The sequence below is a fragment of the Chenopodium album genome, chromosome 14 (assembly GCF_948465745.1).
Source record: "Chenopodium album chromosome 14, dcCheAlbu1.1, whole genome shotgun sequence".
NCBI classification, from domain to species: domain Eukaryota; kingdom Viridiplantae; phylum Streptophyta; class Magnoliopsida; order Caryophyllales; family Amaranthaceae; genus Chenopodium; species Chenopodium album.
Window position 1 is genome coordinate 36,174,922 of NC_137847.1, and position 72,089 is coordinate 36,247,010.

Below are 72,089 nucleotides of genomic sequence, written 5' to 3' on the forward strand. Positions count from 1 at the left end.
TAAAACAATGACATGTAACCTTCAAAAAATAGGTTACCAACGGGTAATGTCATGTGTAAAATTAACATTTCCTAAAGGTTATATTATTATAAAATAATTGAAAGATTGTATTATTAAAAAAAAAATGGGCCAAATATTATATTATTTTCAGCAATTTTTCCTTCCAAATAAAAAAATAAAGTAAGTATTTAAAAACGAAATGAGTAATATATCTTCCCCAAACAGCCCAACCAACACAAAAATAATCAGAAAATCACAATTCACGTGGTACTTATATTTTTTGTGGCCTGCACAATAATACTGAGATTAGTAGTACTAATGCAGTGTTAGTGGTCGATAATTCCAGAGTTTGAATCTGCTTAGTAGAACACCTTAAAGGAGAAAGCAGAGAGCTGTACTCCATCTTCGCCAATTCTCTCTTTCTGTGTCTTCAGCTTTGCAATGTCTGACGAACCCTTTCTCACTCGTTGGAGTTTTCAGGTGAATTCCTACTTTAATTTCATTTCTGTAATTTTAATTTTATCTGGGTTTAATTTCTCAACAATTGCTTTGATTTTGACTTTTTTTTTTTAATTGATTTTGGTATGAAACTTTGATGTTAGTGAAAATGTGGGATTTTAATATGATGTTTGTATTTGTAATTGTTATGATCATCATCAATTGTTTGTTGTGTGATTCTTGAAAAAAATGGCAAAGTTTGACTAATGTAGTTGCCTTGGATATTGGTTGTTTGTTTGGTTGGTTGGTTGGTGCTTGAATTTTTGGGAATTTGGGGTTTTTTTCAGTAGGATTTTAAGTTTTTTTATGATGCGAAGTTTGGAAGGAAGAGAGAGCCGAAGCCGGAGGAGGAGGATGCTGCAATGGCTACTCAGAGCAACGGGAATACGGCAGCGAATGAAGGGGCTACGACTCAGAATGGTGGAAGAAAGCGTGAGCTCGCCGTCTACGAGCAGTATAGGAATGAGGTCATATTCTTGTTTGAAATTATGTACATTGTATTAGTATCTATAATTTGTTTTTGTTAATGTTTGGTGTTTACATTGATTGGTAAGGTTGGTATGTATAACAATTTCAAGAGCCACGGTTATACATTGATTGATATCGTCACAAAATGAGTATAATCATAATTTTGATTTTATTGAGTATAATTATCCTTAACAATTTGTGGTTTTTATTAGATGTTTGATATGGTTAATTTTGTTACATTTTGATAGGCTAGTAATGGGACACCCTCAAATGGAGTTTCGGCAAATGGTGCTCAGGATAATACTGTGTAAGATTTTCTGCTTACTTGTTTGGTTTAAACTCTATATTTCGTCTTAGATGTACCAGAAGATTAGGCAAAATTATTACGAAGTATGAATTAAGGGTTCTTGTTAACTTCTAAGAGTTTGAACAATGCCCTTGTTGCTTAGAGGATGAAGTACTGGTTGGCATTGCTAACAGCGTCTCATACCACATCATAGTGCTGGAAATTGTGCTAATTCATTGCCCAAGTACTACACAGTTACACATCTATCTACTTTAGTGTTGTAACTGTTCATGTAGTGATGCTTTGACATATATTCGGATGGTTCCTTTTAGACCATCTCTAATGGTGAGACTAAACTTTGAGTATTGAAATGCAAAATGAGTTGTTTTTTACCTCCAATGGTGATACCTAACCCATTTCTCAATTTAGCAACTCATGTGAAGTCTAATTTCTCAATGATAAGGCTCTCTAAAGTATATTAATGTCACTTTCAATTTATGGCCCACCAAATTCATTTTAAAAGTTTTCTTTAAAAAAAATAAATAAAACTTAAATAAATTACAAAATATATTATAATATTGATAAAGGACCCACACTTTTTGTCAAATGAGACTCAAAGTTGAATATCTAAATTTAGGGGCTGTTTTGTTGGGGGTAATAATCAAAAGGAAAGGGAATGTAAAGGCTCCATTCCCTTTGTTGTTGTTTGTTTGTCACATTTTGTCATTCCTTTTACCCATTTTTATTTTTGAGCTTACCCAATTTTATTTCATAGTGATTCCCCACCCCCTCTAGACTTTTCCATTCCCTTTCCATGGCCATCACCTTCACTCTCTCTCCTCAACCCTAGAAAACCAAAACCATCGGCAGCAACCACTAAAGGCCACCAGTGGCAACCACTAAAGACCATCGGCGGCAACCACTAAAGACCACCGGTGATGAAGCCTCCGGCAGCAGGAACTCTGATTAGCCTCCCTCCGACCACTTCCCATAAGAACCACTCCACGGAAGGAACCACGAATCGCCGCCCCTCTCTCCCCGAAAAGCGCTCCCTAAAAACGTCCACCCACCCGCAAAAAACCCTAGAAACCCCTTCCCCTCCTTGTAAAATCGCCTTCCTCTCCTTCTAAAACCGTTGGTCAGCGGTTTTACAAGGAGGAGAAAGGGTTTCTAGGGTTTTTCGTGGGTGGGTGAATGTTTTTAGGGGAAGGGGAGCGCTTTTCGAGGAGAGAGGATCAGCGGCGAAGGGTGGGCGATGTGCGGCGAGGGCCGACGAGTGAGGCTGGGTGGTGGTGGGGTGGCTTGGAAAAGGTTTCAAAGTGAAGAAAATAGGTGGTTCTATGGTGGTGGTGTGGTGGTTTGACCGGTGGTTTGTTTCCTCCTGTTTTTTGTAAAACAAAGAACATTATACTTGGAATGGTTTTTCTTTCCATTCTCTTTCTTTCCCTTTATTCATTCCATTCCGTTTACCCCGTGCAAACCAAGCGGCCCCTTAGCAACTTTCTTTTGGAGTTGCTAAGTTTAGATACCAACTTATTGGTATCCTTTGCAAAAAATACTCTCTCTCTTAAAAGAATTCACTCAAGTCTCACCATTAGAGATGGTGTTATCAGTTATATAATTGTAGCAAATTATTTTCGGCAAGATATTCGTCATATCTAACTTCTCTAAATTTAAACTATAATTTAATAAAGATGTAAGTAAACATGTAAAGAACTAAAAATTCAGAAGAAGATGCATGAACAAAATTTGGAGCCAAACTTGATTAAGTTAGTCACATTTAACAAACGTTGTTACTATGCTTATGTGATTAAAGAAATAGGTAATTCTTTGTTATTCGCTCATGGATTCCTCATGACTTGAGTTAGGGATCATTTACTTGCATTATTGAATTCGAAACTACTTGTGCACTCTTACGATGGTAGAGATTGTTCTTTAGTCTCAAGTTGGGTATCACTTTGTGGTCGCGGGTTTAAAGATTTAAGAGAAACAATGTGTGTATTGCTCCCTTTTGTTGATGCAAACTATGCCAAGAATATTGTACTTGTTTGTTAAACTAGTTCGTTAATTACTTACGTATGCCCTTTAATAAAAAGAATATACAGAATTAATTAGCAAACCACATTACGAATTTTTCTTATTGCCCAATTTTATTCCCATGTCTCAAATGTTCTCAGTTTGAAGCTACATCTGTCCTTATCTGAGGTTTAAAATTATGTATGCCCTTCAACAAAAAGAATATACGTACCTAATTAACAAACTACTTAAATTTAATTTTTATTTTGAGTTCCCTGTGGCACAGAATACCCAGTTTTAATTTTTCATCTCAAAATTTCTCATCTAAAAGCTACTGTTATTATATGAGGTTTCTTTCGGCTTTTTTTGTTGATCCATTTTCAACCCATATGTGTTACATGAATTTAATAGTCTGAATACTTTAAAGTTAAAACAATCACCTCCTTTCAACTCGTGTTTTATTAGTGTGTTATATCTATTGACATCCAGAAATGTAATTGCACTTTATTGATTTCAGATTAAATTCTTGCTCAATGTGCTTTCCTTTTTCTTTTTCTTGCTTCCCAGGCAGAAGCCCATGCTTCCTCCATTTGAAGATGCAGAAACACGCAACCTAGCAGAAAGTCTATGCAGGTGGCATTCTATTTTCAGTTTATAAACTTAAATGCTCTTTCATTTTTGTTTTATTTTGAATTTTATATTTATATTCAAATTTTTTCTTTCAAAGAATCTGGAGTGTTCATATAATTAACTTGACTTTAGTATCGTAATAATGAGAAATTTGATATTGTGACACTTTTCTGTCTCATATATAATGGAAGCAGTATGTATAACAGCTAAAAATAAAAAATGTGTTTAGCTTTATGTCTTTAAAAAAAAAAAAATTGTTTATCTACCATTTCACCGATTGACACGATAGCATCATGAACACAATTAATGAAGTCATTCATTGAAATTAAACTTCTAAAAACTCTAACAAGTATCAAATTCAAATGACTGTATAATTTATTTTTAGTAAGGTAGTAATTGACCAAGTCACTTGCACAAAAGGCTATAAGTGACAAGTTTTCTTGTAAAAAAGACTTTGTAAGTTTTCCTACAAGTACTTGCACAAAAGGCTATTTGTATTACTATGGGTCAAAGGTCATGAATTCATGATGTGATTGTTGTGCTTGTGTGCAGGGACATTATTCGTGGGAGCCAAGATGTCAACTGGGAGAGTATAAAAGGTCTTGAGACTGCTAAACGTCTTCTTAAAGAAGCAGTTGTCATGCCTATCAAATATCCTAAGTAAGTCTTGAATAACACATATGGCTTAAGAGAAGTCTAAACCTTTAAATTAATTGCATATGTATTAGTTGTGATATTATATCTTTCAATGCTGCCTAGAATTATTGATAGGCGAATGGATGCTCTGGATTATTTTTAGCTATAATAAGATAAACTATATGTTTGATCTCCACTCTGATCATGGAAATAACTGGTACTTTTGACATTTATCATTGGTAGCCATTTTTTTATCCGATTATTGAACTTCTAAGATTTATCAAACATGGCATTAATGATGGTTTGTGGTTATAATTCCATTCATTCTAAACTTTTTTTTTTTTTTTTAATTTTTTAAAAACAATTCTAACTCATTTTAAACCAAGGCTAACATTTTGATCATTTTAAAAAAGATAAGAAATAATACCAATTATTTTTCCCCTCACTTTTCCTTCTCATCCTCCTTATCTTCTCTCTCTCTCAACAATGACTCTGCAACTCTTCCCAACTGTTTTAATAGAAAACCCAGCTTTCAAGAACATAAATGACGGCAAAACTATCCAGATGAAAGCAAACTGAGCTACCTTCCTAAGACATATACTGGTCCTACAATAGGAGCTAAAGTGCAAGTCTAGCACCATCCATTACAAGGACACATAAGAAGAGTCCATAAGTAAGTAGCTCCTTCATATCCTAGACTAGAGCGCAACTCAGGGCCACAATATAAGCTCCACGGTGTTGCAAGAACACTCTCTTAGGGTTTGCATTTGTACCAGTAGTATAACCTAGTGTAATACTCTGTCACTCATCATTTGGCAGGTGCCAAGCAAATTCTAGGTCACCTGTCTCAAGAACCTTTTCATAATTAATAATGCCTGTTCAATGTGTATTGTAGTCCTTAAGGATCACAACTTTCATTAGTTATGACAATTAATTGGTGGCTTATAGTTTCCTTCGCTGTTATCAGCCACAATAATATGCTTCCTTTGCCAAAGTAATGAATTCTCGGTCCACCATTACAACTTCTGATGCAAAATGGCCAAACAAGAAAGCTATGGTCTATGCATGAAGACGTATATTAACCGTGTTCAATACAATCAAATAAATTTCTGGAATGTTTGGAGCATTTATTGAGACTATTGGTAAAGCTTGACAAATTCAGAGATATTATAGATGATGATGCATGTAAGCTGTTTGAGGACATGCCTCAGAAATTTACTTTTGCTTAAAATGCGTTAGATTTTATTTTTTTATTTGCTTTGTCATAGTTTAAGGAGAAAGAATTTGGGTTTTCGGTTTGTGGTGATGGTGTCTTGGTGGTGAGCAGGCAGAAAGGAGAGAGAAGAGGATTGCGACTGATGGTGGGTGGAAGAATTAATGGAGGAGAGAGCAAATGAAGGTTTGTAAATGGTGGAAAAGTTGAGTTTTGAAGATAGAGGTGGGGATGAGGAGAAGAATATCACAAATTCTTTCTGAAAAAAACATGAGAATAAAATAATTCTCACTCACATCCCTTATAAAAGCTATGGCTTAATTTCCTCTATTTAAAACTGAAAATTGAAAAATACACCAGTACAAATTAACTAAATTTAATTAAATTGTCCATTGTTTTGCATAAAAAATTGTGCCATTCAAACTGGTGTGACTAATTTGCGAGTACGGGACAAAGGGAGTATCGTTTTGGTTCTTTTGCACTTAAAATGTTGCAAAACTATAGTCCACTGATTTTCTTTGTAATTTAGCTGAATCATTGGATTATATGCTATTAATAATTGTAATTGTTGAATGTTAAGATTAGTGTATAGTTGCTACCTGCCTCCATTATTATCTAATGGTATTATTTATACTAGTCTATGTGGTAAAATATGGCTTTTATATGTCACTCTGTGAATTTGATGGATGCATTTCAAAATAATTCCACTTTTTTGCTGCCTAATGCAAATATACCCATTATTTCTATTTACAAACGTCACACTTTACCATAACTGTTATCAAATTAGAATATGTACCCTTATGATCCTGGCCATTATCTTCAAGTTAATTGTTGCCATGTAGAAACTTGTGTATGGATTAAAGAATATAAAGATGAAGTCTCTAAATGCAATTTTCCTACTGATAACTTGTAGTCCATGAATATCAAATTGACTCTCTTTTGTAGCATTAGAAAGAAAATGTTGGTAGTACATAGTTCTACAATTATTATTCAAATAACCTAATTAATACTAATGGAGCTGGACCTCTCTTGTTAGATGATTTGCTGTTTCTGATTCATATTTCACATATACTGATTTTTGTTGGCTTGTTTCAAGGTATTTCACTGGACTGTTATCTCCATGGAAGGGCATACTTCTGTTTGGTCCCCCAGGAACAGGAAAAGTAAGAAAAATTTCTCTGACTGGGGTTTCTCAGTCTGCTTGATTATATTATGTGCTTTTGACCCCTCAGTAGTTTGTAGTTCTCATGTTGCTATTTGGGAATTAACGTTAAATGCATGGTGCTCAGCTAAGTAATTGCCCTTGTGGTTTTTGAATGATTTGCAACCTCATAATTTATTTTCTTTTATTGATCATTTTTTTTGTTTCCTTTCCTTGAAGCAACTCTATTGGCATACTTTTTTTCAGTTTTCCCTCTCTTCTATGTCTGATTCACCTTTCGATGTGGGCAGACTATGCTGGCAAAGGCTGTCGCTACAGAGTGCAATACCACATTTTTCAATATTTCAGCGTCATCTGTTGTTAGCAAATGGAGGGGTATGTGAGAGAACGCTTCTTGGTTTATGAGACATTTATGTTTTTCCTATTAAACTAATTGAACTGGAGGCAAATTCTAGCTGGATAATCTAAAACCTGTGCGTATGCAAATGACATAATATGATAATAGAGTCTATGTTTCCAGCTTATCATGCATCATGAAGCATCCACTATAAAATTGAGTTTGTGGTTTGACATTTTTGTATTGACACAGGTGACTCAGAGAAATTGGTGAAAGTACTTTTTGAGCTTGCCAGACATCATGCACCATCTACTGTTTTCATAGATGAGATTGATTCAGTTATTAGTCATCGTGGTGAAGCACGTAGTGAGCATGAAGCTAGTAGGCGTTTGAAAACTGAGCTCCTCATACAGGTGATGTTTGTATGCAAAACTGTTTTGGTTCTGTTATTTCACTCGTAATATGACATGTCAATTTCATCAGCCAAGCCATATATACACCCGGGTGCACGGTGCACCCAAGGTACTTTTTGCTTTTGATGATTAAATTATAGGATGGTCATTGTTCATTTAGTCATCACATATCAAATGAGCAAAAGATAACCTTGGTGCATCTTGCACCCGTGTCTTCTCTCTTCTTTTCTTCTGCTTGAACGCCTTCATCTCATAAATGGGGTTGGCACCCGTGTGTATATGAAAAATTTTATCACACTTTTTGATGATGCTAACAACAATTTTTTTTGTCCATGCACGTTCTACCTCTGATTGTAACTTATAACTCTCCTCTTGTGTTTTTTTTTATTACCTAATATAACCACATCATCAGTACCAATGGCGGTTCAAGTATGGGTTCAGTGGGTTCAGCTGAACCCATACTGGATCCAAAAAAAATCGGATGTTTTTTATTAATGGAAAAAAAACAAGGGTTAAAATCATAGACAATGCAGGTATTATCATTATGCGCTCAGTTGGTCTAGTGGTCAAGGCCTCACATTTTTAGAAAGAAACAGGTCATGGGTTCGAAACCCGGGGAGGCAGCAGGACCTTATTTCTTTTATTTTTTTTATTTTTTATTTCCATTTTTATATTAACTTTATCCCCACAAATCCTCTTTAATATAGAGTAAGTCAATTAAAAAAAAAAAAAAAAAAGGTTACTTATTTTTCTCTCTCATCTAAGGAGGTTTGATTATTAATTTTAAAGTTGTAAAATTGTTGTGATATTGTTGATTGAAGTTATTAATTTATTGATTAAAGTAGTCAACTTGTTGATTTAAGTTGTGAAATTGTTGATTGGAGTTGTAATATTGTTAATAGGTATTGGTTAAATGATGTGAAATAGTAAATGTTAATGTGAATATATTTTGTCTTTTTTTACTGTTAGGAGATGAAAGGTTTAGAGTATTTTTGAAAATATTGTTTGTCAAAATCATAAAATCCATTTACTTATTCCTCCCAAAATTCAATTCTGATTAATGAACCGAACCGCCTTAAAATTAAATAAACCTACAAACTCGATTTGTCAGTTCAAAATTTTACTTTGAATTATGATACTAGATATATATCATTGTATGCGTTTGGAGATTCCGAATCCATAACAACAAATTCCTGGAACCGCCACTAATCAGTACATGCTAGGCATGCTAGTTAAGTTTGCATGGCTTCAGCTCTATAAGCCAGCTCATCGAGCTACTTGCATTCTATTTGTTGTTAACGCCAACAGAATAAAGTCTACAACATTATTGTTATCACATAGAATAAAGTCTAAATCAAAATAAATTAAGATCATTTTTTTTGAAAAAGAGATAATTAGGCCTCGTTTATTTATTATAATGTACTGCAGTACCCATCAACTTTTAATAAATTGATGTACTCATGTTTGGCTCAGAACTTTTGGTTGAAATTTTTTCTTTCGAGTTTTATGGTTAAGTCTTTTATTGGATTTTCAATCCCCCAAAGCCCAAACCCTTTTTCTTTTTGGTTTGCTTCTATTTTTCAGAATTTTCTCTAGTCTTTGTCTACTCAAACCAGATGTACAGCAAAAATCTTTTTCCAATGTATCTCCCACTGTTTACCTCGGGCAGAGTTCCTATAACAAATGATAAATTAAAGGTGAGGAAGGAACAATTTCTTAGCTATTTCATCCAACTTGTTTTCCTTATTGATGTCTTACCTTCTCATCACTCTCATTATCTTGGAACCATTTTCTCTACTCCAACGGAGCCATTTCATCATAAGCGCAATTTAAGATTGTCATGGAGAAGGAATTTTGGATGAAGTATTTAGTGGTCGAAGATTCTGACAAATTGCAGGGGAGAGAGGGTAAAAAATAAAGAGGAGAAACAATGGAGAGATATGAGAGGTGAATGAACACTTTTGTTTGTGGGGAGGGGGGATTATCTGGAGCAGCATGACGATATTGGATGACTGAGTAAACTTTGGAAACTGTTCAATTTGCAAGCAGATAAGCATATTCTGTGAAACTCTTGCTGCCAAATGGTATAAGTCTACAAACTTTTAAGGAAGTCATTTTGTGCTCAAAGAACTAGGCCATAGGATATGGAATATAACATGTATAAGAAAGGCCTCAATCAATCAAAGCCTTAATCCCATAAGAAAGGCCTAATAAGAAAATCACCAAGCCCATATTGTATTGTGTGTGTGGGATTATCTTTCTTGTCACAAATGGTCAATATGGCCCCTTGCTTCTTTTAGATTTAGTGTCCACATAAGCCCTGTGAACATTGAAGGAGATTTCTTTTAATGATATGTTACGTGAAAAATGATTGTGTCTGTTCTCTATGATTCTTGACAACTTCCTTCCGCTGCAATTTTGCTTTGCAATAATTAATGTGGACTACAGTAAGTTCTTTCCGTATAAAACATGATGTGGAATATGCTATATATAGGCAATGTTTAATGTTGTCTTATACGAAAGCAGATCTCTTATTTCATTTTTACTCTACCTATGGCAGATGGATGGCTTGAGCAAAAGTAACGAATTAGTTTTTGTCTTGGCTGCAACAAATCTTCCTTGGGAACTGGATGCAGCTATGCTACGGCGACTTGAGAAGAGAGTATCCTCTGTTGATTTGAATGTAGTTAATTTGTTGTTTCAGCAACTTTAATTTGTCATGAATGATTCTAACATTGGTTTTTGGAGCTGGCTTTCTGAATAGTACACAGTACAAGTCAAATGTAATTAAAAAATACTTAGTAGTTCTCTGTAGTTGCGAATTTGGCTGTCTAAAATTGATGATCTGCCGGTGGAAATAGGGATCTTCACACACTAGTAGATAGGATGTTTGGCACTTGTGCCTTTTTTCATATAACTTTACATTTTGTCTTTTATTTTTTTACATACAAGAGGCTAAATTGCAAAATGCCATAACAATACCAGAGTTATTACTAAGCTTGCCTTGACAAGAGTGAAAAAGATACTGGTACCCCTTCCTGACCCGGGAGCACGAAGAGGTATGTTTGAGGAACTACTGCCATCAACACCTAATGATGATCAAGTTCCATATGATGTAATGGTGGAAAAAACTGAAGGATACTCAGGATCAGACATAAGATTGGTGTGCAAAGAGGCTGCCATGCAGCCACTTAGGCGATTGGTGACAGTCCTTGAACAGAAGACAGAAGTCATCCCTGAGGATGGTATGTAACTTTCCATACCTTTGGTCTTGTTGCTCTGTTGCTTTTCAAAACAACTTCTGTTTCCATTTTGATCCTTACAATTATTTATTGTACATATATTAAGAAATTAGCGGTGCGAGTGTTGATGTGGTGAGTGGGTGTAAGAGAAAGAAGGTTTGAGGTGGAGAGTATAAAATTGGGTCGGAGTAAGAAAAAGGAGGTTAAAGTAAGAGTATAAAGAAATGGGTGGGTGTAAAAAAAAAAGGTGGATAAAGTAAGAGAGAAAGCGTGGAAAAAAAGTAAATATTGTGGCATAAGAGGAGTAAGGTAGTAAAAGGGGTTTTTTCAAATATGGAATAAAGTGAAAGGAACTTTATAAACAAACCAAACTGGAAAGTGTTAAGATTATTCGGAAACAGGGGTGACATTTGTGAAAGCGCTGTTGTGTGACCACAATTTGTAGAGAGCAATTGGATTTGACGTAGAAGTAAAATAGGTTAGTGAACAGAATTGGTTTTTCCCTTTATCTCCATGGGAGATAATTGGAAGGTAAAGGGAAGGAGAGTGAGTTCGTTGTATCAGATCTGAGAAGATTGTCAGAATAGATATTCTTTCAATGATAGGGCCAAACTGATATTTTTACTGTAAGCATGCCGGAAGCTTTAATAAGGGGCTTGGAGGAGGCATGATGACTCATAACCTTGTATAAGATCTTATGTATAAGAAGTAGTATCCTCCCTCTCCCAAATAAAATGCCTGTTTCTTGTGGGAAAGCAAATTCTATGACTTCTCACCTAATGCCTAAAATATTGCATTTTCCAATTTGTAGAGGCAACTGGTTGGTCAGAATTAATTTCAACCATGTTTACTTTATCACATTCTCCAATTTGTGTAGGCAATTGGATCACGGTAACTTGATGTAGTGGAAGAAAACCTTTGTATAGTTTTGATGAACTTATTGCTACTATCTTTTGAAGTCCCAAATTTGACATAGAGTGGAAAATTTTGTCCATGACACTTACCATGCTCTAAATTTTGTCTATGACACTTACCATGCTCTAAATTTTGTCCATGACACTAATCATGCTCTATGTACTCATTGATCTCCAATGCTTTTTCATGTAGAATTGCCTCCAGTTGGACCAATTGAACTCAAAGATATTGAACTGGCCTTGAAGAACACCCGACCATCAGCTCATCTTCATGCACACCGTTATGAGAAGTTTAACGAAGATTATGGGAGTCACATAATCCAATAAGAGCTACAACTCAAATGATCAATGTGTTGCACATTTGATCACAGTTGCATTTCACTAGGGGCGAGTGCAGTTTGTATTTATGGCAGGTTGACTCAATTTCGTTGATGAATTGGAGTTCCCACCAAATTGGTCACAAGTTTGTGAATTGGGTTGACAATTCATTCCTTATTGTAGTTTTTGGTCCAAGATAAAAGGCCGAAGGGTCAATAAATTGTATTCTTGAACTCCTAAAAAATCATCAATTTTATTCATGAAAATTTCTAAATTGTTTAGTGCTTATTTTTTCTAAATTGGAATATTAAATTTTTTTTGTTTGGCAAGCAGTTGAAATTGAACTTTGTAATTTTGAGGTAAATGTTACTAGTAGGAGACAACTGCTACAGGAAATCTCTTTTCTGTTACTCATTGAGGAGTAAATTTGATTGGAATTACACTGAGCCAAAGATCCATTTTTTTTTTTTCATTACATTATGTAAGATTTATCATTTATTATATGTTATACATCCCATTTCTAATTAGATAAATTCCGTGTTTAATGAGAAAGACCCTGTTCACTTCACCTTATATTTGCTGAACTGTAATTATTTTTACCGGACTGAACTTATTTTTTTTGAACTTAAATTATTTTTACTGAACTGAAATTAATTTTGTTGAACTTAAATTATTTTTGATGGACTAAAATTATTTTTATTGATTTTCTATTGTATTTTTTCTTTATAAAAACTGAATTTTACTGAACTGAACTTATTTTTACTGAACGTTTGCGCCAGTCACCTTCTTCTAGGCTTTGCTGGATGACACTTGGGAACTAGGGGTGAGCATGAGACGGATACCCGCACCGTTAGTACTAACGGTTCGGGTACCCGATAATCAAAATCCCTAAAAGTGACATCAATAATCCGAACCGATAAGTTTGGGTACCCGGACTTCGAGTACCCGGATTTTCGGATCGGTTATCGGGTACCCGATGATATATCCAATAATAATAATTAAACTTAATTATGTAGTTAATATGATATAATTTACCACTAATTAACCACAATATCATATGATTTTGACCAAATTATTAATAATATTACTAATCATTGATATTAAAAAGTAATTATAAAGTAAAGTAAGAGTTTAGATTTAAAAAAAATAGATTTAAGTAGGAAAAAAGCAAAAAAAATGCTTATCGGAATTGATCGGGTAACCGTTAATTTTAAAATAATACCCAATAACCATATCCGATAACAAATTATCGAAACGGGTACCCGAACCATTATGGTTATCAGATCGGGTACCCTAATTTTCAGAATGGTTACAGATCGATTTTTCGGGTTTTTGGTTTTTTGGGTAGTTTTGCTCAGCCCTATTGGGAACCTCCTCCCAGGAGGGGATCGATGATCGGCCACAACTGAAATTATTTTTATTTAATATTATTTTTTTAAAGTAGAATTGAACAGAGCCTAAATAAGCGAAAACCTTTTAGGGAGGTTAGGTGAAAAATTAACAAGTGATTATAATATTCCTTACAGAAAACGAAAAATTGTTGGGAATAGTAACCTTTCCTTAATAAGTCACTAGTAATTTGTCCTGTTTGGTAAAAGTTAGGTTATGTTTATCTAGTTTAAAGGCTACCACACAGTTTGTATTATTCCTGTAAATTTTTTATTATCTTAATTACCCTAACTTGAACACCCACTCGATCTACCACCACTCTCTCCTCAACGCCTTCCCTTGACCCCTTCCCTCCTCCCACCAAACACCCACCACCCCTGCACCTACTCTTTCCATATTTTGAATTCAATATGAAAGTAGGTTACGTTTTTTTTTTTTTTTTTTTTTTTGACATATGCTTAATAATCAAAGATAAGGATTACAGACGATGGAATAAGTTCTCTATGCTACTTAGAAGAGCTTTACTAGCTCCAAGATTACATAGAGTACAAATATAACATAAGTACAACTTTGTCACTAAACACTAGCAGAATAAAGTAAATGGGAAGCCCTAAATGGCAAGCGATTATTGAATTCCGCTTCCAAAAAAAAAAAAAAAAAACATGAAACAAGCAAATGGCAAGCGGTTTTGGCTGACCCGCTTGCAAAATTGTAATTGGCAAGCGGTTTGAACCTTGAACCGCTTGCCATTTGTTAAAAAAACCCTAAAAAATGAAAAGCCCATCTATTTCTCACTCTCTCTCTCTCTCCTCCCCGGCCTCCACGCTCTCTCTCCTCCCCTTTCCCCTCATTTCTCACGCTCTCTCTCCTCCCCTACATTCTCAGTTTCACAAGCCTCACTTCCCTCTCCTCTCTCCCCTCCATTCTCACGTCCTCTTTCCTTTCTCCATCTCCTTCTCTTTCTTCTCTCATCTCCTTCTCTTTCACCTCTCATCTCCATTCTCACGACCTGACGACCCCACAACAACCCACCGACCACCGAGCAACCCACAACAACCCACCGACGCGACAACCACCAACAACAACCGAGCAACCCACCGACGTGACTCTCATCTCCTTCTCTTCCATCTCTCATCTCCATTTTTGAACGATTAGCTTATTTTTTGAGTAAATTTTATTTATTTCAAATTACAATTCTGCTTCAATTTCAATTTTATTTATTTCAAATTTCAATTCTGCTTCAATTTAGTAATTTTTTGAGCTTTCTTTTAATTTTTTTTTAATGTTTCGGGTGTGGTGTTTGTTTCAGATTGCGGTGGTGGCGTCAATTCTGGAGGTTCAAGCCCCAAATGGCTGATGATGTGATGCGTGGGGGTTTTTTTTTCAGTTTTTTTTTATGCTGCTTTGTTTTGTTGGTATTGCAAGATTGCCGCTGCAATTGCTGATTATTGCGGTGGTGGTTGGATTGGTAGGTGCGGCAGGTGTGGTGTGGGTTGGAGAATGGTTGATTTTATTGGTATTAATTTTTTTTTTTAATATTTTTTGACGAAAATGTAATATTACAACAATTAATTAATGAAAATATTAATGTTTTTACATATGTTTTGTTTGTGTATCAGTTTAAGTGAAAAAAACCAAAAAAATTTATTTTTTTATTTTTTATAGCCATAATGGGCAGCGGTTTGGCGCCAAAACCGCTGCCCAAAACCGCTTGCCATTTAAAAGGCCAATGGCAAGCCCCCTAAGCGCATGCGGTTCAAAACCGGTTGTCATTAGGGGGTTTGAACCGCTTGCCATTTAGTATTTTCTACTAGCGAGAAAACGTCGGCTTGAACACCCAAGTTGCCTTCGAACATGCTATAGGAGATACCCAAATTTTCCTGTGTTGTCTTTGGATCCCCATTTATGTTGATGTTGGGAAAAGTACAGAAAGACAGAGAGAACGCGGTTGTTGGAATACATTAAGTCGGGCTCAAAAAGACACAAAGAGTCTTTAACATTAGATAAAACAAGTAGGAATAAAAGATGATCAAGGCTTAACGACACAATTTGAGTTCCTTTTACAAGAGGCTCGGTACGCTTAACTATGGGTACGTTTGACCCCTTCTCTAAGGAAGAGACAATTACCATACTAAAAACCTCCAAAAGAAACTTTTAGGAGCCCCCATGTTGGAGAGCAGGGTTAGGATAAAGGTTTTTCAAAGCAATAGATTGATAACCCATTGCTAAGCTAAAACGGTGAGTACTAAGTGATAACCCACCAAAAAAAAAAAAAAAAAAAACACCAGCCAAGACCACCTTCAAGAACCAAAACTGACCACAAACAAGGACCATTATATCCCTGAAATTATTGAAACTCGAAAACCAAACCACTTAACGAGAGGCTTAACACACCCCTTCAGCCCCCCAAACTTCATGTAAAACCACTTGATTAAACACAAATTAGCCCCATTAAAACAACAAATGCATCGAAGAACAAATGCCTCCCCACAAAATACCCAAAAACTAAGGAAGCTATATAACCAAAACATTGACAAACTTAACTCCGTGGAAAAAAAAAATTAAAACTGACCAAACCAACAAGCAAGGCAAGATGAGGACTTACAGACCAAAGGAAAGGCATAAAACGGAAATCAAACCGAGATTTCAAAGTCAATTCCAAGAAACCCATGAAACCCTAAACTTCATCGTATAAGCGTCGCGATGACCTTTTTCCGGTAATCCCCTGACGATGGCGTTTGAGCTAGCCCAATATCCCTAAATACATCAACTCCGTCCTTGAAATGACAGATCTAAACACAACTCGAAACAAAGCCTTCCTAGTCCTCGTCTATGTCGCGAAAAACACTCCCAAACACCAGATAACGGCCGTTCGAGAAGTTGAACCCGACCACGTGAAGACCCAGACCGAAACCCACCTGAGAAGAGAGGAACTAACTTGTTGGAACAAGCCTAAACCTTAAGAAACAATTGAAGAAAAAACCCCCAATTTTGAAACCCTAACCCTAACTTTACTCTAGAAAACAATCAAAGCGTAAGAGTTAGTCTTGGGAGATTGAAAAAACTGAACTAAAACTTTTATTGACGCATGGCGACGATCGTTGATGAGTGACGACCGTGGATGAGCAAGGGATGCTGTGGTCGCCGGCAGCAAGGGGAACAAGGGAATGGGTTTTCTGTTTTTTAGAGAGGAGGAGCGTAGGTTTTAGAAAGAAAAGTTTTTTAAAAAAAAATTAGCTTTTTTCTAAAAAGTATGTTACTCATTATAGACTTCAATATCTTTAAAAAACAAGATTCATTTTCCCTGCATCTATTTATCTTCCTATGTGGTTTTGGTCATCGATCGGTGGTTTGAGCCGTTAGAGTCAATGATGATTGGGGTGATTGTGTTATTTCCAACGATCCTTCAGAATTAATGGTGATTGGGGTGGTTGTGTTATTTTGGTGTGAAGCAAGGAGGGTGGCTGTTAAAGGGATTATATGGTTAAATGTGGGTGTGTGGAGAAGGTGGTGGACTGGTAGTCAGGCGAGCTCAAGTGGGTGGTGTGGAGATAGTGGTTGATCATTGGTTGTAAAAACGGTAGACATGTACCAATTTATCATTTTGATTACATATCTACTATTCCTTGGATTTTGCTCCCGCTCACTTTTTTTGCAAGGAAACAAGATGTACATGTTAATGTCATATGAAGCATCAACATTTTATATTTGCATAATTGCATAACATGCATGCCAAGGCGAATTAGCAAAGTTGTACCTACAGTATAATGTGGTGAATAAGGAGCAAGTTGAGAAAGACAATTAAGAAGTTCAAAGTTTTAAACTTTTCGAGAATCAAGGTAGCCTAGTGGTTGGAGGCCCTCCTTCCACCCCCTGTGAAAGGGGTTCGATTCTCACCCCAAGCAAGTAGGAGAAAAGAAATAAAAGTTTCAAACCTTTCAAACAAGCATGCTCAATGAATTTGCAAAGAGTATTATGAAAGTAGCCTAGATAAAACATGAAATCCCTTCCCCACCAGTTCCATTCAAACCCGAACAAGGTTGAAAACAGCCAGAAAACAGAGAATGCCTACAGCTAAGAGCCCAAGGATGCAATTTAGAAATTTATGCAGTAAAATCCCAAATACTGTGACAAAAATGGATCAGAATCCCCTCACTGATGTCTCTGCACTTTCTGATAGCCTACAGATCTTCAACGGTATCCCTTCAGAGAATCGGCAGTCTTCCCGGATCTTGCATCAGTCCAAGCTTTAGCAATGGTTTTCTTCATTTCCTCATCCCCTTCCTCATACATATTCTGCAAAATTGAGGAAGTACATGTTAATGCAAATGTCAAAGCCTAAACACTTCTGTAATCTCACTAAATCAAGCTCAGAACAACTATATATCTTCCAAGCTTGCCCATTAATCAACACCACAATATACAACAATGTAAAGATTAGAATATACCTTCATCAGATCCATTATGCCAGCCATAGGATCCTTTTCCTTGTCTAGATTTGGCTTCAGCTGCATTAATCAAAACCAAAAAAAAAATAGGAAAGCCACACATAACAATACTTAAATATGAAATCTTTAACATGTGACTGAAATCAATTTCATAATATTGAGTTTAAATTTCACCCCATTGCACTTGGAAATTCTTAGCCGACAGTATCATTCATAGTCTATATGGTATGCAATATAAAATGAGGATAATGGTAATATGTTTACATAAAGATTGACAAGGGAAATCTTATGCCACCATTTGATTAAAAAATGTGTACTCCCTGAGGCCTGAGAATTTCAAGTTCGTCGTGGAGATTGATCACCACTTAAAAGTTAAAACCACTACTAAAGTACTACATAGTAATGAAAATTTATCACGGTGGGAAGGAGCAACATACCATGAATAGTATGGTATAAGTTCACACTGTCTATTAAACAAGTCAAACGGCTTATATGAGACAGTACAAAATTCAGCTTCAAAAAAAAAAAAAAAAAAAAAAAAAAAAAAAAAAAAAAAAAAGAAGAAAAAGAAATTTCAGCTTCAAAATTTTAGAAAGTCGCCTAATATTTTGGAGCATAAAATTGTGGCCTAATATTTTGGGAAGGAGGGAGTAATTTACATCATAGTGACAGAAAATTACCTTGTCCTCTTTGTAATGCAAATCTTGCCAATTCCCTTTCGAAGCTTTGACCAAATTTACAATTACCCTAGTGGGCTTGATCATGACCTTGGTTTGGTCTGGAACAATATCTTTATTCAATTTGGGTATGGCAAATTGATAATTTTTCCCCTGAACATCATGAAACTTGAACTCAATAGAATTTGGGTTTATGTTTTTCTGCATCTTTTCTTCTTGCACTCCCTCGAGAGACAGATATATCTGCAAGATGCAAATATGAATATCAGTATCCAGAATTAGAAAGATCTGGCTCAAATACTTGGGGGTCATATATTGAAAGTAACTGGTCAGTGATCAAAAGGTGTAACAGAACTTTGTAATAACTCTTCATCTACGAGACTTAGGTTAGGACTACCAATAAATAAAGAGCAAAAGGCTGGGCTATTATGGGGTGGCATTAGGTTTATCAAAAACAAAGTGCAGATCCTCACCTTTACTTTATCATTGTCCTGTTCCCAGCTGAAAGTTGAAAGAGTAGAATAAGTCTGCGTTGGAGAGTAAGGCACCTTTGTCGTCGTTACAGGAATTGGAGTAGGATGCTGGGGAGCTGAAGAAGCTTTTTCTTTTGACAACTATGCACGAAAAATGTCATAGACAATCAGAATCAAAACAAAGATGAATAATCTAAACCTAAACTGCTCAGATTTAGCTCAAACACATCCCAAAAAAAGCAATAAGATTAAAACAATGAGAACATAAGGTAAAAATCAGTCAAATTGTAATGACTACACAAGGTAAAGCATTAGTCCAAATTTCCCATTCAATTCTTTTAGTCTAAAAACTAATAAGTCAAAGAAGATTCACAAATAAAAACATCTTTAAAAAAAAAAACAAATAACAAAGCCAGATTGGCATATTTACATATTAATGAATTCAACCATAGCTTCTTGCCTAAAAATCAGACAACAATTCTTACTTTTTACGATTCCATGAAAAATAAATCTAATGGGTGTAGAACCAACAGTAAATGAGCAAATCACCTTAATATGATGATTTAACTATCAGATTATTTGAGATTTGTACTCATAAATTTCCCAAGAAGGTCACTTCAACTGTGTGTAAGGAAAAAATCAAGATGAAAGCCATTAAGTAGATAATAATAGCCCCTAAAAGAAATCTAATAATTTGACCTTTCAAATGCTACTGCCCAATCACACATTGGCCTTCAGCTACCCAGAAAATGGGTAAACTCAATACATGATAAATATACACTCTTCAACAGTCAACTATGGGTCATACGCACTAACTAAGTTCACAACTCTTAACTCCATACGCCCATACTTTGTCAATGCTTGCAACAGCTGAAAGAAAGCACTCATAGCCAGATATATTCTCAATTCTATATGTATACTTTTGGAGCATACTTGGATTCTTTATTTTACATCAAGTACCCATGTCGAATCATGGAGATAAGTCAAAACTTTGCTCCTTCATTATTAATCAAAATCATGAATTCTTCACAGTTCACACAAAATAATAAGACACTTGACACGTACCCATGTCGAACATGGGTACTTGAGTTTGAGCAACATTGCCCAGAATGAAACACAATACAAATATCAAAATTAGGTTCTTATACATTGTGGTGTGGACATGGATTAGCACGCAGTTCGAACTAAGAGAGGCCAAAATGATACCGTATTAACAGAATGATGTGAATAGAATTCTAATTCAAATTTTAATCTAAATAAAGAAATCTTTGGCCCTACAAGAAATCTATCTTTAAAAAAAATTTCAAATAAGAATGGAGGGAATATACAGCCAATTAACATATTTAATAATATATTAAATAATCCATGATGCAAACTTTTAGCAACCGCATGCTTCCCACAATAAGTTAAATGTCAAGGAGTCCCTACTACTATAGTCCTCTTAAGGTAGTCATGATTAGAACATCCAATTATCCAAGGTCCTTCCAAAGCACCTATCCCATGGCCACGGGTGTCCATGGTTCTCATTAACGCAGGATCCATAGCTGGTGTTGACTAAGCCATAGTGCCATACACATTTTTTTCATGGGGCAGTCTCCATAGTCTCCACCATGACAAATGACGGACTTAATCTCATGAAGCACTTCCTTGGAATTCAAGTAGGGGGTAAAACTAATATGTTTTAATCGAACCGAGCCACAAATCAAACCAAATTAGTAATGTGATTCGGTTTATTTTTTTAATATGGTTCGGTGCGGTTTGAGAAAAAAAAAATTGCGATTTACAATTTTGTTTCGGTTTTAGGATTTAAAAAACCAAAAAACCGAAACCAAGCCGAAATATAGGGCCATATCTAAATTAGTTCATTTTTTTATTTTCAACCCTACAATATAATTATATATGGCCAAAAAAAAGAATTGCTGACTCAGGCTAAAAAAAAGTTACAAATCAAAGCAAAAACACTAGGCCAACAAAATTGTGCCACAATTTGGTTTTTTATTTTTATTTTTCATGAACCAAATTAAAAATGGTGTAGTTTGGTTTGGATTGTTAAAGGACCAACTCAACCAAAAGCTTAAGCTAATGGTTGAGGTCTAAGAATATGTTTTTTATACTCTATCATGCCCCATCATACGAGAATCCGTTGAGTTTGAAGTGTGGATGCAACATGGGCCCACCTCATACACTGCGCTTGATATTCCACTTTGAAGGGAGGGTTGGATGAGATTTGACCCGTGACCCGTGACCTCTGTGTCACACTAGCTATGATACCATGTTGAAGGACCGATGATTCAAGCCCAAGAATATGTTTTATGCTCTATCATGGACTATATAATAATTTGGTGCGGTGCGATTTTAAAAATCCCAAACCGAATTAATATAGTGTGGTTTTGGTTTGGACTATAAACCTCAATACAAACCGAACTTTCACCCATAATTCAAGTCATGAAAACCCAAGGACAAAATATTCGTTGACCAAAAAGAATTATGTCTTGGATATCCTAATGAAAATGTCCATGTGAATTAGAAATAAAACAACATCTATAGGAGTGTTTTGTTTGTTCCTCAATTCACCCAGTAATCTACCATTCAATGTTGTGAAATGATCTGAGACAGTGACACTATATCCAAATCCCAAAAAAAAAAAAAAAAAAAAAAAAAACAGAATTGAGGCACCAAGTGGAAGGAGTTTGTATATCAAAAAATTTAGGTTTGTATTACTATATCAAAAAATTTATCAATATGCAATTAGAGATATGTAGTAATAAGTAAATCAGATTAGAATATTTCCGGTCTGGTATGATTTCGACGAAAATAAGTATGGAGTAATAAGTTCTAGAAGCAAGTCGACAAATAACATTTATAATTGACCCTTCAAATTTAGCAGTGCTTCAGAATTCAGATCAGTAACAAGGCATTTAAACTGTTCATCCAAACAAACTAAAAAATGAACATTATATCAATAGCAAATCTTAATATATGAACAAAAGCATAGAAAAGTTCACAATTATTTTCTTGATTTCCTCAAATAAAAGAATTAATTCCATCATTCTTAAATCATATTTAAACTTCAAATTTTATCTGAGCTTGAATTGCATTCATCTTTGAAACTGAAAGCAAATATCATTGCAATTGTAGTTTAAATACACATAAACAGGCAAACAGCAAATCAGGAAAAAAAATGTATGAAACTTCGAAATTGAAATTTCAAACACAATATTCAGACATACAATTGTTTACTTGTATTTCTTTCAAAAAGAAAAATCGCAAATTCAAACACAATAATAACCCTAGAAATCAATACTTCAAAAGTTCAAATAACATATAAACATCGGAAATTAGTTAATAAGAATGGAGAAGAACCTTTTCTAAGTTGTGAATTTCAGAGGAAATGAGAGAAATAACGCGAGGTCTCTTCGCAATGGATTGCAGGTTGCGAAGCTCTTCCAAGTCTAGTGAAAAATCATCCGCCATTTTTGCTTACTCCTTCTCTCAGAAATTCAGGGTTAATTTGAAATGAGAAAATTGATTGAATTTAGAAGATGATGGATTATGAGTTAAGTAGAGTAGAGAATAGTGAAGAAATTTCTAGGAGAGCCTTAAGTTTGAAAGTTTAGACTTTAGAGTGTAGGTTCTAGAGGGTTCTTAAGAGGATGATACAATATTGGATTTTGGTGTATACGTGTTGCACTGCTCCATTTACTGCCTAGTTGGTCAAGACTCAAGATTCAGGGGTCGAGTTAAGACCACTCTCACTCCTGGTCAAAAAAAATAAAATATCATTTTCTTTTTACCTATTTTCTCACTTTTTCTTTTCACATTTTTGCATGGGGATTTTTCTTAACAACTCCTTACACACTTAGAGCACCAGCATTCAAGAGTAAGCAAAAATCCTTTCCTAATTTCTCTCTCCTTTCTTCCTCTTGACACATCACACTCTCTTTCTTTCACATTACTTCCCACTATTTCCATCCTTTTACTTATCCTCTTTCTTAAATATTTCCAACATCAATGAGTATCCTTTCCCATATACTCTCTCCTATTTACATATACCCCACCATATATTCTCTCTCCTATTTACACACTTAATTATTGTTTTAGTTTGTAAAATATTTTATTATTATTATTAATCGAACAAAAATACGTCAACTAATACATTTTCACATTAATATAAAAAATTAGTAAAATACGAACTACATGAATTAAAAGACATAAATTAAAAATATGAAATACACGGATAAAAATAAGCAACGAAAATAACACACATAATTTAAAATTATTAAAATGCTAATTTTCAACCGAGCTCCTTGACCTTGCCCATAAATGCTCAACCAAGTCGTTCTTTAATGCCTCATGAACATGTCTATCGCGAATCTCTCTTCTTGAAGCTATCAATCTACTAAAATTATCAGGATCATACTGCCCAAGAGTTACGGTAAATGTTGTTGCATTTCTGGTTGAGGACGACCCTGGCATATTTTCAGGCTGTTCTTGGGCGAATTCAAGTGGATCTTTATTATAGTTTAAATATGTATCACGCTCGTCTTCAATTATCATGTTGTGGATGATGATGCAAGTCATCATGATTTTCCACATCAACTCTACACTCCATGCCAAAACAGGCTTCCTAATTATTGCAAACCGAGCTTGTAACACACCAAATGCATGCTCAACATCCTTTCTAGCACTCTCTTGACGTGTAGTGAACAATTTATCCTTTAAGGTTTGTGGGACTGCAATAGCGTCTATGAATGTCGACCATTTTTGATAAATCCCATCTGTGAGATAATACCCTTTGTTGTAATTATTTCCGTTAACAGTGAACAGAAATTATGGAGCACGATTATTTATTATATCATCAAACACCGGAGAGCGTTGAAGAACATTAATGTCGTTGCAGGATCCAGGCATCCCAAAGAAGGCGTGCCAAATTTATAAATCCCTGGAAGCAATCGCTTCTAAAATAACAGTCGCCGTTTTAGATCTTCCTTGATACATTCCTTTCCATCCAGCTAGACAATTTTTCCAGACCCAATGCATGCAATCAATGCTGCCCAACATGCCAGGGAAACCTCTATCCTCCCCTTCTCTAAGGAGGCGTTGGATATCTTCCAATGTTGGCTTGCGAAGGTACTCAGTTGCAAATTGAGCAATTACTCCGTCGACAAACTGTGCAAGACATTCTCTAGCAGTGCTTTCACCGAGCTTCAGATACTCATCTACTTGATCAACAGAACAACCATAAGCTAACATACGTATGGCTGCTGTGCATTTCTGAAGGGGTGAAGCACCAAGACGCATGGTAGCGTCTGGGTGTTGTTGGAAGTTACGGGTAGTTGCACTTAATGTGTTGACAATGCGAAGGAAAAGGGGTCTTCGCATACGAAACCTCCTTCGAAATGTTGTTTCATCGTATACTGGTTGGTCACTAAAGTAATCTGAAACTAATTTCGTTTTCTTTGACGTTTTTGTTCATTTTGCTGTATAGAATTGTTTACAGCTACAAGTATTGCATTTTGCATTACTTGTAATCGATGAATCTCGTTGATAAAATTCATGACCATTTGATCATAGATTTCATCAGTTGAACTTGAAGACGAAGAAGAAGAACTTGAAGAGTTTGAATCGAAATTCATATTATGTGTATTACAAAACAATATTTGAAATAGAAGGTTTTGGGTTTTTTTTTTTTAAAAAAAATGCTAAAGGGAAAATAAGGTTGATATTGATAGATGTAATGTTATTGGGAGTAATATTATGAATTTTATAGATGAAAATAAGATAAGGTTAGTCAGATGATAAGATTTCTCCCAAGGATATGTGGTCATAAAACAAAGGATGTCAGAAGATAAGATTTTGGTTAGATGAAATGTCATGGGAGCAATCTGATAAATTATCTAGACAAAAAACGATAAGGTTAGTCAGAAGATTAGATTTCAGATAATGATATGTGGTCATAAAACAAAGGATGTCAGAAGATAAGATTTTGGTTAGATGAAATGTCATAGGAGCAATCTGATAAATTATCTAGACAAAAAAACGATAAGGTTAGTCAGAAGATAAGATTTCAGATAATGATATGTGGTCATAAAACAAAGGATGTCAGAAGATAAGATTTTAGTTAGATGAAATATCATGGGTAGCAATCTTATACATTATCACAATAATATAAAGTAACATTAACAGACTTGAACTCAATTTAGAAAACATGAAGTTCATATTAATACATAGAAATTACATTCATATTAAAAAGGTACATTGACAATAATTCTGCAAAGTTACAATAATAATAAAACATACAACTCATAATCGTAATAACAAATCATGATTACTCGGTACAATCAGGTAAATTAAATCAAATTGAAAATCTACTACTGAATTCATCTCTAAGTTTCTTATACATTTCTAATTCAACTTCATCAAGAACGGGCTTATGCATTAATCTTTCTAACATTCTAAACTTCATGGCCTCGTCCTTTTGCCTTTTAATTTCTTCAACTTGTGCTTTTTTAATTTCATCTATTTCCTTCAACTGATCCAGAAGTCGCCCACCCAAATCATTCAACTTATCACCAACTTCGTTAAAATTTGTGTTTAACGCTTCAAGATTTATACTTGAAGATGAAGTAGTAGATGCTTTACCTTTCATCTTTGTTTGTTTTATGCTAGCAGGTCTTTTACCTCTTCCTCCAACCTCGGATGGTGAATCAGGTTGTGATCTTTTACTGCTTCCCCCATTTTCGGTTGACGTTTGTTGGCCACCGGGTAACATATTCGATTGATCTTTGGCCAAAGATGGATCCCATTTCGGATATTTTCTCAATTCCTCAAAACAGTGCAATAAACAAAACATCTTGTTGTTAGTTGCGTAATAATATTTGTGAGCAAATTTCTCCAAATTTTGCTCGGACTCACCACTACCCTTGGTTCGATAATGATACCCATATGCATCTACCCATTTACTACAATGTAAATTGATATGATCCCAGCGATTTTGCATAGATTTAATGTTTCTTACCTTTATTTCATCGGGGTTTTCTATTCTAGAACGTTCGTAGCGGTTATAGATGTCAACCCATAACCCACTTCTCTTTGTCTTGATTCCTCTCACTACGTCACCCCCTGCGTTTATGTAGGCCGATACAAGTGCTTTGTCTTCATCTATGCTCCATGATTGGTTTTTCCTTTGCCCAGTGTTGTTGACATTTTGTTCGGAAACAATTTCGACATCAACATCGTTAATGTCTTCTAGATGTTGCGCCCCCACTAATTGTTCCACATGTTCATCACCACTCTCCTCTATTGGAGTTGCATTGCTACCACCAAAACCTCCCGGTGATTGATCCATGTTCTGAGTGAAATGTTCAGAATTGGGAAAACCCGGCATATTACCAAGAGATTGTTGAGATGACGAGCTACTTTGAGGAAAAGGGAAAGAAGGTTGACATTGTGGAATATTATTGACATTTATTGGTCTTGATTGACTATTAAACCATTGCAAAGCAGCTTGAAAATGAGGATTACTCAATAAATATGGGTCAAAAGGAGGATTATTTTGATTATATTGAAAGTTTGGATTATTTGGAAAATTCATATTATTCCCGTAATTTGAATTATTACGATCCATATGAAGGGTATTTGAAATTGGAAGTGAAATTTGTGAAAAAAAATTTGTTTGAGTGATATTAGATGTTTTCGACAATAGATGAGATTAATGGGAAAAAAATGCAAAAAATGAAAATATGGAAAAATTATACTCATTTTATACAGAAAATTTTTTTATGACCGTTGGTGTTTTTGGTTTTCTGAAATAAGTTACCGTTAACAAGTTATAGCCGTTTTAGAGATTTAAGTCACAAAAAATACGTGACCTAAGTGTCACAACTTAACTTGTGCATGCTTTGTCATTTGATCGTTCTTCTTGACGTTGGTTTGGCATTTGGCTCCCAACGGTTACTTTTTCCTTTTTTTTCTTTTTCTTTTGTTTGCTTTGGCACGTGGGTCGAGACATTGTTTCCTTTCCACATAAAGGAAATGCTAGTTTTCCAATCAAGAGAGGATCCTTTTAGCTAATCTAGCATTCAAGAGGAAGCTAAAAAGTATATAAAAGGATGGCTAAAAGGAGAGTAATCCTCTCCATTGTTAATGCTCTTATGGGCTAAAAAAACCCAAATAATAGTAATTTTTTAAATAATAATGAATTAAGTAGAAAATTGTGATTTTTCATAGTGTATAAAAAAATATAGCACAATGGATGTCAACTTATTGAGAAAAATAAATTATGAACATTTGTAATTTTTATTTTTATTTTTAAATATATAATATTGCTTAAAATAGCTAGTTTTAAATTTCATTAGTGGGCTCCACTAATTACCGTAGCATTTAAATATGCCATGGTTTTTGGCATTTCTGATTTTCCTCATGGACATTTATTTTTTTGCCCATGAGTGGGATGCATGTTTTTGGGTTTTTACCTTAAATTTCTCCTCATGGGCTTTTTTTGCCCATGAGTGAGAGTGCTCTAAGAGTCCAGCCAAGTTGAACAACCGATAGCCATTAGGCATTTGACCATTAGTCAATTGTCAAACAAACAAGGTCTATGTCAGTTTAGTTCTTAATGTAGTCGTTCACCTTATTTAAAACAACTTGATGTTATATACAATTTTTTATAGTAAAATATTTTTAGTTTCTTAATAGAAAATTTTAAAAAATTATAGTATATTTTTATAAATTATAAATTATTACAAATCTAAAAATATCTATTTGATATGTTTTTTTCTTGTTTATTATTGTACATAGAAAGTCAAATTTTAGTCAAATCAAACAATCAAATCATATAAATCAGATTCTCCTAACTATTTGGTTGATAGGCAAAGATAATAAAGTGACATATTAAGGGCATGTTCTCTTCAGCTTAATTTCAATTCAGTTAAGTTCATTTCCTAATTTCCTTCTCTCATAAACAATTCATTTCAGCTCTATTCAGTTCAGTTCCGTTTAATTCAGTTTAGTTTAGTTCAGTAAGTCAGAACATGCTCTAATTTCAAATCAAATTAGAGAGGGCTTCCAGACGGAGGGTTGTGAGACGACAATAAAGTAATGTCTCACAAGGGTAATGTAGGCATTTCAGGCGTCATCTTAAAGATATCTAATTGAGTTATTAAATAATACCACTAATGTTTTTGTGGTATAAAATACATTCTCAGTGGTACAAAATGTAATATCAATAGTAAAAGGAGCTCACTGGAGTTTTTATTAGAACAAAATATAGACTTAGTGATAGTGGTCCCTATAATTCTTTGTTTGTTCTTACACGTGATGATTGTTATAAAGTTTTAGTGGGGCTCACATCACCCTTTTCACTCTTTTTATCTCTCTCTTCCTTATACCTTTATATTTTTTTTAATAGTTATGAGACATTTCACCATGTCTCACAACACTTTATTTATACTTTCTCTCAAATTAGATATGCAAAGATGATAAGGTGAACTAAATATAGCCTTACCGCGAAGTATTGGGTTGAGCTCATTCTTGTTACAACATTGCTACAAAGAAGTGTGTATGCCATGTTGGGTTGAGCCATTGAGCTCATTCTTGTCATATACTTACCTCCGTTTTTTTAGTTGATACGTACTTCTTTTTAGGAATTTTTTTAGTTGATACGTTTTATTTTTGGGTAAGTTTTATACCTTACATTCACTAGCTACCTCACTTGCTTTTTCATTCTCTCTCCTCTCCTTAATATGTGTGCGTAGATTGGAAGTGTCAACTAAATAGAAATGGAGGAAGTAATACTTTGCGATTCAAATTATCTGACATGTTCTTTTATCACATGTGTCTATGTGAGCATGCAAGAATTTGCAAATAACTCTAAATCGATAAGTATGAACAATAAAATTAAAAATAAAAGTTATACTTTAAAATACGTATTGAAAGGGATTTAACAAGACTCCACATTATTATAAATATCACTATTTTTAAATCACAAGTTTTGGTCATCTTAATTACTGTAGAATCATAGATAGTGTAAAAAGTTCATAGAGCAAATAATTACCAGTATATCCAATGGTAGTAGTATTATTTCATCAACATGCGAGCCTTGCAACTAGTGTACATAAGTGTAGACACCTGATTGTGTCTCCCTAAAAACCAAATCCAATGATGAATACCTTTCACGTCATTTGATTATCGAACAAGGTGAAATGTGAAAAGCCATGTGATGCGGTCGTATTAATAAAAATAATTCTTTCTGTTTTAGAAAATATTTTTTTTCTTACTCTATTTATGGAAAATGTCCAGTCCACTTTAGTTTAATCCATGATTACGGTCCAATAATAGTGTAGTTGGATTGGGCTCGAAAAAAGCTTTCCAACGATATATTATAAGCCCGATTCCGATGAATAATGAGGAAGTTATGGCCAAAATACTAAATTGGGCATGAAATGAGTTTTATATACGGCCCAATGATCAAATGGAGGGCCCATTAATTAATATTCCTAAAGTCATTAGGATTGATTTTAATCTTCTAGAATAATCTAGAAGATTCTTTTAAATTCTAGTGGGATTAGAATTAATAATTATATCTTTTAGAGAAATAAAGAGTTTTATTTCGAATAAAACAAGTGTTTTAAAAGATTAAATCTGATTTTAAAAAGATAAGTATGGACGTTAATTAGTCTAATTTAATTAGATTAAGGACTCCATACTGTTTTTGGGCTAACACGTTCACCATTGCCAAACAACAGCTCCATCGCGCCGCGATGGACACTGTTGCACCGCGATGGAAATAGTTTTACTCTAAATCGAATTCGATCTTTTTCTGATTGTTTCGGGACTATTTTCTCTATAAATAGGGTTCTTATTTCCCGTTTTCAATCATTAACAATCATCTAATTCTATTCTCTTCTCTCTTCAAGCTAGAAGCTTATTCTTTGTCCCTTTTCTAAGCCTTTCCTTTTCAAAACACAATACCACATTCACGAGTTCTAGACACACCTAGCCAGGCTCGAAGTTGCTTCTCCCTAGACGTGAAATTCTGAGGTTTTGGTCCCAAATTCCTATTTCAATTATTTAAATTAATTGTTTGATTTAATCTTTTCATTGAAGTTACTAACGTGTGTATTCTTTTGATAGAAAGATATACGAGGCAACAAAGTAAGTAGTTTTGTTGCTATATCTTGAGAAAGCATGCTTTGATTATTTGAATTCCTACTATCATGTTAGGATATTTTTATTGCTTTCTAGTATCATGTTTAAGTTGCCTCCTATTTCTTCTATCATGTTAGGGCTAAAGCTTTGATCTTTAATACTTAGTGACATGTTAGGATTTGTTATTAATCTTGTTAGTATCATGCATAGGGTCTTGCTAATATTATCATGCTTTGATGAAATTATTATGATGATTGTAATTATTATGTTTCTTGATATATATTATTGTTATTGCTTGATCACGCCCTCTCTTCCAGGACTAAAGGGAATTTGTACTTGAAATCACGCTTAATAAGATAATTAATAATTTTATTTAGGCTAATGTGATTTTAATTCAAGTGATCGCCAATAATAGATTTGTTTGTGCATTAACATTCAAACAACATAGATTAAACAGGTTTAGGATTAATATATTGATTGTATGTTAGTCAGAAAGCGCACATGAATATGAGAAGAATAAAGTAGAGGCCTATTTTTAGGGCAGGTTCAATTTCTTTTAGGTTGGATTTGTACCTTCATCCCCGAATATCCAGTCATGGTTCAGGACCACTATGGAGTTAGAGATCTCATAGATCATGAAGGAGTGTAACCTTCACCCTGTGAACGGTTTAGAAGTTCCTAAAACTTGTTGGCGACTCTTTTGGTCTAACTTCCTTCCCTTTGGACGCCATCATACTTAAGTGTATGATCACAGTAGGGCTTAAGTGTGGGATGCTTGAAATTATTTCCTACAGTTTTTGGCGACTTCACTGGGAGGATTTCTATTTTAATTCCTAAAATTTATTTTGGCAATAATTTAGAATGAGTGGATGAGACTCAAAACGTTCTAAGTATTCATGTGCGTAATTTTGATTGACATTATTGACATAAGCATAAAAATGGTTCGCAATGGATAGACCATCCGTAATGCGTAAAAAACATAGGCTTTTTACACGTAGGAAATTTGGGAAATATCTTTCACAACTAGAATCGAAAAAAAAAACGCTGCGAAAACTGGAAAATTCTAAGAACACAGAGAGCTGCTGAGGCATGTAGGAACTGGCAATCTGGGCAAATTGCCGCGATGAATTCAAATTTCCAGCGCCAGTTCGTTTTCGTCAATCTGGGAAAATTTCGGTGTATTTCGGGAAATTCTCGACTTCCGTACTCGAACAATTTTCGAAATTAATTCAAGTCGTTTTCATTGCTTTAATAAAATATTTAATGTAAAAAGTTGATTTAATTTAAAAAGCTAAAAATTGTAAAAGTAAAAGTAAATTATTAATGAAATTAAAATAAAGGCTTAAAAATTAAATTGACTTGAAAATAAAAATAGACTAATAAATTTAAAGTAAAAGCAATGCTCTAATCTGTCTTCTCCTTTCTAGCCCTTTTCCAATTCTTGTCTGCTTCTTCTTCATCGTCCATCTCTTTCACCAATAGGGATCCCTTAGAAGATCTGCACACAATCTTAGTATCAATAGTTTCTCCTTTAGCCATCACACCATGCTTCTTTTCAACCCATACTTCTTTTCTGTGGAGTCAGCTTTTCTTTTCTCTTTGCCCTTAGTAGTACTTTTCTTCTTAGGCATAATAGGAGTCTTGAATTCAACTCTTGCACCAAGATGATCTTTGGGAGGAATTTTCTTATCTCCTAGGTGATCTTTAACATTGGTCTTGTGTTTCTTTTGGACTTTGTTCTTGTCCTTTTGAGATCTACCAAGTAACCACTGCTTTACATCTCTAGACAAAGAAGGAGGAGCCTTTTGGGTAATAACTTCCCACAAAGGTCTAGCACACCAATAGTCATCAAATCTTTCTACATCTTGTGAAATAGGAAATTCATAAGGGCGACGAAGATCCCCGGAAGGAACGATTTGAGCAAGGCCATATTGTCTCTTTACCCAAGAAGGGTAGTAAAAGGTTAACTTGGAAAAACTTGGAAGACGACAAAAAGGTTGTTTATTGACACCAACCATCTTTTCAATCTTCCACCAAGGAACAACCCAATTAATGGCAAAGTCGCGAGTTTCAAAGATTCTACTCCACTCTCGGCAACCCATCTTTATGGAGAAACGCTTCTTCCTTCTCACAAGGCAATCCGGTGTATACTTTTCAACATTGTCAGGAGGGATAATTAATTCAAGCCTTTCCATGAGCCAAATATGCAAAAATTCAATGCAAATAATTAGTATTACTATACAAAATTAAATATTTTTGATTTCTGTTATTAAAAGTATTGATTTTCTACTTGTAATAAAATTGGAGAACCTCTAAGAGGTGTTTTCGGATCTCTTTTTAGTTTATCTAAACTAAGAATAGTTTCTCCAACGATTAATGGTATTGGATTTCTCCCTGATTCAATTTGCTCCATGACTAATGCTAAAATTTCTTGACCCTCATGAATGTTTTTACTAGTGAGAAGGTATTGACTAAACATGCAAAAGAGGAATGCCCTCCTCCTATAAACATGAAAAGACTCAGAGCGTGGTCTATCAAAATAAAAATGTGCAAATTCTTTCAAATTAACTACATTCCCATGCACTATGTCTTTAAGTCCTTATCCCTAAGGTTAAGGAAACGCTCAAAATCTTTATAATAATATTCACTCACTTTAGGAATTACCGCAAGATCTAAAGAGGAAAAGCCAAGTATGGCCCCAAATTCTTCCGGTAAAGGGCAAATTTCATCATAGCCAAATTTAAAGCAATGGGTATTTGAATCCCAATATTCTATGGCAGTATAAATAAAATCTATGTCAAGATCTACCCTCTTAATACCATATAAAACCCCCAAGTGGAAAAAGTCAAGCTATTTTCTCTCTTTGGTAGTCAAAGACCGGCACCACTCACGAGTAAAATCGCTTAAAGTCTTAGACATGGCTATTTAAGTGAAAATTAATAAGCTAAGTATTTTTTCTGCTCGAATTATGCTGTAATCCACATATTTGGGGGCTATTTATAAACAGAAACTGACGCAAACCGAATCCTAAAAGAATCCGGAAAAATAAAACCATCGCACCGCGATAGGGGCATCGCGCTACGATGGCTTGGTTTTTACCGCGTCAGAACAACGCGCTAAGTTGATCGCGTTTTCTCCAACTTCGACTCGGATTTGTACTTTGACTTTGCTGTTTTGATTCTTTTCAAAGCCTTATCCAACCTTATTTTTGGCATTTTTCTTTCAAACACTTATCCCCTGTTGATAATTTTAAGTTTAATTAATTTTAAGCTTATTTTTAGTCAAACTGAATTTTATTTTTCATTTTTTACTTTTTGGGGGAGAAAGTCGGATACCCTCCATTAGTAATAAAAATGACGGAATCCATTAGTAATAAAAATGATAGAATCCATTAGTAATAAAAATGACGGAATTTTTGTGCAAAAATTAGTCACAATTTTTTTTTTCACACACTTATATGCACATAAAATGAAAAAAAATGAAAAAAAAAAAAACTAAAAACAGACATAGTAATCATAGGATGTATATATAACATGTCTAACATAAGTGTTAAATAATACAAAGAGAAGTCCTACAAAGTCAAATAAAAAAGCACAGGTACAACTACGGCGCTGGAGGACGCAAATAAGGAGGAATCCCAAATGTATCCAAGAACTGCACAGTCCGTGGAGTCAGTTCTATCCCTCACCAGCCTCAAGATCACTAGTAGACGGGAGCGAAAGAGTAGGGCCAGCCCATCCTGGCTCACCTTACTGAGGTCCCAGCTGCTGGGGCTGCTGTGACGACGAGCCAACCTCGTACGTCCCACCACCCGCAAAAGGAGCCGATGTCGCGTCTCCCTGGCTAGTTGGCCTCCTCGATGCACCCTCGGAAGAGGACCCGAAACCCTCCACTACCATAGTCCGATCCCACTCCGCTCGACCACCCTGGTTCCCCGCCGAAGTACGACGACGCCTCAAGCCAGATCCGGATCTGTCCCTCCTATCCTCGGATCTCGTACGAGTACGCGACGGAGGAGCAAGCTGAAATAGAAAAAGAAGCTGAGTCAAATACAAGAAAAATAAATAAAGCAAATACAAAGTAAAGGTCAAAGAGAAATACCTCCACGCCATCACTCTCATGACGACAGGTAGCTCGGTGACTCAACCTCACGAGCTGATAACAAAAGGCGTCCATGCCTCTCGCCATCCTCGTCATCACTTTGCGGGAAAACTGCCAAGCAATAAAGTTAGGAATAATCAAAGAACATGCATGCAAATAAAATAATGATAGATGGCTCACCCAGGACTGGTGACGAGGTATCGACCTTTCCACAAAGCGCCACTCCTCAGGGGCCAGAGGAATCATCTCCTCAATCGGGACAAAAGACCCCTGATAAGTAATGGACACTAGTGGAGGTACAAACTCCGCAGCCGTCGCCTCAGCCTACAAGAATAAAATCAAAGCGATTAAAATTTACTAGGGGCTACCAAAAGAACAAATCAAAAGATGCAAAATATACCTCCGCCACCTCTGACGGGCAAGGTGGTGGAGCCAATCGTGGCAAAAGTCTCTCACCATAGCTCTGGTTCGGATGGCTATGACGCTGACACTCCGTACCAGCTGGCGACCTACCTATATAAACTCTCAGGTCTGCCTGACTCATCATATGCCGTGGAGGACGGGTAGGAACAACAAAAGACTCCGAAGAGTGCTGAATCGCAACTCTCTCGCCCAGGTACACCACAGCATCATACGTCCCATGAAAATAGCGCCGCTGAGCTGTGTACTGGACAGCCCGTGCGGGAACGTCAAAATTCAGCCCATAGACGGAAGTAGACCTCAGTTCCCTGCGAAACGAACACTCATGAGTCGGAATCCTACTCAAAAGAGTGAACAAAGATGACGAGCAATACACACTGAGAGAAGCAACTCTCGAACAAGGGCAGTAGCAGTCTGGTCGGTATAACAGCCACCCTAACTAGGCAATAGGGAGCCCTCGAGGCGAAGGCTTGGCTGGCGCCAAAGATGGCATATAATCGTAGAACCACACTTGTAACAACAAGGAAAGGTCGGCAAAAGCTAACATTGAAAGTAAAGTTTTGTCAAAAGGAATAGAATATACCACTACGATCCTCAAGAAGCTAGAAAGTGTGACTTCCTCATCAAAATTGCGATGGCGACATGTGATTTGCAATCCCAACAGGAAGTCAGCATAGGCCAAGTTGGCCCAATCAAAAGTCCTGACCGCTCGAAGGTCGCGAAGAGCAGGCAAATAGTAGAGTAGCACTTGGCTACCCTTGTCAGGAGAGAAGGACCTTGACAGAAGAATCAAAACGAAGATGCGCACCCGTTGCTCCGAGGTGGTCGCATAGTTTCGAAAAGCCTCCACTAGCAAAGTCTGACAAATGGAGCGGTTTCTCATCTGTAGTGGCCGAGACTCGCCACTGGCCCGAATAACGATAGGACCTAGTAGCTCCTCTACCTCAGGGGAGAAGAGGGTAATATCGCTACCAAAAGGGAAAACAGTTGACCGAAACTCTAATCCGGTAATGATAGAGAAGTCGAGGGGAGTGACAGTCATCTCACCCCAAGGAAAGTGGAATGTGTTGGTGGTGTCCCAAAAGAACTCCACCAAAACTCGAACCAGGAAATGGCTAGACTTCAAAGAATAGAGAGCCCGAGTAGTTTGCAGCAAAGAATTCAAACCACAAGACTCCCACAGCACAAGCAACTCCTCGCTGCAGCGAAAGTGAGAATCGTATAGCTGTCCAATAGTGTCGTTGCCCGAACCGTGGCAACGAACTCGCTCGTCAGTCATCCTAAGCCGAACGTGCTCTGAGATATGAAACCGGGGCGCGAAGTGCAAGGTACGCCCATCCCACTCAGGGAACTCCCCTAGGCTAGTGGAAGTCCCCTCGTCGGCGTCGACGGGCTCGTCATCTCGGTGAGAGCGTACGTAGTACTAAAACAGAGCGTGAGCTAGATCCGCGTCGTCGAGACATGCTAATTACGCAAGCAAACAATAAATGAAAGGTTCTATAATATCTAAGGTTCGCCTAGCGGCATGATACTATGTTCGTCAAAACAGAGTACGTAGTACTAAAATAGAGCATGTTTTTTATTCGAGCAAAAATAGCATTCTCAAGCAAACAAACAATTTCTTGCGATACTATGACAAATATTGTGACAAATTAAGCAAGAATAACTAGTGAAAGCATGAAGAATGAGTCACATTGTTCTCACGAACTCAAGGTGCCCAACAATGGCAAAACGTTTGTTTCTCCACCAAATTGAGTCAAACAAGTCTAAAAACACTCCTAAGGTGATATACAAACACTAACAAGCAATTTCATGGCAAGAAATTTGATAAACAAAGCAAAATAAGCAAGAACATTTTCAGATTTTTCGAAAATCCGCAAATAAATATGCACAAAATTCTTCAAAATTGAGAAGATTTTGAGAAAACCTTACATAGATCGGCACACTAGAGATCGAGAGCTTCGATTTGCAACAAATTTGAGCGAATTTGAATGAGAAATGAGCAAGAACGGACGATTTGAACTTTCGGGCGAAAACCGAACAAGAAATTAGCAGCAGTTGAAATGAGGAAGAAAAAGGGTTTTATTCCGGAAAACGCGACTCCATCGCGCCGCGACAAGTCTGGCACGCCATGATGACACGTGGCTGCGTGAGCTGGCTCTCCTTTCTTCAGCGATGCAATCCTAGGCCCCATAAATGGCTTATGTGGACCTTATTCAGCAAATTGGGTTTCTTGGTACGCCAGTTAGCCCCTATAAGCAAATTGACATGATTAGTAGTCGGCTCGATTACAATTGTAGTAAGTGATCGACCTAACGACGATCATCTCACTTAGCTTAAGTGCCTAAGTATTGGCTCATCACAAGCACCGAGGTATTGGTTCACAAGCAAGCACAAGCGCCAAAGTACTGGCTCATTATAGAATGCACCGAGGAACTGGCACAGCAAGCTATCACAGCAAAACATCAGCAAATATTCAAGCGAAGCACTAGCAAACTGAGGATCAACAAGAGATGGTCTTTGATAATCTTCCCTAAGAAGATTGTCACAACAAAATTGAAGATGGCTACAAGCAGAAGTCTTCGACGATGTCCCGAAGCATAGAGGAGATTGTCTATAGCGGCGAGGTACTGCCGTGGCAAGGTACTTCCACAACACTGGATATGACGAGGCACAGTCACCTTCGACGATGTTCCCAAGGCATTGTAGAGGATTGTCACAAACAAATGAAGATAGCGAGGCACTGTTACCTTCAGATGGCGTTCACGAGGCACTGTGGAGGTTGTCACAACAGCATGCAACAACAAAATTTGGTTACCCCAGATTTTACGGTGCAAGATACGCGTTTCTAACACTTTTATCTGTTTAACTAATGCTAGTTTGCAGGTATCGGCGTTACAAGAATGATTTAGGATCGCCGAACGTTCTGAATTATTCTCCGTCCCTATCGCTGCTTTGACTTTTGTTTTCGAAACTTACGTTTCTTTAAACTCAGTCAAAGTGGGGGCTTCTGTAGACACCTAATTGTGTCTCCTCAAAAACCAAATCTAGTGATGAATACCTTTCACATCATTTGATTATCGAACAAGGTGAAATGTGAAAAGTCTTGTGATGCGGTCGTTGTAATAAAAATACTTCTTTCTGTTTTAGAAAATATTTTTTTTCTTACTCTATTTTTGGAAACTGTCCAGTCTAGTTGATAAGGGTCCAATAATAATGTAGTTGGATTGGGCTTGAAAAGAGCTTACCATCGATATATAATATAAGCCCAATTCCGATGAATAATGAAGAAATTATGGCTAAAATACTAAATTGGGCCTGAAATGAGTTTTATATACGACCCAATGATCAAGTGGAGGGCCCATTAATTAATATTCCTAAAGTCATTAGGATTGGTTTTAATCTTCTAGAAAAATCTAGAAGGTTCTTTTAAATTTTAGTGGGATTAGGATTAATAATTATATCTTTTAGAGAAATAAAGAGTTTTATTTGAAATAAAACAAGTGTTTTACAAGATTAAATCTGATTTTTAAAAGATAAGTATGGACATTAATTAGTCTAATTTAATTAGATTAAGGACTCCGTACGGTTTTTGGGTTAACGCGTTCACCATCGCCAAACGACAGCTCTATCGCGCTGCGATGGAAATAGTTTTACTCCAAATCGAATTCGTTCTTTTTCTGATCGTTTCGGGACTATTTTCTCTATAAATAGGGTCCTTATTCCCCGTTTTCAATCATCAACAACCATTTAATTATATTCTCTTCTTTCTTCAAGCTAGAAGTTTATTCTTTTTCCCTCTTCTTCAAAACACAATACCGCATTCACGAGTTCTAGACACACCTAGCCAGGCTCGAAGTTGCCTTCGCCCTAGACGTGAAAGGTTGATACTTTCTTAGGGTTTGGTCCCAAATCCCTATTTCAATTATTTAAATTAATTATTTGATTTAATCTTTTCATTGAAGTTAGTAACGTGTGTATTCTTTTGATAGAAAGAGATACGAGGCAACAAAGTAAGTAGTTTTATTGCTATATCTTGAGAAAGCATGCATTGATTATTTTAATTTCTAGCATCATGTTAGGATATTTTTATTACTTTATAGTATCATGTTTAAGTTGCTTCCTATTTCTTCTATCATGTTAGTATCATATTAGGGCTAAAGCTTTGATCTTTAATACTTAGTGACATGCTAGGATTTGTTATTAATCTTGTTAGTATCATGCATAGGGTCTTGCTAGTATTATGATGATTTTAATTATTATGTTTCTTGATATATATTATTGTTATTGCTTGATCACGCCCTCTCTTCCAGGACTAAAGGGAATTTATACTTGAAATCACGCTTAATAAGATAATTAATAATTTTATTTAGGCTAATGTGATTTTAATTCAAGTAATCGCCAATAATAGATTTGTTTGTGCATTAACATTCAAACAACATAGATTAAACAGGTTTAGGATTAATATATTGATTGTATGTTGATCAGAAAGCGCACATGAATATGAGAAGAATAAAGTAGAGGCCTATTTTTAGGGCAGGTTCAATTTCTTTTAGGTTGGATTTGTACTGTAATACCCCGTATTTTTATACGTATTTTATTTAAAATAAGTATTTTGTGAAGTATTTAAATAATTTGAAATGTTTTATTTACGGTATTTTAATTATTTATTTATTTTAAATAAGTTTGGAAATATTTTATAAAAGGAAGGTTTATTTAATTAATTATTTTATTAAAGTTGGGGTTTAATTTAGGAAAGTTTTATTTTAGTAAAGTTTTATTAGGAAAGGGCCGGATTAGGAAAGAGTAAAAAGGGAAAGTTTAGGTAAGAAGGGTTTCTAGAGAAAGGGTTATAAATATTCAACACTTGGGCAAATTAAACTTTGCCCAGAGTGGAGAAAACCCAAGGTAAACTTTCTGTCCCTTCTCCTTTATTTTTCTTTTCTTTTTCTTTCTTTTTCCCCTTCCCCTTTTCGACTTGCACCACCGCCGGCCACCACCACCACCGGTGGGCCACTGGCCACCAGCAGCACCAGCCGACAGTGGCGGCAATCGGCAGTGGCGCCGGCCTACTGTCCGACTGCTTCTTCTCCCCTTCGAAAAAAAAAATTAATCTTTGTTTTTAAATCTTGTTTAAACCTTGGATCTAATTATAAATTAAGGGTTTTGTGTTAATATTATGATGTTTGATTATAAGTAGTATGTAATTTAATTTTCAGATTTTAATTTTAATTAAAAATCCCCAATTTTGAAACCCTAGATTCATGAATTATTAATTATTGAAGGATTATGATTTAGGGTGGTTTAAACCTTTGATTTAAGTGTTTTAAAGCTTAATTACAGCAAGTTTTTATATAAATATATTGCTTGAATTTTTGGTAATACATTAAAAATCAAGTTTCTTTAAGGAATTTTAATTACCCATTAATTGGGATTAAAGTATGATGTTTTAAATATAATTTCAGCTTATTTTAATTAAATTATGAGGGGTTTAATAATAGTATATATTGCTGGAAATTTGTGTAGAGTGGATTTTAATGCTCTATTATTATTTTAAATTGTAGGAAACTTTGAAGTGAGTGATTTCTATTAGTCGTGGCGATATTAAGATCGTATTCAAGGTACGTTCGCGTACTTGGCATATTTTTGATGATGTATGCTAGATGTGATTAATTGAATACAAGTAGTATCATGCTAGATTTGGAATGAAAATTGTGATTTAGTTGTTATTGGTGATTGAATTATGAAGCATGATTTATTTATGATGGATTAATGGTTGGAAAATAATAGTTTGGAATGTTGAATATGAACCACAATTTTATTTATGGCATGATAGAAAGCATGTTTAATTAAACTGAATGTTTAATTTGGATTGGAATATGTAAAGAGAATTTTATTAAGGTTCATATAATTTTTATTGATGCTATAAGCATGAGAAAGGAGCTATGTAAGTGTCTATGTACACGAGGAAGAAATTGTATGTTGGTGCCTTAGTGCACTTAAGGTGTTTCTAACACCGAGGGATAGGAATTTTGGCGCATTATGTGTTTAAGGTGTCTTTGACACCGAGGTAGATTAAAAAGGGTTCAACATTAAATATTATGTGGTCACTAATTATTCAAGAATTAAATTGGAATGTTTAATTGTTTGAATAATTGTAATGATTGATTGTGTTATGGTTTGAGAGTCATCACCAAGTCTAATAATACGTAAATAACGTAAAGTGAAAGATATTACGCACCAAAACTCTGGGAACGTCTATTGAAGTAACCCCTATAATGGTTGGCCACACCGTGTGGCCAGCCACATATAAGAATTTGTAAATAATTATTTATTTTATTTTATTTTATTTTATTGCAAAATCTTTAAGTAAACTATTTATATCATATAATATTTCTTTTTCAGTTTAACAATCATATTCTATAATCTATATATATCCAAATAAAATATTTCTGAATATCTTTTATATACTTTATATTTTGTAATATTATTGTAAAAATATTTAACAACCGTGCATTGCACGAGATTTTAATCTATTAACCTACTATGATTGAACCCCATCAGTTCCTACCTGGAACTTGTCTAACAATACCTAATAGGAATTCAGAACTAACCGTATATAACTTGTTCGGAATCGATCCTAGATTTAGACTTGCAGTAGTACTACTCAACTCAGCCTCACACTAGAAGCCTACACTATCTAATTTTTCAATTCCAATTTAAAAAATCCTCTCTAATTCTCACACTACAAATACGAATTATTACAACTCAATGAATAACTTTAATACAATAGTATGTGTCGTGAATTGATTTTCCTTAGTTGTATTTCTGTATGTAAAGGTATATATATACACCCTATAACTATATCTAGGCCTTAACATTCGGCCCATGAGTAAATACAACCTAAATACATATTTAGGGCTTAATACCCCCCCTAAGTTGGAGCATGCAAATTACAAATGCCCAACTTGCCAAGTAAATAAAAAAACTGGTTCTTGCTTAAGGCCTTAATGAAAATATCTGCGAGTTGATCAGTAGTCTTCACATACGATGGACTAATAAATCCTTCCTGAATCGCGTCCCAAACATAATGACAATCAACCTCAATATGTTTAGTGCGTTCGTGGAAGACCAGATTCTGCGCAATATATAACGCTGATTAACTATCACAAACAAGCTCATCGCACGTGGATGTGACACTCCCAAATTATCAAGTAAGGTCTTCAACCATTTTAACTCATTAGTGATATGAGACATCGAATGATTTTTGACTTTCGTAGAAGACTTAGAAATAGTATGTTGCTTCTTAGTATTCTAATAAATAGGGGAACCACCAAGAAACACCAGCAAACCAGAAATCGATTGTATCATCAAAGGGCAACTGGCCCAATCAGAGTCACACCAACCTGTCAAATGTAGATCGCAATCTGAACTCAAAAGAATACCTTGACCTAGATAACCTTTCAAGTATCGAACAGTTCGTAGAGTAGTCTCCTAATGATCTTGACGAGGTTGTTGCATGAGTTGAGACAGTGTGTGAACAGTATAAGCCAAATCAGGTCTAGTGAAGGACTAGTAGATCAAACGACCCATTAGACGGTGATACTTATCAGGGTCATCAATAAGGGGTGACTACGATTTGGCCAAAGTATGATTTAGCTCAATGGAAGTCCCAGCCGGTCGTGCCCCTAATAAACCACACTCTGCAATAATATCAAGAGTGTACTTTCGTTAACATAAAAATATACCTTTCGAACTGCGTACAACTTCAATACCAAGAAAGTACTTCAAAACACCCAAATCTTTCATTTGAAAGCAATCACTCAAATACGATTTAAATGATGAAATTGCAGAAGAATCATTACCGGAAATTATCACATCATCAACATACACAAGAACACTAAGATGTGTTCCCCCTTGATTCAGAGTAAAAAGGGAGTAATCAGAATACGATTGCAAAAAACCGTACCTTTTCAGAGAGCCAACAAACTTAGAAAACCAACAACGAGGTGCTTGTCGTAGACCATACAAGGACTTCTTAAGGCAACACACCATACCAGGTTAGGTACCATGAAATTCGGGGTTAGGCTTCATATAGACCTCTTCATCGAGGTCTCCGTGAAGGAAAGCATTATGAACATCCATTTGGTGCAACTCCCAATTTTTCGCAGTAGAGGGTGCAAGAGTGGTGCGGGAGGAGCTGGGAGCCGCGGCCTTCCTGCGATCAAATGCACCAGCAGCCTCGAAAGCAGACTCGTCCGTGTGCAGGCCATGGTCTGGGCTGTGTACCGCAATTAAGCCGCGGTCTGGACTGTCATGAGTGTCTAGAGTAAGAGCATCCTCTCCCACCTCTAAAACATGCTTGAGATCGTCAAGGAAATCAAAGTCAACCCTAGCATTATTAGTTGAATGAGCAGCAATATCATTAGGAGTAGTGTTCAAGGCATTATCATTAGCAAACGGAAATTCATTATGAAACTTAACGTCTCGTAACACAAAAATTTCACCAGTATCAAGATCATATAGTTTCCAACCCTTCTTGCCATGACAGTAACCCACAAATACATATTTCCTACTACGGGGCGCAAACTAATCACCTGTAGCCTTTTATTTATGAGCGAAGCAGAGACAACCAAAAACACGTATCTCATCAAAAGTAGGTTCTTTGCCAAATAATACCTCATTTGGTGTTTTATTGTCTAGTAAGCGAGAAAGAGTACGATTAATCAAATACACCGCCCCAAGAACACATTCACCCCACAAATTAATTGGCAAATTGCCTTGGAACATTAATGCATGACTCACATTTAATATATGTTGGTGTTTGCGCTCAACTTGTCCCTTTTGTTGTGGAGTACCAACACAAGAAGTTTGAAATAAAATGTCATGTTCATTAAAGTAGGGAAACATGTGTTTAAACTTCGTACCGTTGTCACTCCGGACACATTTCACAGAAACATCAAATAGAGTTTTAATCATAGCAAGAAATGAGTAAAAAGAAGAATAGACCTCAATTTTGTCATTCAACAAGTATACCCAAACACCCCTTGATAAATCATCGACAAGAGTCAGAAAATAGTGTGCACCACAAGTAGGAGTTTTATACGACCCCTACAGATCACAATGTATCATTTCAAAAATACGACTAGCATGACTATCACTAATAGGGAAGCTATCACAGGTTTGCTTAGCTTGAGGACAAATTTCACATGTTTTATGTAAATATTTAGTACCAAAACTACCTCTAATAGTAGGATGTAACTTAACAATTATCCTTTCCGATGGATATCCCAAATGTCGATGCCACAACTCAAATGTAGAGACCTCCGAACTCGTGATCGCACATACTTTTAGGAGACGCCGAAAATAGTAGAGTCCATCTATTCGTTCACCGCCTCCAATCAGGCTCCTCGAATTTTGATCCTGTATAGCACATAGAGAATTAGTGAATCGTACATAACAGTGAGAGTCATCGATCAATTTAGACACTGATATTAAATTGCAATTTAATTTCATAACATTTAAGGCGTGTTCAAGAATAATCCTATCCGCCAAGAAAACATGGCCTTCCTTTGTAGCAATTGCTTGAGCTCCATCAGGAAGACCAACGGGGCATGGTAGAATAGGTTGAACAGCAATTAGAGAGGACATGTCACCCGTTACATGATGAGAGGCACCCGTGTATATAATCCAAGACATAGAAAAATAATCACCAATCCTCATGTCAGGCGAGCAATCGATGGGGAGATTAGAGGAGGCGGCTGTCGTAACGTGAGCCGAGACAGCAGCCGACGACACATCAGTGCTGTTAGAAGAGAGAGTAGCAGTACAGGGAGTAGCGTACGAGGCAGTAACAGTATAGGGAGTAGCACAAAGGGCAGCAGCAACCCGACTCATGTCGTGGTTGCCGTATTTTATGAGCCACCAATCCGGGTAGTCGTGGACCAAAAGGCAAGCATCATAATCATGACCCAATCAATTACAGAGGGTACAATATATTTATGACTTAGCATGTCGCTTCAATAGATAATCATCATATAAGAAAGAAGAAGAACATCCTTTATTCACCATTGTTGATAAGCAAGAGATTAGAGTAGAAAAAGAAAAAAATCAGCAAATTAGAGTAGAAATTTAGAGTAAAAATTCAGCAATTTAGAGTACAAATTTAGGGTTTTTAGTGTTTAGAGTATATTGGCTTCGATACCATGTCAAGAATTGATTTTCCTTAGTTTTATTTCTGTATCCAAAGGTATATATATACAACCTATAACTATATCTAGGCCTTAACATTCACCCATGAGTAAATACAACCAAATACATATTCAGGGCTTAATAGTATGGCAAATAACATGTAAAACCCGAAACTAATTTGAGCTTCAAATAAAAGAAGTAGTCTAGTTATAAAAATTCAATAATTGGTATTTGAGCTATGCTTAATAAGAAATACATGAGTTCAACCTTAATCAAGCTTTCAGTTTTCCTATTCATGCTTGACTTGTTAAGATTTTTAAGCGAGTTTGAGCCGAGCTAGATTAAAATCAAACAACCTTATGATAAACAAGCCTCGAGAAATGAGCAAGATGGAATATTAAATAACGTACACTAAATAATTATACATGCTATTAATCTTAATCATCTATAACTATATACTAAAAGACACACTTGCGATGACACGTTGATAGGAATGGTGTCCTTCGAACAAGTATATTATTCCATTTGAGGGTTCGGAATTATTAGAAAGCTAATAATTCAGTGAGGTTAAGTGATCGGAATGCCTAGCTAGAGGCCGCTTCCGATCAGTAATATTAATGTATTAATATTACAACTTAATCTTGACTGGACCCTTTGGGTCACACCCAATCAAGTAACCGATCCGTAACGACGAATTAATCCGAAGGAAATAATGAGTCGTTAGAGTATTATGAGCATAAACTTCGGATATCGAGCTAGGAGCATCAAAACCGAGCATCCCAAGTCGAGTCGGATTTATGAAATGACACGACGGTAAAATCAAGCCATAAACAAAGTCACAAATACCCCTTGCATCGAAATGCCCCGAGCAAATCGAGTGCTAAGGGCATGGCAGCCGTACCAAGCTAAGCAATGCTAGCATCGCTGGCGCTGGTGAGGGTAGCCATGCTAGCCATGTGCGCACAATGTGCGTGCTAGCAAGCCAGCAGCTTGCTAGGCCTTGCTAGCGCTGCACGCGTAGCACAGCACGCACAGCCGCACACGCAAGCAGCTCGCACAGCAACCCGCAACAGCTTGCTGGGCTTGCGCGTCACCGGGGCTGGCAGCTAGGCCCAACCGAGCACCTGGGCTACCTAGCAAGGCTTTCCTTAGTGCTCAAGGCCGAGGCCAGCTGGCAGCCTTCGGTTTATACACATGTGGGAAGCCGGTTTGTGAGGAAAGCTTGGGGAGTAAGGGAATTGGTCATCTCCCTTTAGTGGTCCTCACCTACCCTTGGTCATATTATGACACTTGTTAATTGTTGATTGTTTTGCCTTTTACTTTTGATTTTTGATTTAAATTAAATTAGAAAAAGGGATTTTACCAATTTTCCCACATTGATGGGAGAGAGGAATGTTCAAGCGATTTTCTCTATAAATACCCAACCTTGGGAATTGAGAAAAACCCCTTTGAGTTGTGAACTTGAAAGGATCACCAAAGGCGTGAACACTTTTGCTCGTAATACTCTAAGATTCTTTGGTCTATCCCCGGCTAAGCTCCGGGGTAGGGGACGTATGGGTCGGGCTTGAGGTTGTAAGCTTTAGGAGGCTCTCGCATTTGCGAAGCTCGGCTAGCTTTCAAGTAAGAGCTCTTCGAGAGCGAAGCACGCGTAGAGGGTAATGTCGTCTTTCCCTTTTCTTGTTTTTTTTATTGTTAATTATGTTGTTAATTAATATGCATGTTTTAATTGCATTAATATATGTACGGGTCTTGGGGTCGGGTTTTAGTTCCGTGTGGTGTTGGACATCACAAAACCCAACACACGTGTCATCTCCTAGTGTGTCCTTAGTTATTTTTTTAAAACAAAAAAAAAGATATTTTAAAAAGATCTTATACAAAAATTATGACTATCTTCAATTCTTTTTATAGTAATTACTTAAAATAAAGATTTGATATACTCCATATTTTTTAAAACACAATAATGACAACTAAAAATAAAAAAGGTATATCGTAAAAATATTTTAAACATATTTTGTGACATATTTGACGGAGGGTGGATTCTAGGTCGTTGGAAACTAAAATTCCTCCAATCAAACTAAATTTATAACCAAACCTACACCTAGTAATAGGGCTAGTTCGGGTCAAACCACTAGGAATGGGGGGAAGTTTGCTACAGTCAATGTCAAGCTACTTCGAAGTGTAAGAGGTAGTGTAGGTTATCTAAATTTAACTAAACAAACAAAGTAAATCAATATATCAAAAGACTAGGGATTTAGGATCCACATGTACTTGCAATGGACACACACTAATCGGGTTGGAGATTGATTAATTCGAGTATTGCGAGGGAAGATAGACAATGCAATCAAAAGAGCTCGACAAGCTATCTCCTAGAGGTCTAGCTAGCGCCAACTACGAAAGACTCTAACTAGGAACGTCACTAACCAAGCTCAATCGACAAATGTGAGCTACAAATCAATGGTCTGTATCAATGTAGGCACACAATGCAATCTAGTATGACAATTAAAGTTAGCTACTCTTTACCTAATCACACACATGCACAAAATCAATCAATCAATTTAATCACAATGCTAAATCAATCAAAAACCCCCAATTAGCTATGATCCATCACTCAAACATGCTTCACCACATCCCTAGCAAGTAAACTACTCACAATCCATGGAAGAAGTCAAGATCAAAACTAAGCAATTCAACAAATTCATCATCATCATTTCAATCAAACAAATTCAATCAACTAATCAATAAACTTGAACAATCAACAAAACAATTGGAATCAAAAGCTAAAGATTGCATTAAAGTAAAAGAAATCCTTACAAACTTTGATGAAATCAAAGGAAATGTGCTTAGAATCATCAATCATCAACCATGAGTTTCTCTCTCTAAATTTCTTCTCTAATGAAAATTTCTAATCTCCAAAATTCTACAATTAATTCCCTAATCCCTTCTCTAAAAATAGAAGAAAAATCTATGTATAGTAAAGCTAACAAAGAGAAGTTGGTTAGATCGTCCAAAATAGACCCGTACAGGCGCGGCCTTCTTCAAGAAGATGCGCGGCCACGCAAAAGAGGGTGCGGAACAGGGGAGCAACAGGTGCGGTCTCGTCAGAGCAACGCGCGCCCACGCCACCACACTGTGCGCCCGTGCCATTGTCGCGCGTGCCCGCACCTGGGAGCAGGGCAGCTCTCTTCCCCTTCAACTTGACGCTCCTCGTGCACTCCACTTGGTGTGCTTGATGAACACGAAGCATGGCAGCTTCTAAACACCTTGACGGTGGGTTCAACACCAAAATTGGTGCCCCCAACGGCTTGAATGCATGGCCTAAGGAAACTTGGAACTTACACATCTCCATACTTGGGCTTCAAATGGAAAACACTAAGCATCCCAATCAATGCAAAAACCGGGAAGAAACCTCGGGAATCCTTGGACAATGATCTTAACCTGAAAATGAAAGAAAACAAACAAATAAAAGGGAAAAAGACAAAAATAAACCAAGAAATACACGAAAATGGAAAGTCAACTAAGGAAAGTGCAAACTAAAGAAATAAAGAGCAAAACTAAGAAAAAATGAATGAAAAAAGCTATAAAAAAAATCACCCTGAAAGAGAACAAATGAGTGTCATAAATGACACTCATCAATATTGTACTACAATAAATATTTTATTATTGATATGATTTACCAAATATTTACCTAATTATGTATAATTAACTTTATAATAAAAATGTGGATTTTTCTTGCCAAAATAACTTATTTCAATATATTCTTTTTTCCCTTCTCATTTATTTCCTGTTAAAATTATGAACATCTTAACATGTATGGCAAGAATCAATATTAAATTTCATTAAAACAAATGTGACTTCATAGTGCGATTTTCACCTGCCAATTTCCCTATATACACTAAAAAAAATTTTATTAACTATATAAATTGGGAAAATAGTACATCTTATATGAGTAAACTAAAGTTTGGAATTATAAATATCTTTTTTATTATGATATTTATTTGGACATGAATTAAGGTATTTTTGGATTAATATTGTTTCCTACAATATTATCCTTTCCAGGGGTTGCTATATGGATTTAAATAAAAAGTTGTATTAAGCAATTGCTGAAAATACGCAAACCTTTAGTCAATGTGGTGTATGTAATTAAATTGTGCCCAAGTCAAATTGAGAGAAGTGACAGAGATTTTTATATTTACTTGGGGTAGGTTCAATGTATATATAATCAAGATTATTTTTTACATAATTTGATAAATATTGTTCATTTAATTATTATCGAGCAAGAAACACTTTTAAGTGTGCTTCGCACACGATTGTATACAATAATCTTCATAAAACTATAAGTAGTGATATAAAGATGTTTTGTTAAGTCAAATTGATTAATGATAGTTTTAATAGTAACCGTGTATGGCACGGGATCTAAACTAGTCAATATATCAATAACTATATACTAAAAGACACACCAGCGCTCGATGACACGTGTCATCTCCTGGTGTGTCCTTAGTTATTTTTATTAAACAAATAAAAAAAAGATATTTTAAAAAGATCTTATACTAAAATTATGACTATCTTCAATTCATTTTATAGTAATTACTTAAAATAAAAGATTTAATATACTCCATATTTTTTAAAATACAATACTGACAACTAAAAATAAAAAAAGGTATATCATAAAAAGATTTTAGACATATTTTGTGACATATTGTACTACAATAATTATTTTATTATTGATATGATTTACTAAATATTTACCTAATTATGTATAATTAACTTTATAATAAAAATGTGGATTTTTCTTGCAAAATAACTTATTTTAGTATATTCTTTTTTTCCCTTCTCATTTATTTCCTGTTAAAATTATGAACATCTTTACATGTATGGCACAAATCAATATTAAATTTCATTAAAACAAATGTGACTTCATAGTACGATTTTCACCTGCCAATTTCCCTATATACACTAAATTTTTTTATTAACTACATAGATTGGGAAATTAGTACATCTTATACGAGTAAATTAGAGTTTGGAATTATAAATATCTTTTTTATTAAGGTATTTGTTTGGACATGAATTAAGGTACTTTTGAATTAATATTTTTTCCTACAATATTAATCCTTTCCAAGGGTTGCTATATGGATTTAAATAAAAAGATGTATTAAACAATTGCTGAAAATACGCAAACCTTTAGTCAATGTGGTGTATGTAATTAAATTGTGCAAAAGTTAAATTGAGAGAAGTGACAGAGATTTTTATATTTACTTGGGGTAGGTTCAATGTATATATAATCAAGATTATTTTTTACATAATTTGATAAATATTGTTCATTTAATTATCATCATATCGAGCAAGAAACACTTTTGAGTGTGCTTTGCACACAATTGTATACAATAATCTTCATAAAACTATAATTAGTGGTATAAAGATGTTTTGTTAAGTCAAAATGATTAATGATAGTTTTAATAGTAACAATACATGGCACGGGATCTAAACTAGTTGATATATAATACTAAAATAGACACCAGGAATGACACGTTGTCATTTTCTGGTGTTGTGTTTTCCCTCTAAAATCCCCTCCCCTGTTTTTCCTTTTTTTTTTCTTTCTTCTTCTTTGTTTAGCCAATGACATTAATTACCTACTATAAGTTATACAAAAAATATTCACCAAATCAAATTATATTGATTCATATGCTTTTCGTTTCTGTAATTAATATTTTTCATTCTATATGTAATTTTAGACTACACATCTAATGTAATATTAAATAAATATAGAGTTTCCAAATTTTTATAATACAAACCTAACGTAAAATTAAATTAACGTAGATCAAAAAATATACATCTAAAAGTTAAAAAATATTTTCCAAGGAAATTTATGCTAAATTTATTATGATAATAGTAATAATAATTAAAGATTGACAGGTAAAACATGTAGTTCGTATTAGATTGTAGCTATTGAAGCGGTAGGTATGACAAGAAAAGTTTAGTTTTTTTTCTCTACGGGAGATAGGAAATGAATGACTCAACTTCTCTTACATAGTTATATGGAGCAATATTCATTTATTTTTCAATTATAAAAATGAAATTATGAATTAAAATACTATTCCTATTTTCCTTTATTTTTGTATCGATCATTAGTTAATGAGCCCTTTATTACTAATTGAATTATATTTGTTTTTTCCTACGGAAATAGTAATTTAATTTATAAACCGTGTATCGTACGGGCACTATGCTAGTATATAACTAAAGATATGTCAATTTTGATAAATTTTTTATTAGGAAAGTAACGAAAGGAAAAAAAACATAGATTTTCGTTGTCATTTCTACCCTTAATATTACAAAATTGCTATTTATTTAGACTGAGGGCTTCTATACGATATATTACACATTCAAATCCTCTTATCCTTAATCTTAGGGTCTGTTCTCTTCAGATTATTTTCAGTTCAGTTCTTAATTTTCTTCTCTCATTAAATATTTAGTTCATTTCAGTCAATCAGAACGGGCCTTAATTTGTATTGCTCTTAGGTTTCATTTCCCTAATCCCTAATCCCTAAATAATAATAATAATAATAAGGGGTTTTCCGCGAGGTATGTCATGCGGTAGAGACGGCTTGCGTGCTCAACACCTTATGGATTGTTTGAGTGGTGCTGCAATTGTTATTTCAGATGAGTTGGTGGCCTCTATTACGCAGGTGGTTAATCTTTTTCTCGCTGGGAAATGTCCTTCTGAATTGGGAGAATATATTGCTAGTGCTTCTCTTACGCCTCTTGTTAAGCCTGGTGGTGGTATTTGGCCTATTGCGGTGGATACTGTTGGGAGGCCGTCTGGTTTCAAAGGTTGGGGCTTCTTTAATTGGTCTGCGTCTGGGAAGCTATCTAGGAGGTCTTCAGTTTGGTGTTGCGGTGCCGGCGGGTGGTGAGGCTATTGTTCATGCTGTTAACCGTTTAGTTGAGGCTCGTGGTAGTGATGTTGGCCTTTCTATGTTGCTGGTGGATTTCCAGAATGCTTTTAATTTGGTAGACCGTTCATCTTTGTTGCGTGAGGTTCGTCTCCGTTGTCCAGCTCTCTCGCGATGGGTTGAATTCTGTTACTCTACTCCAGCCAGGCTGTTTTACGGGGAGCATACCTTATGGTCATGTCAGGGGGTGCAGCAGGGTGATCCTCTAGGCCCTTTGCTTTTTGCTTTGGTTCTTCATCCGTTGGTGTGCCAAATCAGGGATTCTTTTGATTTATGTTTGCAGGCTTGGTATTTAGATGACGACACTATTATTGGTGACACCTTAGTGGTAGGAAAGGTTTTGGAGTTGATTTTGGCGAAGGGACCTCGTCTCAGACTCCATGTCAACGTTGAGAAAACTAAAGTTTTCTGGCCCTCGGAGGACCCTCGTAGCCGTCTCGTGGGTGTCTTTCCTCTTGATATTGGTCGTCCTATCCATGGCTTTAAGTTGCTGGGTGGTCCTGTCAGTGATGATTCCTCTTTCTGTGGTGAGCTTGTTACGCAGAGAGTGTCGAAGGCCATTGTGCTAATGGATGCTGTTGTTAAGCTCGATGATCCCCAATGCGAGTTATTGCTTCTTCGTGCGTGTACTGGGGTTTTGAAACTGTACTTTGCTATGCGCACTTGTCCTTCTCGTCTTTTTCAAACGGCACAAATTTCTTTTGATGTGCCCCTACGGGATTCTTTGGAGCGCATTGTAACTGTTTCGAGGCCTGGTTTTAGTGATTGGCAATGGCGACTTGCCACCTTACCTTTTGCTTTTGGTGGTTTGGGTGTCTATTCGGCGGGTGATGTTTGGCACTATGCTTTCCTTGCGTCGCGTCTACAGTCTTCTGGTCTTCAGGTTACGCTTCTTAGCAATTCTGGTATTGTTGGTTCGGGACCGGCCTTAGATGGTGCTCTTAGTCTTTTTAACAGGACTGTGGAGACTGACCTTATGAGTAACCCTAGTGAAATCGCTACCCCAAGACTCATGAAAAAATTGGCAGATATATATTTCACGAAGGTCGCTGCATCTGCGGATTCCACTTTCTCCTTATCTACGCGTTAGGTTGCCTTATGGAAGTCCCAGCAAGGGATCACTCTTCGGCCTAGTTGCGAACGGTCCCGATATCGGGTTTGGGTCAGACTATGAATGGTAAGGCTTATCGTAGTGTTCTTTGCTACAGGTTGGGTGTTCATTTGTTCTCTATTTCAACACCATGTTCTGCTTGCTCAACGGTTTTTGATGGGGATATTTATGGGGATCATGCAGTGTCTTGTGCTGGGATGGTGGGTATTAAACATCGGCACAACGTTGTTCGTGACACCCTTGTTGATATTTGTTTTCGGTCTGGGATTTCTGCTCGAAAAGAGGTTAACGTTGGGTTGACTGGAGGGAATGACGGGGCTCTTCGTCCAGCAGATGTGTTGCTTTATTCCTGGGATAGAGGTCTTGATGTATGTGTTGACTTGATGGGGTCTTCACCTTTGACACAATCGGGGTTGTCTGACTTCGTTCCCAATCGTGTTGTGTTTGCGACGGCTCAGCAGAAGCGGGACAAGTATGGGGCGCGTTGCAGGGCTATTAGCTATGGTTTTCTTCCTTTCTTCTTTTCTTCGTTGGGGGAATTAGAGAAGGATGTTGTTGCGTTGCTGAAGCGGGTTCAGATGTTCGCTAAGACTCAGGATATTGGTGCTCGTGCAGCTGCTCACTTCTTCAGCAGGATCGGGTTCGCTATATCTAGAGGGGTGGGGGCCCAGATTGTATCTCGGCTCCCCACCAATTTCTTGTAAAATTGATTGACTTTGTAGGTTTTTTTTTAATAATAATAATAATAATAATAATAATAATAATAATAATAATAATAATAATAATAAACCTATAAAAGCACCAACTCATAAAAAATAAATGGCTCCTTATGAATAGTGCACTGTCCATATTACCCTTAAAATTTGTCTAGGATTTCCTTATAAATAGTGTTCTATATATTTTTCATGTGCAGCACACGTGTTTGATGCCCTGGTTATACTTGCCCGGAAAAGGCTACACATACAATCATTGTATGTGGAACCCACATACAATGTGATATGGCAGCTTTTCATTGGAGGATAAATTGAGCCCCTAAATTCACTATCTTTGAAATTTCATTTAAATTTAAATGAAATTTCAAACTAATCTAATATTTGAAATTTAAAATATTTTTCATTTCCAATGACACATTATATTTCTGAAATTATTTTTTTAATTAAAAAGAAAACTTTTCATTTCCACCATGAACAGCTTGCCGGAATTTCTTCATCAAATGAACGATTATAATGGCAACTAATCATCTTTCTGGATGTTTCATGACACTTTGGGTCTTTGGAATGTTTGTAATATTTTAGTCTTTATTTTGCTTTGTATTGTGGGTATTAGTGGCTGCTCTAGGCATGTCAGCCTTTTAGTTTTGGATGTGTATTTTGCTCCTACCATCCTCTTTTGCTTAAACTTCGAACTTGATTTGGCTGTATACATAATTAAGTCCTTTCTATGATTATCTATGTATTTCCTATTTGTGTTTAAAAAAAACATACTCACCATGAACAACAAATATGCAAAACCGATGGCCATGAAAGATGAAAAAAAAATTGTTAATTTAAACTTTTCATCCTATTTTTGTCCGTTTGTTCGTCTGTTTTCCAAGAAAGGTTAATGATGCACTTTCATCTTCGAAGCTTGAATTTACTTCACCACTCAGATTATTCGATTTTATAGGATTAATTTATTGTTGTGTAGATATTTTGATTATATGGTGTTCAAATACTTTAATTCCAATTAACAAATGAATCGTTGTTTTAATATTTACAGAATATATTGTGTAACATATTTTGTGGTTAAATTGAGTTATTCTTCATCCTATAATAGTCTTCAGCTATTGAAGCAGGTCTTCTTATCATATTCCAATGAACTATTGAAATAAGTCTTCGTGTTCTTCAATTCCTCCCATTCAATATTGAATTTGGATTTTTTTTTTTTTTGAACTAAATAATTATTAAAGGCACATAAGTATCCAAAGGCATATTGATTACAAAAGAAATTGGACATTCGTAGAACCTTGATTGAAAATGGTGTATTAAGGTCGTCTATAATGGCAAAAAAAAAAAAAAAACCCAATAATTTGGAAAACAAGTAGTAACACAAGTAGTAAAGTCTGTAAATTATTTAGTAACACAAGCACTAAATTTTGGTAAGCACATATATGAATATTAATATTATTTTTACAGTTATTGATATGGTGTCTATCCCGCAATCTTAGTTACTTACGATGGATATAAAATTGCATTGATGTTATATTAATCCGAGTTCAATCCCTCTTAAGCACATAATTTTCCTTTTTACAAAATTTTCCTACTATCCTTAAATTGCTTTTTTTCTTTTTTTTTTTTTTTTTTAATGGTTACAATAAGTTTAGTAATGACAACAACAAATATTGTATCCAAAATGTTGTGATAAATAATTTATATTTTGTAAATGCAGTTTTCTAGTAACAAAAATAACAAAAAATAAATTGTAAACATTTATTTAGCAATAAATTAATTATTTTAATATGATTATCGATTAGTTCAATTTAATTATTCATTACAATTTTAGTACTCCATTACAATTGTAATGGGTAACAAACATATATCTTTAGAGTAGGCAGCAAGTGTATAGAGATTTTGATCGATGATGTAAAATAGACACAATCAATAGAAACTGATTAGAATTGAAGTTGAATAACTAAAGCTAGTCAAGTAAATAGCAATCGAGTTTCATATAATACTAAGCACCGAATTAGATCACAACCAAATTTCATTTAAAATTACAAAATTCAAACAAATGTTACAAATAATTATACTTGTCTTTTAATATTTCACAATACTATCTAGTTTGACAAAAAAGTCTTTCTAAGTGCAAATGAAATATCATGAATACAAAAAAAAAAAAAATAAAAAAAAAAAAATAAAAAAAAAAAAATAAAAAAATAAAAAATTAGAGTTAGATTATTTCGTCAAATAAAAGTAACAAATTGAGTAATAAAATTGGTCTTTAATTTTAACACCTATGAATAAGATCAAATAATGTCAATATAAAATAATATATTAAATTTTCAAAGTATTAAAATTGTATCTCTCCCATAATGTGGACATTTTAGTATGTTTGTGTGTTTTCTAGTAACAGAACCATATTGATTTGTAACTACTGTTATTAATTTATCACAAACAATATAATAAATTTGCAAAATGTTACAAGGTGAATCTCGTAATACTTGTTAATAATTCTGCAACAATGATGAAAATAAAAATACAATAAGGTCTTGTTTAGTTCACCTTATTTGTACTTATTTTAGAAAAAATAAGTTCAAATCAGATTATATCAGAAAAAAGAAGTTCATATCAGAAAAAATAAGTTCAAATCTGATCATCTTTTTATGTGCAGTTTTTTATCGCTAAATATCTTTAATTTCGTAATGAAAAAAATTATGAAAATTACATATTAATAAAATATATAAACATTATTACGAATCTAACAAGATCCCACTTGATATATTTTTTTCTTTTTATATAAACATTATTACGAATCTAACAAGATCCCACAAAATTACAGAAAATTACTCTTTTTTTTCAATAACCTTTAAATAACTTCCACTTCTCAAAAAAAAAAAAAATAAAAAAATAAAATAATTCTAGAACTTCCACTTTTTCTATTTTTTCTTTCTTTCTAAATATACATACTACATGTCTCCATAAAATCATATGCATATAGATCTTGTGCATTAACACGTACACACTCTACTAAATACGGAGTATAATTAAACAGATTAAGGGCTTGTTTACTTCATCTTAATTTCAGTTCAGTTCTGTTCAATAAACAGTTCAGCTCCTAATTTGCTTCTCTCATAAAATATTCATTTCAGTTTTATTCAGTTCAGCTCAGCTTAACTTAGTAAATGTGTACAAGCCCTAATTAAGGGTATTTCTTTATTGATTTTACTAGCCATTTGTTACTCAAGAAAATAATACTGTTATTAAAAAATTAACAAACATTGAATGAAACAAGGACGTCGCAAGAACTGATATCACGACATGTATATCAGATTATTAGATATTTTAGATATAATTGTTGACATATGATTTATTAATCAAGTTTTACGAGAGTTTAGAATTTCTCAAAAGCTAAAGAAATGAAAAAAAGGCATATGATTATTTATATATACAGAAATAACTTTTTATTTTGTTTACAAAACTGAACCAAATTTATTAAATGAGAGCTTTGTCTGACAAAGCAACATTACAACCTCCTGAAGACCACCCTCCATCCAAATCAAATCCTCCCCAAAAGATAAAGCTACTTAAGCCATAGAATGGGCCACTCTATTACAAGTTCTATGAGCAAATTAAAAGCAACAATAATTAAAAGTCCTAGCTAAGGCTAGAATGTTAATGACGACCATTTGAGTAGCAGAGCATTCAATAGATTTTGCTTGTAGAAGATCAACAAGGTTTGAGCAATTTGACTCCACAATTACAGTACGGAGACCAGCCTCAAAAGTGTATTTAAGCCCAAACAAGACTGGTGATTTGAAAATTTTTAACTAAATCTATATTAGTACATGAATTTGATCCTAAACTGAAAAACCCAGATACATGGTGGATGAAAGAAAAATAAAATAAAAATTAAAACTGAATCGAACATGATTGATTGTTGAACAAAATTGATTTTCTTTAACTTGGATTGAACAAGATTGCCAATTCAAGTATTTTGATAATCGAAAAATTCACCGGCATTAGTGGATTTTGTCATCTTCTCCGGTGGTTTATTCATCTTCTTCGGCCATTTTTTTTAACTGTTAAAATGTTGGGGAGGGAAGAAAAATGTTGAAATATCATCCTTTATTTATGGGTTAAATTTTCAAAAAAGAAAAATAAAATAAAATACTATTGTAGTTAATGTTTATGGCGCCAACAATTTCATCCAACAAGATTCCCGCTCATGTCCAGTTATAGCGCAATAGTAGGTGAATTATTTCCCCCCAATTTTTCCCTCTTATTTTTTTGAGTACTGCTGATGTGGCGAATTTTTATAGGTGTTGTATGTTGGACCACGTACAACAATTGTATGTGTATCAGCTCCCTACTTGCCCTATTTTTCTCTCTCCTCGCTTTTCAGTCTCTCCTCAGTCCTCACCATAGATTTCAATCTGTTCTGCTCTCATCTCGCTTTCTCTTTCTAGAAATGGGTGGTTTTGAGGGGTTGATTCCGTTACCGAAGAAATCGAGTGCGGCGGCGGTGCGTGAGGAGGATTCGCCGTCTTCGCTTTCTCTGTCCTCTATATTTCGTGGCGATGATCAGCGTTGGAGAATCAAACATTGTTTTAGCTTCTGAGTTCAGAACAAAGGTAGGTCTTTTGATACCAACCCAGAAAATTCGAACCACCACCAACCCAGAAAATTCGAACCATCAACCCACGAACCCAGAAAATTCGAACCATCAACCACCAAAGTCAAACCACCAACGACCCATGAAATTCGAACCTAGAAAGAATCGTTGGTGGTTTTCATGTTATGATGTTAGGTTATAGTTTTCATATTATGTCCTAAGATAAAATTTCATCTATTTTTTTTGAGGTTTAGCTTAGATTATGTTGATTTACCCTGTAGATTGTTTAAGATTTGCAGCAAATTCAGAGTTCAGAATATTTTTAAAAATATTCTGGCAGGATCTGGAGCTTCTTCGGGTTGATGTGGAGGGGATACAACGGAAGAGTGGTGTGAAGTACCGTTGATTCTTCAATATCTCGAGCAACTCTGGAGGGAATTTGAAATTAAAGACAGAAAGTACGACATTATTAGCAATTGAAAGTTGTAAGTTTTCTTCGATTTTTGATTTGGCATCGTCAATAATTTCAATCTTGGTTTTCTTTTTAGTGCTAATTCAAGGAAAGGGGTAACATTTAACATTCAATTAAACTCCCATTCTTCCACACGTGAGCAGGTAATTTCTTCGATTTTTCCCTTTTATGTGATGATTTGAAATTGTTGGATTGCTTAATTTCTCAATGGGGGTGCTTGTTTTTGGGTTAATTGTTTGATTTAATTTCTGGGTATTTGATTTTTGGTTGTTAATTGGGCTTTTTCGTGGGAAATTTTTGAATCTTTTTATTCTTGATACTAGGAGTGCTATTTAACATCTACGGAGTTTTAAAGCTGAAAATGTGCTCCTCCTTAGGGTTGTCGATCAAATTCTATTATTCAAAAACTAATAAGAAGTGTCTTGATTGTTCTTTGTATTGGTAGGCAACAATAATTGTAGTGTGTGAAATTATTATTGTTTTATCAGCCCATTGAATGAGGTATTTGAAGGATGTTTGTGAACACATTAGAGTATCTTGGTCTGACTGTTGTATAACTGGTGTTGCAATGGTCTACTGTTTTGCTGTAAAATTATGGTTTTCAGCATGTTTGATGTGCATATAAAAGTGTATAAAGTTGTTTTACTGCCAAAAATCAGCACTTATTTTTTTATTTTTTTATTTTTGTTTTGTATTGTAGGATGTCAAGCATACTGTACAAATGCACTCTTCCATGGTGCGAAGGCTGTCATTGGAAAGGGAAATGGAGGTTTGGTCTGCTAAGCCAGATTTTTACCTTTGTTTTCATGAAGTTTGTGTAGTTATCATGATGTTTCAGCTTGAGAGTGTTGAATTTTTCAATTAATTGCAAAACAATGTGAAGATTAAAAATTGATTGTTTGATTTGTACATGGATTTTATTACAAATAAAATTGGGTCTACATGTGTAATCTATTTTACTCGAAGTCATCAATTTATTTTTTAGTACCCATGTTGGATCCTTGGACATGGATTGGATACTTTGACCATTCTTTAGGGCGGTGGTCAATGATAATAGTCGATTAGAATTAATGAAAAAGAAGAAACAAAGGCAGACGTGGAGAACAAGAATGTGGTAGAAATTATTAACGGGGTATCTAGGCAACATTGGATTTGCATCGTTCAAAAACGTGCAATACACGAAATAAATTGACAATAGTTAGTCCGTCACAAGCTAAGTAGCTCGAGATGAATACAATGACGTAGAGAGTTTTTCTATATCATTGTTTATTTATAATTGATGTATACATATCAAGATTAATACCAACAAATATTTTAGCTACTTTTTTTTTTACAAGGAAAAATTGAAAGGACTTGCTAAAATGCGAGGAAAAAAAGAAACTATATAAAAGATTACTTAAGAAAATCAAGGCAACTATCTTAAGAGAGAAAAAGAGAAAACAACCACTTAAGAAAAAACATTTTTGAAAATAAGGTCAATTGGTTTTAGAGAGATGAGAGACCAATTAAGAAAAATCATATACAAAATCCGAGACAATTAGCTTATAAAGGAGAAAGAGAGAGAGAAAGGGTCCACTTAAAGAAAGATCACTTAAGAAAAATGAGGCAATTAGCTTAGAAAAACACAATTAGCTTAGAAAAAGGGTTACTTAAATGAGATAGAGTTAGAGCACTAGCGAGAGAGACCACTGAGGTAAAATCACTTAAGAAATTAAAATCAGTGCAATTAGCTTAGGAAGCGACCTACTAAAAAGAGAGCATTTAGGAAAAATCATTTGAGAGAAACCACTTTAGAAAGATCACTTAACAAAAAGAGGGAAGCCACTTGAAAGATTACTTATAAAAATAAGAAAAATTAGGTTAAGAAAAAGAGTTATTAAAATGCTAGAAAGAAAGAGAGACCACTTAAGAAATAACAATTAAGCAGAAAAATCCCTCAAGAAGAAAAAGAAATCAAGGCAATTAGTTTATGTCAGAAACTTAGGGAAATTAGCTTTAGGAGAGGAAAAGAAAGAAACCATTAGTGAGAGAGACCACTTAAGAAAGAAAAATCACTTAAGAAAAATAGAGATCACTCGAGAAAAAAGATCACTGAAGAAAGAAAGATAATTTAAGAAACTAGGGTAATTATAAACAATTAGTTTAGGAAAAAACTTAGGGTAATTAGCTTAGGAGAGGGAGAGAAAAAAAACCGTGAGTGAGAGAGAACTTAAGAAAGGTCCATTACCTAAGAAAGTAAGGATGATTAGCTTAGGAAAAAGACTTACTAAAATGGGAGAGAAAAAAGAGACTACATAAAAGATTACTTAAAAAAACCAAGGTAACTATCTTAAGAGGAAAAAAAGAGAAAACAACCACTTAAGAAAAATCATTTTTGAAAATAAGGTCAATTGGCTTTGGAGAGGTGAGAGACCAATTAATAAAGATCATATGCAAAAAATCGAGGCAATTAGCTTATAAGAGAGAAAGGGTCCTCTTAAGAAATCACTTAAGAAAAATGAGGCAATTAGCTTAGAAAAACACAATCAACTTAAAAAAAGGGTTACTTAAATGAGAGAGAGAGAAAGAGCACGCTAGCAAGAAAAAACTACTAAGGAAAACCACTTTAAAAATTAAAATCACTGCAATTAGCTTAGGTAGCGACCTACTAGAGAGAAAGAGATAGATCAATTACGAAAAATCTTCACTTGAGAGAGAGCATTTACAAAAAATCATTTGAGAGGGACCACTTAAGAAAGATCACTTAACAAAAAGAGGGAAGCATCTTGAAAGATTACTTATGAAAAGAAGAAAAATTAGCTTAGGAAAAAGAGTTACTAAAATGCTTGAAAGAAAGAGAGACCAAGAAATATCAATTAAGAAGAAAAATCACTCAAGAAGATAGATCACTAGAGAAAAGACGGATAACTTAGAAATTAGGGCAATTAGTTTAGGTGAGAAACTTAGGGCAATTAGCTTAGGAGAGGAAAAGAAGAAACCATTAGTGAGAGAGACCACTTAAGAAAGAACAATCACTCAAGAAAAAGAAATATCACTCAAGAAAAAAGATCACTAAAGAAAGAAAGATAACTTAAGAAACTAGGGGAATTATAAACAATTAGTTTAGGAGAAAAACATAGGGCAATTAGCTTAGGAGAGGAAGAGAAAGAAACCATGAGTGAGAGAGAGAGAGAGACAACTTAAGAAAGGTCCATCACTTAAGAAAGTTAGGGCAATTAGCTTATGAAAGCACAAAAGCACACTAGCAAGAGAGACCACTAAGGAAAAACCACTTAAAAAATTAAAATCAGTGCAATTAGCTTAGAAAGCGACCTATTAGAGAGAGAGAGATCAATTACGAAAACTCCTCACTTGAGAGAGAGGGAGAGAGAGAGAGACAACATTTACGAAAAATCATTTGAGAGATACCACTTTAGAAAGATCACTTAACAAAAAGAGGGAAGGTTCTTGAAAGAGTACTTATGAAAATAAGAGAAATTAGCTTAGGAAAAAAGTTATTAGAATGCTAGAAATTAAAGAAAGAGAGGCCACTTAAGAAATATCAATTATGAAGAAAAATCATTCAAGAAGAAAGATCACTAAAGAAAAGAAAGATAGCTTATGAAAACACGATTAGCTTAGGAAAAAGACTTAATAAAATGGGAGAGAAAAAAGAGACTACATAAAAGATCACTTAATAAAACCAAGGTAACTATCTTAAGAGAGAAAAAGAGAAAACAACCACGTAAGAAAAATCATTTTTGAAAATAAGGTCAATTGGTTTTGGAGAGGTGAGAGACCAATTAATAAAGATCATATGCAAAAAATCGAGGCAATTAGCTTATAAGAGAGAAAGGGTCCTATTAAGAAATCACTTAAGAAAAATGAGGCAATTAGCTTAGAAAAACACAATCAGCTTAGAAAAAGGGTTACTTAAATGAGAGAGAGAGAGCACGCTAGCAAGAAAAAACCACTAAGGAAAACCACTTAAAAAATTAAAATCACTGCAATTAGCTTAGGTAGCGACCTACTAGAGACAAAGAGAGAGAGATCAATTACGAAAAAATCCTCATTTGAGAGAGAGCATTTACGAAAAATCATTTGAGAGAGACTAGTTAAGAAAGATCACTTAACAAAAGAGGGAAGCAACTTGAAAGATTACTTATGAAAATAAGAAAAATTAGCTTGGGAAAAAAAGTTACTAAAATGCTAGAAAGAAAGAGAGACCAAGAAATATCAATTAAGAAAAAATATCACTCAAGAAGATAGATCACTAGAGAAAAGACGGATAACTTAGAAATTAGAGCAATTAGTTTAGGTGAGAAACTTAGGGCAATTAGCTTAGGAAAGGAAAAGAAAGAAACCATTAGTGAGAGAGACCACTTAAGAAAGAAAAATCACTCAAGAAAAAGAAAGATCACTAAAAAAAAAAGATCACTAAAGAAAGGCCCGTGCGCGGTCCCTCAATAATGGGGTGATTTTTCCTAGGTGATTTATGTGTAATTAGTGGTTGTTTATGTGTATATTATTTGTTATGATTTTATGGTAATATGGATGTATGAATATAACCGGTCATAATTTGATAGTCTTTTTTGATTTGCTTTTATTGGTTAGTGTATGTATGACAATTACCTTATTAGTTTCGGTTATTGGAGTTGGCTAGGTTTAAATTTCATCCTGCCAATAATCAATGTAGCTATTATAATCAAATAAATGTGCAACAGTTTATAACATAGTGCCAAAGAACTTTAATTCAAGTTATTATTTGTAACGAAGTTAGGTATAGTTGTTAACGTTGATCAAAGTTGAAATATAATGGAATAGATTATACTGCTAAGGAATTAATGTATATGGGTGTGTTGATTGAATTAAATTTGTTGCATTATTTTAATTTTAGTGATCTCAATTTGTTATTATTTTGTAAATTGTTTAATTATATGTTAATTTATCACTTGTAAACATTTGTGTTAGTTATTATTTGATTGTTTAATCCCTTATATGTGATTAGTAAGGTAGCTTCAACAAATTACTCACGAATTGTGTTAGTAATTTTTAGTAGCTAGTGCCCCTTTAATTTCATGAAATTAGACGGGAAATAAAAATTGTGTGATTTGTGATTGTTGCATCGTTATTTCATGTATTTAGATAATCGATGAATGAGGATAGGTGATTGATTTGTAAATCATGGTCTTTGGGGTTTATAATGTGAATCGACAAAACCTATTTCATACCAATTCGACGATATCTAACTGGTTATTATCATTTAATTAGCTTATGTCTTATGTTAATTATTATTTCATCAGTTTGATTGTGATAAAGTTATGTATATTTATAAGTGTAAAAAAAAAATTTGAAAAATCATTGAATATGATTCTAGATAATGTGAATAGTATTCAATATATATATATATATATTCATTTTCGTTAAACAATTAAATTAAGTAACTTCTCTAATGATACATGTAATATTGAGGTGTGTTGACTGAATTGAATGAATTCGATTTCTTATTATTTAATAAATTTATTAGTGTTTCAATTTTCATGTACCAGTTACTCTTCAAGTCAACATTCACTTAATACAATACCTTGGTTAGTAAATTGTCAATGGAATAGTCTATAGGAATACTAATGGTGACTGTGACTAAAATTGATTAATTAATGTTAAATGTTATAAACTGCTTATATAGCAAGTTGAGCGATTGGAGGATTTGTAAACTGGGTGGTTCTGGTAAATTGGGTGGTGCGATCAGGGCGATTAGAGGATTGGCAAAGTGGGTGGTGCGAGCAAGGCAATTGGAGGATAAAAAAAATGGGTGGTGTGATAAAGGCGATTGGAGGATTGAGTGGAGGATTGACAAATTGGGTGGTGCGATCAGGGCGATTGAAGGATTGGTAAAAGAGATGTTGCATGCATCATTTGTTCTACTTGCAGATGTACCTTATTCATATGGATTCATATTATAAGAAATTTATCTATCTCAATTTTATTACGGATTGTTCTCTTTCTCTCTCTCTCAAATAAAAAGGATTTATGTATAAATCTAGCATGATTCTACCATAAATTTTTATTACTGTTGTCGTCTTCAGAGCCCTCCTTACCTCATTTTCACTTGTTTCATTATTTTCTTTCTCCTTTAACTTCTCCCTCATCTTCTCAAGTTTTACAAATTTCAAAAACTATTTTTTAATTTGATTTTTCCCTTCCCCCTCATTAAGAACTTTTCTTACTCGTCTTTTACGATGTTGCATATTTCATAACAAATTTCATTGCTGGTTTTCCTTTTTCTTTGTTTTCCATAAAATAAACCATACACAATTGATGTAGATAAAGTCAATTCTCTCTTTCAAAAAAATAAAAAATAAAGTCAATTCCCACTTACTCTCCTGCCAATCTCTCCTTTTATCACTTATTTCAAACAAGTCCATTCCCTTCTCCCTCTTACCTTGAATCCTCTTTTAGATTGACATGGTTTTGAAATTGTATAGACTATTTCATATTCTATACAAAACTGTACTATTTCATATTGCAAGATATCTTCAAAAAATGCTTTTGATACTTGTTACAAGCTAATCAATAAGTAATAATATTAGTTAGTTGAAACCTAAAACTCATTGATTGGCTATATATTTATTTATTTTTCTTCAATATTTCCTCATTTTAAAAACAAAAAGATATCTTTTAATATTAAGAATTTTATCTAAATGTTGGACAATCAAGAAAAAGAGTTAATTCTACATAACTTACGTAATGATTTTTTTTTTTTTTTTTTTTTTTTTTTTTTTTTTTTTGTTTTTAAACTAAGAATTTGTTGAGAAATTGAAAAACTAAGGAGAAGTCAAAAAATTATGTAAGTTATTTACATTACTGGTGGCACATGTTATTATTAATTTTTCCTCAATTATTCAAATTGTAATCTACAAAATATATTTCTACTCAATACAATATGACCAAAGCCATTAGTCTCCAATAAATAACCAACGAAATGCCATTAACACCTTGTGGTTGCTCAGTTTTAGTCTTTAAGTAGCCACAATTTAAATTAGGAAACTTCAACTATTCACCTTTAGAAAGGCTTTAAGACATATTTCAACAACCACAAGTTGTCACTGAACAATTCAGATATGATGTTAGCTTTTACTATAGCTAGATATCCAGAATTGATTGTCCTCATTCATTTCCATAATTAAGTAAGATATTGCTGTTCAAAATTCCCAAATGAAAACAAGTTTTGGAAAGAAGCATCCACGCACATAAACAATATTTAAAAAATAAAATAAAATAAAAATAAAAATAAAAAAACTATTAGCTAAAGTAAGAAAAAGCTCTAGAGTCTAGAACTTGTGAACCAACTAATAATTTATAAGAGCACTAAGGTTAGTAAGGTATTACCCCTCTTTCTCTCTATTTTTTTTTAATTTTATTTTATACCCCAAAGCCTGGTTATATCATCACCACAAACATAAGTTAGCCTTTTGACTCTTAAGACACGGATCCACCTATACAAATTTTCAAGAAGACGAGCACTTGATCTTGAGGACTTAGACAACAACCCTCTATATTTGTCTATCTTACGACATTGCGTGTGCTGTTAGAGCAACAATTGGAATGTGAATACTTGTTCCTGATTCCAATCTTGGAATCTCTTTCGTTGCTTTATAGCCAAGCCAATATATTGTAGGAAATCAGGAACTTATTAACTGTTCTGAATACATTGGATAATCAGTATAATTCAATGAAGTGTATTACCTGACAATCCATCAGAATTACGTCAAATGGAGGGAAGTTCCAGCTTAGAGTTGGGAGTTATACTTGCTGCTTCTTCTGGTAAGCTAGGGAGATGTTGTGCGGCATCCTTTGGCATTTAGAGAGGATTTGAGAGTGTTTATGTAAACCATATCCGACATCCATCAATCTAGCTTCTCACTTTGTCCAGCTTTATTGTAGCCACTCTATGAAGATCTATCTTCTGCAAGGAGGATCTTAGTTCCTTCTAAGGATTTCTTCTGTTCACTCGAATTCTTTACAAAATGCACATCCTTCCTTTTTCCAGAACTACTGTTGATCAAAGTGCTTCTGTTGTTGAAATCTCTCAGAAAGTATGACCCATATGACCCATACAACCTCAGAATTATCATCCCCCTCCTCCCTCTCCCTCTCTCTCAGACTAAGTATGACCCCCCTTCCTCTCTCTTTACCTATTTCCCCCTTGCCCCTTTATATCTCTCGGCTTATCTCTATCTCCCTCTTTTTTCAAACCTCCCTTTCTTTCTTTGTCCTCGAGCAGCTGGCTTTGATTTTTTTCTTGGTCCTAAGAAAAGTAGCAACGATCGATCTGCAAAAGGAGATGAAACACCTTCAGTGTCAGACTCCGAGACAGAATTTTCAAAATCTGATGTTTCCTCTTTATACAGCTATACTGGAATATCAATGAACACTGGTGAAGAGGAGGTGCAGTCAAGGCCTTTGGAATCAGAAACTGAGATTTGTGATGTGGAGAAGATGCAGGTGCAGCAGCATGAGAATCGTAATGGATCCTTGAGGAAAATCAGTAGTGGCAATTTTGATGATGTGCATTCTAAGATTGCAGATTATGAAGACAAATTGAAAATGGCAAGGCTTAAAATTTACCAATCAGAAGAAGAAATAGCTAACTTGAAAATAGAGCTCCTGAAATTCACCAGCAATTCGCTAAATGAGTATCTTGGGGTGGAAAATAGTGATTCCATGGAAAAGTTTGATCAGGAAACGGGTGAAAGTAATGTGCTAGAAGTAGATGTTTCCCCAACCTGAACAAAATATCCAGACACTATCTGAAGAGTTGAGAATCACAAAGGGGAGACTTCAAGCTTTAGACAAAGAGATGACACATTTAAGAAAAGAGAACAAAGATTCTTCTAACAACATACGGAAAAAGCAGGATCTGCTTAAAATGATTCAGAAGGAAGCTTCTACATGGAAAGCGAAGATTGAATCTGAGAAACGACAGGCAGCCAAGTTGTAAGAAAGGATTGCAAGGTTCTCCGTCTATACGGATTAGCAGAGTTTCTGTTGCAGATTCAAAGGCTCCAACTTCATACCCTGACTCAAAACTTGTTCCTGCTGATTTATAAAACCAATACACCAAGACGCCAAAACAATTCTTTGATCAAAATCAAAACATGTAAAACAAAAAGTGCTGCTTCTTACACGGAAATAAGATGAATGAAAGTGCTGTAAAACAACATTTCTGGTGATTGTGGCTCAAAAGATACAACAATCTTATATTAAAGTCTTGGAATAGAACCCACAAAGCCATACATGTATCTTTTTATTATTTTTCAAATGAGGGGCATTCTCAGGAGCATTAGGCTAGAAAAACTTTTTATGGTGATTCTTCTGAGCCACAATCACCACAATTTTGGGTTCCACTTCTCATCCAGGATTTTACGCCAAGAGTTTGGAGTATGAAAAGTTGAAAATTATCAAAGGATGCATAGTAAGATAACTTAATAATAATGGGCAAACCTCAATGGTTTTGCAAAAAAAAAAAAAAAAAATATGCAGACATCTTAAATACTAATTAGGAAAAAAACTCGTACCTAAATATGATGATTTGTTCAGGCTTTCTTTTAACAGACATAGAAATCAAGCAGAGCCTCCCAGATGAAATGTAATGACCCATATTAGGACTGCTTAAGCTTAAGAAAACATTTATACAAGTACATCTTCCTCAAACATACCTCATGATACCTTCATCCTTAGTGTCAAACACAGGTTTTGAACTGATTGTCAATCATTTCGGCCTTAGGAGACTTGAGTCCTTACTGTTGCCTAGTATCGTCAAATCAATAGCCATTCCCTGGAGTTAACAACCTAAAGAGCATAAGAACAAACATGTACTATTAATAGCAAATTTTCCTTGTGAATTTTTTGGAAATGAGTTGAAATCCAATTTCACCAGTAACAATATGATAATCATTGATTGAGCACATTGGAGAGGATCCGGCAATATGGAGTAGTAGTGAAATTGAACATGACAACTGACAGTCCTAGGGGTAAGCTCATTTTCAAATGGTAATGCACTTGTAAATCAAAAAATCACCATAATATTTAAATAATCATTGTGTGCTCACATTGATATAATACTAAACAAAGCATGGCAAAAGAGCAGCAGCAGTTCAATTCCGAACCTGCCATTGTCCTATCTACTATATGAAGAAGTATTTTGTAAGGATAAGTCAGATAGACAGCATGAAAGCACCTAAAAGCCAAGAGAGAGTAGCCGCACAATAATTTCCATCATATGCTGTTATTCCCAGCAAATACTCAACACTAAAAAATGCTATAGTAGTACAATAGAAGATATTGTAAGAGAGTCATAATATAAACAGGTAAAACAAACAGATTTCACAAACAACAGAAGTATGATTTGCAAGAGAACTACGAAGAATCGAAATACTAACTGAGCAGTGAGCACACCAGCATCACCAGGATCCGAATAATAGAGGAATATATTCCGACAAAGCACAATGTTTCCCAAACCAAAAAAAAAAAAAAAAAAAAAACATTGACAAAACACAAACCCTCCTCCAAAAATCAATTTCAAAGTCAATGTCATTTAGCTAAGTTGGTAAAGTCTTTGGTTATTACCCGAACTCTGATATCAAATCCCATCTACGTCACTACTGGCATGCCCCTCAATTCTATATACATACCAAGAAATTTTACCATCATTATGGCAATCAAATTAATAAACTATTTTTAAAAAAATCAACAAAGTTAAAGGCTTGCCATAATTTCCAGTTGATAATTCACAATAACCAGTTGATAATTTCCATCAAAAACCAATCCCTAGATAAATTTTCATCATACAGGCACAACCTTATTCAGATTACCTTCACTTTCTTGACACGTTGTCTAGGTCCTCCTCCAAAGTTATTTTCTGAGGTTCCATCACAATCTATAAAAGAAATATTTGGTAAGAACGAAGTGATATTGAATATTGATTAACTCTAACGAACCTAAACAATATGATGAATTCAAATTTCCATGCAACAATGGTAAGTGATATTGACCGGATATGTTAACAAAAAGACACGGAGTAATCGCGACAACACTAATCATACAGTATACAAATGCGGAAATTTTAGATACAAATCCCTTTTCTGCTAAAAAAATTTACCAATCATCTATTTGAAAATTTTACAGAAGTCATTTGAAATATGACTACCATAATGTTTTTATGATTATATAATTCATAATTGATATATTTTTTTCCAGATAATTAATTATATTACTTTACTTCAGGTATAAAATAGTATTATCAACATTTTTTTGATTTATCAATTTTTTAGTTTCATTTATTTAATTTTTATTCTTATTTTATAGCTTCTCGAAAAAAAATTATTTTATGTTGGATTGAAAATTTCAAAAAATATATTTGCATTGTAAATATAATAAGATTAATTGTAACCATTTTATAAGGTGAAAAAATAAGCCAATCATATTATATATCACTAAAATAATGTGGTAGTCATTTTTCAAACGACTACTGTAAATTAGGGGCTATATAAGCAGCAAAAGTTTTACCAAACTCTTAGCATTTTTGTTACGCTCAATTAAATTTTTCAAGTACGAAAGAGATCTTCTTACGTATATAAAGGAATAAACTTTCCAAAGCATGCCTTATCTTCCTCTTTCCCTACTCACCTTACTACTTTGGCACAAACATGTGCTTAATTCTATCATTCCACTCATTTATAAAGTCACTTCCACTCCTTATTTACTACTATTAACATAACTTTAACAAAATTATAATCCTGAGAGAGAAACAGTAACAAAAACAACCTTGCAGCAGGGAAGACTCCCATAAGCTGATCACATGGCTTGAAGGGAGAAAGCTCAAAATTGATATCTAGGTGTGCAACATCCTTAATATCAGAAGCAAAGGGAGCATAATGATATGGATAGGATCTGTAAAGTAAACATGAGATAAAAATAAATTTAAAAAAAAAATACATTAAACATGGGAAGAAAACAAACCAGGTGCTACAATTATATCTTAAAATTAATGCTTCCAAAATACCCACCCCAATGTAGACAATCCGCTAAAAATGCAGTCATGTAAACAAAATAGGCAATCATTGAAAAATATCTATGTACTCCGGCCCTCCCAGAGAATCATATCATTGCCTCATGGCGCAAGTTAGTCATAGGTTAAGTTAATTTAAGACGAGCCATTTAACCTCATAATTCATTCGAAAATGGCCAAGACGAGATAAAAACACACTTCAATGAATTATGAGGTTAAATGGCTCGTCTTAAATTAACTTAACCTATGACTATGTCAATTATCAATTTATAGAACGCAAGTTAGTCATAGGTTAAGTTAATTTAAGACGAGTCCTTATAATTGAACCATTGGAGATGCTCTAACCATTAGAGTTGCTCTTAACACCAAAAAAAAAAAAAAAAAAAGAATTTGTAATTATTAAATACCCAAAAATAACGGAACTAAACTTTTACTGATAAATTCTGTATTTATATTTATCAATCACGTGATTAACAAAAGGATATTTTCTTGAGTAACGTATCATTGTGCCTAACAATTTGGTTAACTATTATATATTTATCAATCACATGATTAATACTACGGTAGCTCAATAATAAAAAATAGACATGAAAATGTTATGTCCACAGAATTCGATTATGGTTGGAATTTACTATTTATATATTTTATAGCTGAAAAAGTGATACCGAAGCGTTCATGCTAGTAAGTTGGATTACTTTCTTGATATGGTTAATCATATGGGTTTGGTTAATTAAGAGCAACTCCAATGTAAGTTAATTAGCAAACTAATTAGGTTTTTATGCCACATAAAATTTTAGCTTATCTCTTTTGTACCTAGTTTAATTTGTGCCTAATAGTTAGCTATTAGCTTGTGATTTAAATTAGCCTTAAAATCTTAATTAGCTTTTAAATTAAATTTTATATTATATTAACCACTTTTGAAAAGTTTTTTCTCAAGTAAATTAGCTTGACTGTTTGACCGAACTAATTTTATTTTTTAGCTCCAATGTTCAAATTAGTAGATAGGAAATTTTCTAAATTGCAAACAAGTCCCTAGCTAGCACCATTGAAAATGCTTAATCCTATAAAATGTAATATGAATTCATACATATCTTTTTCCGCTTGTTTGTTCGTTATTCCAAAATTCTATGGAGTCGATTTTCTATATTCATGAAGCAAATTAAAGACTGTATTTCCCTATATAGCTTTATATATTATATAGTAAATATAAACCAATAAAA

At 34.6% G+C, this 72,089-nt stretch overlaps 4 protein-coding genes and 2 long non-coding RNA genes across 7 annotated transcripts; 3 read left to right on the plus strand and 3 right to left on the minus strand.

The window, feature by feature from the left end:
• Positions 1-228: 228 nt before the first annotated feature.
• LOC145579185 (uncharacterized) lies at positions 229-12,579 on the plus strand. 2 transcript variants are annotated; one of them, XM_081636436.1, is made up of 11 exons: positions 229-480; positions 789-965; positions 1,215-1,273; positions 3,836-3,901; positions 4,451-4,558; positions 6,844-6,910; positions 7,200-7,284; positions 7,499-7,659; positions 10,220-10,321; positions 10,682-10,904; positions 12,009-12,579. In XM_081636436.1, the coding sequence occupies exons 1-11, from the start codon at positions 442-444 to the stop codon at positions 12,140-12,142; spliced, it is 1,221 nt and encodes a 406-aa protein (XP_081492562.1). In that variant the 5' UTR covers positions 229-441; the 3' UTR covers positions 12,143-12,579. The 2 variants fall into 2 exon arrangements, with proteins under 2 accessions (XP_081492562.1, XP_081492563.1); XM_081636437.1 differs by having other exon boundaries at positions 230-480; positions 816-965.
• Positions 12,580-14,293: 1,714 nt separating this feature from the next.
• Positions 14,294-15,120, plus strand: LOC145579186 (uncharacterized). The gene is made up of 2 exons (XR_014099083.1): positions 14,294-14,689; positions 14,832-15,120. It is a non-coding gene; the product is annotated as an uncharacterized LOC145579186 (long non-coding RNA).
• A 2,329-nt stretch (positions 15,121-17,449) lies between these two features.
• LOC145579187 (uncharacterized) lies at positions 17,450-22,721 on the minus strand. Its single transcript, XM_081636438.1, has 5 exons — positions 22,484-22,721; positions 19,121-19,261; positions 18,651-18,890; positions 17,971-18,030; positions 17,450-17,818 (listed from the first exon to the last, which is right to left on the minus strand). Exons 1-5 carry the CDS (start codon positions 22,592-22,594, stop codon positions 17,714-17,716), a joined length of 657 nt encoding a protein of 218 aa, XP_081492564.1. The 5' UTR covers positions 22,595-22,721; the 3' UTR covers positions 17,450-17,713.
• A 686-nt stretch (positions 22,722-23,407) lies between these two features.
• LOC145578004 (uncharacterized) lies at positions 23,408-24,421 on the minus strand. Its single transcript, XM_081635415.1, has 2 exons — positions 24,193-24,421; positions 23,408-23,913 (listed from the first exon to the last, which is right to left on the minus strand). Exons 1-2 carry the CDS (start codon positions 24,419-24,421, stop codon positions 23,408-23,410), a joined length of 735 nt encoding a protein of 244 aa, XP_081491541.1.
• Positions 24,422-42,103: 17,682 nt separating this feature from the next.
• On the minus strand, positions 42,104-44,686 carry LOC145578005 (uncharacterized). The gene is made up of 5 exons (XM_081635416.1): positions 44,138-44,686; positions 43,826-43,900; positions 42,859-43,378; positions 42,538-42,705; positions 42,104-42,195 (listed from the first exon to the last, which is right to left on the minus strand). The coding sequence occupies exons 1-5, from the start codon at positions 44,684-44,686 to the stop codon at positions 42,104-42,106; spliced, it is 1,404 nt and encodes a 467-aa protein (XP_081491542.1).
• Positions 44,687-58,145: 13,459 nt separating this feature from the next.
• LOC145579188 (uncharacterized) lies at positions 58,146-59,774 on the plus strand. Its single transcript, XR_014099084.1, has 3 exons — positions 58,146-58,806; positions 58,897-58,963; positions 59,521-59,774. It is a non-coding gene; the product is annotated as an uncharacterized LOC145579188 (long non-coding RNA).
• Positions 59,775-72,089: the final 12,315 nt, after the last annotated feature.

What these genes read in the sequence shown, in the direction of transcription:
- LOC145578005 (XM_081635416.1), bottom strand. Translation starts at nt 44,686, where the DNA reads ATGAGTCGGGTTGCTGCTGCCCTTTGTGCTACTCCCTATACTGTTACT. An exon ending in ATTTATCAAGGGGTGTTTGG is followed by an intron (nt 43,379 to 43,825) that starts GTATACTTGTTG and finishes ACAGGTGATTAG; the next exon opens with TTTGCGCCCCGTAGTAGGAA. An exon ending in AGTTGTACGCAGTTCGAAAG is followed by an intron (nt 42,196 to 42,537) that starts GTATATTTTTAT and finishes TACATTTGACAG; the next exon opens with GTTGGTGTGACTCTGATTGG.
- LOC145578004 (XM_081635415.1), bottom strand. Translation starts at nt 24,421, where the DNA reads ATGCGTCTTGGTGCTTCACCCCTTCAGAAATGCACAGCAGCCATACGT. An exon ending in TAGAGAAGGGGAGGATAGAG is followed by an intron (nt 23,914 to 24,192) that starts GTTTCCCTGGCA and finishes ATTACAACAAAG; the next exon opens with GGTATTATCTCACAGATGGG.
- LOC145579187 (XM_081636438.1), bottom strand. Translation starts at nt 22,594, where the DNA reads ATGGCGGATGATTTTTCACTAGACTTGGAAGAGCTTCGCAACCTGCAA. An exon ending in AGGACAATGATAAAGTAAAG is followed by an intron (nt 18,891 to 19,120) that starts GTGAGGATCTGC and finishes TGCATCTTGCAG; the next exon opens with ATATATCTGTCTCTCGAGGG. An exon ending in TGCATTACAAAGAGGACAAG is followed by an intron (nt 18,031 to 18,650) that starts GTAATTTTCTGT and finishes TGATTAATGCAG; the next exon opens with CTGAAGCCAAATCTAGACAA.
- LOC145579185 (XM_081636436.1), top strand. Translation starts at nt 442, where the DNA reads ATGTCTGACGAACCCTTTCTCACTCGTTGGAGTTTTCAG. An exon ending in ACGAGCAGTATAGGAATGAG is followed by an intron (nt 966 to 1,214) that starts GTCATATTCTTG and finishes ACATTTTGATAG; the next exon opens with GCTAGTAATGGGACACCCTC. An exon ending in GTCCCCCAGGAACAGGAAAA is followed by an intron (nt 6,911 to 7,199) that starts GTAAGAAAAATT and finishes CGATGTGGGCAG; the next exon opens with ACTATGCTGGCAAAGGCTGT.